At 45.9% G+C, this 71,391-nt stretch overlaps 1 protein-coding gene and 1 long non-coding RNA gene across 4 annotated transcripts in view; both read left to right on the top strand.

Moving 5' to 3' along the window:
• Positions 1-6,710, top strand: part of LOC146339047 (uncharacterized) — a 12,076-nt gene extending 5,366 nt beyond the window's left edge. Inside the window, exons 3-6 of the long non-coding RNA XR_014784608.1 lie at positions 2,752-2,820; positions 3,874-3,929; positions 5,163-5,772; positions 6,488-6,710. This is a non-coding gene — a long non-coding RNA (uncharacterized LOC146339047). The remainder of the gene's footprint in view (positions 1-2,751; positions 2,821-3,873; positions 3,930-5,162; positions 5,773-6,487) is intronic.
• A 23,678-nt stretch (positions 6,711-30,388) lies between these two features.
• On the top strand, positions 30,389-68,494 carry LOC146339046 (receptor-interacting serine/threonine-protein kinase 2-like). 3 transcript variants are annotated; one of them, XM_084812016.1, is made up of 13 exons: positions 30,389-30,470; positions 40,880-41,050; positions 44,209-44,362; positions 45,903-46,031; positions 47,050-47,205; positions 47,459-47,607; positions 48,809-48,858; positions 52,067-52,228; positions 53,893-53,978; positions 56,339-56,407; positions 59,229-59,391; positions 65,208-65,411; positions 66,918-68,494. In XM_084812016.1, exons 4-13 carry the CDS (start codon positions 45,999-46,001, stop codon positions 67,214-67,216), a joined length of 1,371 nt encoding a protein of 456 aa, XP_084668142.1. In that variant the 5' UTR covers positions 30,389-30,470; positions 40,880-41,050; positions 44,209-44,362; positions 45,903-45,998; the 3' UTR covers positions 67,217-68,494. The 3 variants fall into 3 exon arrangements, with proteins under 3 accessions (XP_084668142.1, XP_084668141.1, XP_084668144.1); XM_084812015.1 differs by lacking the exon at positions 45,903-46,031; XM_084812018.1 differs by lacking the exons at positions 30,389-30,470; positions 45,903-46,031 and having other exon boundaries at positions 40,750-41,050.
• Positions 68,495-71,391: the final 2,897 nt, after the last annotated feature.

The raw sequence follows: 71,391 nt of genomic DNA, 5'->3' as shown, positions 1-71,391 counted from the left end.
ATGGGCAAAAGTTTAAAAAGTTCCTGGGCTGATGTGAGAGCAACTACAGTTGGAGGCTCCAGGAAGATATGTAGATATGTAGAGCCATATGTATATGGCTCTAAGGACAAATATGATCCTTGTAGCATTACCAGACATTCCTTTTTACAGTTCCTTTTCCTTTTGGGAAGGACAAAAGACATTATTTGCATGCTTTGAATCAGGTGAAGGAATTCTGTAAACTTAATTATGCCATTCTAGTGATCCAAGGATTGTAGCTATAGGTTTTGTACCCGGAAGAGGTTTGGAAGGCCTGAACACTGACACACCCACACCGATTATTTCCTGATTTTAATCTTTCCCTGCTGTGTAGGCATTTACAAGGGCACAGTTAAGAAAACATTGACTCACACAAGCCAATCAAAAATTATCTTCTTTTTAAATCAAGTTAATAATTATTCAGTAGAGGAGGAATAGCTTCCTCTGGACTTTTATCACACAACTCCAGATTGCAGTTCAGTGCACACTTACCTAGGAGTGTGCACAGCGGGACTAGCTTCTGGGTAAATGTGTAGGATTGCACTGTAGTATCTTTAAGAATGTGACTCTTTATAGCCCCTAGACATTATCTGATGGGCCAGAGGATACTGGGCCTTCCCCCCCACCAGGTTGGAGACAGCATTCTGACCTCGGAAGGGGGAGTCAGAGATCCGACCCTCCTCCCGTGCCCCCTTGCAGCTGGCGTGGAAAAAAACTGTGCCAGCTAGCCTCCAAGGTCAGAAAAGCAACCTCAGAGAGGGGGAAAGGGGGCATTTCAGTGGGTGGGAAGGGAGGGGAGGGGAGGGGAGAGACCAGAGAGACCAGGACATGAGCCATCCTGAGGCCTTTCCAGCCTCCTTCCCTCCCACTCTGAAGTGCTGTTGCATGATGGGCAAAAAATGCAGGGCAGGAGGACGGGGAGGCCAAGATTGCCTCTGCCGCTCCTCCCGCCCTGTGCTGGATGATCGGAAGCCTCCACCTTTGGGGGCTTCTGTTCATTGAGGGCACAATTGATAGGATTGCACCCTTATTTTCCTATTGTAGCTTCTCTTTCAGATGTTTTAACTGGTCATTCGATAACTCTCCCCTGATGAAAGCTGAAATGAAAAAGCACAAGTTGTGCAAATGTTTAACTATTTATTTCTAAAGCGTTGGTTTACGTAACAGAGTCAGACAACTGATTGATCTAGCTCAGTGTTGTCTACGCTGATGGGAAGATGGCTCTCCCGGCTCCAGACAGGGTATTTCCCAGCTCTACCTGGAGATGCCGGGACGGAACCTAGGATATTTCTACATGCCAAGCAGGTGCTCTGCCACTGAGCCATGGCTCTTTCCTATGTTTATTCTTGTTGGATAATAGGAACAACTCCGCATGCTTCCAGACACTAGGGGATAATAGAGAATGTCCTACGGCCTGATCAGTTCCTATTTCCTGCTCCTTCCTTTTCTTTCTTCCCCCACCTCTGCAGCGAGCACCATGCAGTCTCTCCAGAGAGAACCAAGTAACCATATCTCATGTCTTTGCTTACTTACACTCACACAGCCAGCTTTAGGGGGTGCCTGTAGTTAAACAGTGTTAGATAGCCTTCTCTGACGAGCATCATGGCTGGCTGGGGCATGCTGGGAGTTGTAGGTCTTTTTTTTCTATCTAAACATGCGTAGGATTGCACCCAAGTTGATTTGAACTTCTTCTAAACTGTCTGTAGCCCGCATTTATTGCCTCCACTACTAAATGCTGCGTTGCCACACTTCGTATAAAGCAACTCTGCTGTAAGTCACACCAGACTTTGCAATAATTCTTCCCTACCTCACTGGACATGTGACTTACAGTTTCTTTTTCTTTTAAAACTCATGTAAAACTACAGCCAAAAATAGCATGCTTCACAAAGAAAACGGAATCTTTCTTTTTAGAGATGTAACATTTCCTGTTCACTTGCTGACATTAAAAATTTCCCCTCTGAGCTCATGCATGTGGAAAAGTTGCAACAAAATAGTTAATCTGCAGTTTTGCTTCGGAGAGTTCCATGAGTAGGAACCTAGATCCTTGTTTCCAACTTTCTCATGGAATTACCCTTTGAAAAAATGATATGGGTAGGTCGTGTATGCATTGTGTATGCACTTTTGGTTGCTTAACAAATCTTGTTGTGTGAATGGGGAACATTATGCTGGAATCGACTTGACCCAACCCTGCTTAATTTATTTATGCCAAAATGCTCATGAACCTCAATTTATGTATTATTTATTTGTTTAAAACATTTATATCCTGCCTTTCTAAGAGCTCAAGGTGCATAACAGCAAATCATTAACAGTTTTAATGATAACTTGTAACCCAACATCGAACCACAAAACACTAAAATAGCAGCAAAAAATAACAGAAAACAGCACCAATATTTTAGCATATTTTAATATTAAAAATCATTATTTTTTTGTTTAGAATGGAAACTGACCTGCAGTGCAATCCTATGCAGGTCTAACTCAGAACTAAGTCCCATTGTTTTCAATAGCACTTATTCCAGCATAAGAGTGTATAGCAGCCTCCTCCCCTAACCTGGCCCCACCCAGATGTGTTGAACTACAACTTCTATCATCCCTGTTCACTAGCCAAGTGGCATGCTGGTTGGGATGATGGGAGTTGTAGTCTAACATATCCTGAGGGAGCCCATTTAGGGAAGGCAGGAGTTTAGGATTGCAGCTGCAATCTGACATTCATGGCAGCTTCTTTTCTTTCTGTAGAGGGCACCATTCCTAAACAGCGCACTCAAATTGCGGTGTTCATTTCTAGCAGGGAGCTGTTGCAGGAATGTGAGAAGCAATTATTTTCTTTCTCTTCCTTTTCAGATGTTGTGCCTTTTGTTTTCTATAAAAGTGAAGCAAGAATATTTCCCCAAACTGTATGTAGCAATCTGAATTCCAAGAGGATTAGTTTGTTCATTCATTTGGAATTCACTGCATCTTTTGTTTTGAATTAATTACAGGAATGGGTGAATGAAAGGTCATTAAACAGTGAAATCATTTGGGACTTTTGCTATAAACAAATTGCCTGTAGGCGTAAAAAACACACACAAATGCTTTCCCTCTTCAAAGTATCACGCATTTATGGGAAAAGGAGTTATTTAATATCTATGCAGAGATTTTGTTTTGATGTTTAATTATTTTAAAAAATGAATTGTTACTGAGGTGATTGGAATATTGATATTATGTTTGAAATATATTATTGAAATGCTCACTGATTTTGATGTATTGCTGCTGTTGTTTGCTTTGTACCTTGTGAGCTATCTTGAAACACTAGATGATATGAATGCCATATGGTTTATCCTGGGCTTGTATTTCTTTTAGAAATAGCCTTGATGTGTGTGTGAGTGAGTGATCCACTTCATGGCCGTAAGGGGTTGACCCCTCCTCTGTGCCCTTTTCCTGCTGATAAGCACCTCCTCAAGCTGATACTTTCCTCCAGTGGCACTTTCACGAGGAAATATTAGCTGGAGAGAGGGGAAGAAACAGTTCAGTTTTTTAAAAAAAAACTCCTTCCGACACACCATGAGGTAGTATCCAATGGTAATCCTACTTAGATTAGGCCATTCACTTCAGTGGGTCTGCTCTGGGTAGGAGCACCATTGGAAACTACCCCATGGTCCTGATCCAAATCACCTCCCTCTTCGCAGCTGCTCTGTTTAAAAGAAAAATGAGCCTGAGATAGACAATCACATGTTCAATGTGTCTTCTAGTCCTGGACTTAATCTGTGGGTGTTGCAAGGTTGTTGCCCCCAGGACAGGAAATGTCAGACTGTTTTGAGTGCAGCATCATTAATATGCTGATGAGACCCAGCTCTATGTTTCATTTTTTTTCTGATCTAGGCCCAGTGGTGGGTTCCTTGAGTGCGTCTCTGGTTGCTGTTGAAGGTTGGATGAAGGTAAATACATTGACGTTGATTCCAGAAAATGGAAGTGCTGAAGGTTACGGGGGGGGGGGGTGACCGTGTAATTTGGGGGACAGTGGGGTTAATCCAGGCAAAGGGTAGGCAACCTAGAGCCCTGTAGATGTTTTGGAGTACAGCTCCCATAAGCTCCAGCCACCATGGCCAATGTCATGGATTACGGGCATTATCATCCAAAACATACGCAGGGCATCAGGGTTAGTTTCCAATGTTAGTTTTACGTAGGACAGACCCATTGAAATGAATGGGATTCAAGTTAGTCATGGCTAATTTTAGGTCTCATTCATTTCAGTGGGTATACTCTATGTAGGACTAACGGATACTCACCCAGGTTGCTTACCCCTTATCTAGGCCATGGAAACAATTGCATCGAGCAAAGGGCTGGATGCGCCTGATCTTGGACACTAAGCAGGGTCAGCCCTGGTTAGAACTTGGATGAGAGACTGCCTGGGAATCAGGCTTCCTGAATGGAGCAGAGGGTTGGACCCAATGGTCTTGTAGGCCCCTTCCAACCCTAGGATTCTATGAGATAAGATCCCTTCCTGCTTGAAAGAGCAGGTGCAGAGGTTGGGAGTGCTCCTGGACCCTGCCCTGTTTCTGGAGTTTCACGCAGTGGCTCCATCTAGGTGTGTTTTCTCCCAGCTTCAGCTGGTGACCCTCTGTCTTCAAGATCTTTCTCCTCATCTGCGCAGTGGTAACCTCCCAGTTAGACTTCTGTTGCAATGTGCTTTATATGACATTTCCCGTAAAGATGAGTTGGAACCTTTACAAGCTAGTTCAGAATGCTTTGGTCAGCATTTTGATAAGGTTGTACTACAGGGACCATGTAACCCATTTTACTTTTTTTTTTTTTTTCATTTCTGTACTGCCCAATAGCCGAAGCTCTCTTTATGACCCAGTTGTTATGGGTCATAAAGAGTTATGACCCAGTTGTTGTGGGCTGCTTTTGTGATGTTCATTCTAGACTGTGAGAGGGGGAAGATTTTGTGTATATGTGGATGAACACTTTTGATATTGTATTGTTTTTGGATTGTGTTCTTATGGTATTTATTTTTATTTGTAGTATTGTGCTGATTATGGTGTATATTGATTGGGGGAAAGGGTTTCCCTGTTATATTAATCACGAATTTCTGTATCGTGTGTGTAAGTCACTTCAAGATTGCTTGAAACATGAGAAGCTATACGTAAATATTATTATTAATTTTACAGCTCCTGGATTGGCTTCCGCTTCTATTTAGGGATGTACGAAACACCTTATTCTTCTCCGGTGCATCCGCGGTGGGGGGGAGGCTCTCCGTCCCTCCCCCCCGGAATCCTCCCCGGCCGGCTCCGCTCTGCGGCGGCTCTGCGGAGCCGCTGGCTGGGGCCAGCCACAGCCCGAGTTCCAGCTGCTGCTGGGCTGCTGCAGCCGCAAATGGCAGCCACCGTAGCGGCCGCCATTTGTGTCCTTGCAGTAAGCCGTGATAGGCTACGTAAGTATTTATGTAGCCTATCACGGCAAAAGGCAGCCACGCAAATGGCAGCTGCTACCCCATTTGTGTGGCTGCCTTTTGCCGTGATAGGCTACGTAAATACTTACGTAGCCTATTACGGCAAAGAGCAGGGGCGCAAATGGCGTAGCGGCTGCCATTTGCACCCCTGCCTTTTGCCGTGATAGGGTATGTAAATACTTACATAGCCTATCACGGCTTTCTGCAAGGATGCAAATGGCTGCTACAACAGCTGCCATTTGCGGCCGCAGCAGCCTGGCAGTGGCCGGGAGACCAGCCGGAAGAGCCGGAGCCCCTGCTGCCGGAGCCGCCGCTGCATCCACCGCCAGGTAAGCTCCATCCCGGGGGGATTCCGCGGGGTGGTGGAGGGGAGGCCGTTCCGCCACGGATTCTGGCGGGCCGGATTCTAAAGAATCCGGCCTCACTGGAGTCCGTGGCGGAATTCTCTGACGTCCCTAGTTCCATTAGATGCGTGGTGCTGGTCCCATTGATTTAAGGAGATACTTTCGGGGATGCTGTTGATACTCGTTTCTAAAAACACAGTATTAGGGCACAATCCTATGCCTGTTTAGACAGAAGAAAGTCCTACAACTCCCAGCGTTCCCCAGCCAGCTATACCCAGCATAGCTGGCTGGGGAACGCTGGGAGTTATAGGACTTTCTTCTGTCTAAACATGCATAGGATTGCACCCTTAATAAATCTTCAGTAAAGCTGTCAGAATAGCCATAGGGTGTCCTGATACATGCCATAACTTAAGAGCCACATGCTTGGGGAGGGAATTAAATAATAGGTGCTTGGCCAGTGTTGTGTTACATTTGTTACAGTTTCTCACATGTGAGTGCCAATCTTGGTGTTCGTGAAATGAGAAGTAGCCTACAATTGCATTTGCTTAACGGATGATAATGACCAAGGTGTGGGTGCTGCTTAGAAACATCCTCTGTGGAAAATTAGTCGTCATAGCATAGGAAGCTGCCTTCTATGGTGGCAGAGCATTGGTCCATTTAAGCCAATATTGTCTACACCAGTCTTCCACAACAATTTCAGGAGAGAGAGGAAGGCAAAGAAGACCTCAAGGACTGCTCCAGCTGGACCAATCCCCCCTCCACACACACACACACACACACAGGGCCATCTACCATCAACTGCCTTGTGGGAAGAACAATAAAATACTGTTTATTGTGATTTTGGTTTTTTTTATGTTACTTGTAAGCCGCCTTGGTAGGATTTGTATCCAGAAAGATGGCATATAAATAAAGGTAATGAATACAACAAAGATGATCAGGGGACTATGAGGAGCCCTGTGAGGAGAGGCTGAGGGAACTGGGCCTGTTTAGCCCTGAGAAGAGAAGACTGAGGGGAGAGAGGATAGCGCTCTTCAAGTACTTGAAAGGCTGTCACAGAGAGGAAGGCCAGGATCTCTTCTCGATCACCCCAGAATGCAGGGCATGGAATAATGGGCTCAAGTGACAGGAAGCCAGATTCCAGCTGAACATCAGGAAAAATTCCTGACTCTTAGAGCGATATGACAATGGAACCCATGACCTAGGGAGGTGGTGGGCTCTCCCACACTGGAGGCATTCAAGACGAGGCTGGACAGCCATCTGTCAGGGATGCTTTGACTTGGATTCCTGCATTGAGCAGGGGGTTGGACTTGGTGGTCTTATAGGCCCCTTCCAACCCTACTATTCTATGATTCTATGAAATAAATAAACCTGGTGCCCTCCAGGTACGTTGGACTGCAACTCCCATCATACCCAGCCAACATGACCATTGCGGAAGGCTGGTCTACCCTGACTGGCAGCATCTCTCCAGGGTCTTGGTGTAGAGTCTTTCCCAGCCTATTCGGAGATGCCAGGGATTGAACCTGGAACCTTTTCCATGCAAAGGATGTACCCTGCCACTAAGCTATGGCCAATGACAATGCTGGCTGGGGATGATGGGAGTTGTAGTCCAACACACCTGGAGGACACCCGGTTGAGGAAAGCGACATCTCATCCCTGTGCCTTTATTTTATCTTTACACTGTCTCAGATTATATTTTTAAAAATCACCAGTTTTAAGCAGTGGAGGCTGGTGGCTCCTATTTTGGTGAGACTATGATTCCATTCTGGGTTTCAGTCAGAACCAGCCAGATCTCTAAAGGAGCTATTCAAGGTGATAAACCCATTTCATGGATAGGGTTCAGCACCTTGAATAGCTGCGTTAGCGCTCTGGCTGGTTCTGACTAAAACCCAGAATGGAATCACAGCCCCTCTGAAATCGGAGCCACCACACACCACTGGTTTTAAGCATTCTCCTTTTTCTCTCTTCCCCTGCCAATAAATATTATGAGTTTCCTGTCATTCATTTTGTTTCTGCCCTACACACCCTTTCCTGTTTCAGTCTCTCTGTGTGTGCACGCACGCACATTTTTGAAATGCTTTCAGTATATCCTAAAATTGGGCCATCTGAATGTAACAGTGTAAATGATCCCTTCCTTTGTCAAAACCCATTCTGCTAAGAGCTGAAAGGGATGTTTACTAGGGCATCTCTACACCAGCCTAAAATTCTGCATTTGAAACAGGGCTTTCTTCTTCCGTTTTAAATGCAGGATCACAACGACTCGCTTTTTCATGTGCTTCCTTTCCCCCCTCCTTCTCCCTGTAGCTGAATCTTCCACTATCTTTCTTGGATCTCAGTCCTTTTCTTGCCACTTTTCCTCTTTTCACCAAGGAAACTCAAGCAGAACACGACAGGGGTAATCTGATAGCTCATTCTCTGCGATCTATTTAAAAACGGAACAAAGGGCATTTAGTGCAGGAGATGCCTTGGAGGGTTACAGCATCATGTAAAGAGCCCCCAAACTTCCGTGAAGGAGAAAAGCTCTGTGTGAAGAAAGGCCTTGTCTGTGGCAATTTGGCATTGCCTGAAAAACACACTGGATTCACTTTTGATCATTTTAAAAACTTAAGTAGATCCCAGCAGAATAAGACTTAAGGCCCATCTAGCCCAGCATTCTGCTTCCCACGGTGGCGAAACAGATGCCTCCAGGAAGCCCACAAGTAGGACATGGAGGCAGAAGCCCTCACTGCTCACGAGGGATGCGTGAATCAGCAAAACCCAAACTCTCCGAAGTTCTCTGAATTTCATCTCGAAGTTCATTCTGACTTGAGTCCATATCAGATTGCAGGCTGGGGTTTTTTGGCATGAAAATCCATGGGTATTTTCGTGTGTATTTTTCTAAATGTACACATCAGCTGTGTGCATCTTTGAAACATATGCATTCTTCTATGGATTGAAACATATTTGTGTGCATTTTTTCATGTGCATTTTTCAAATGGATGTACGCTGTCAAACACTTTAGTTCTGTGAATCACGTTGCAAGCTCAGAAATCTGTGGACTTCGACCGCAGGTTGTATCTGAGTCTATATTTAGTCCAGAAAGTGCAAACTGCATAATTTCTTATAAAAAACAAACAGAAACAAATTCCTTATACATCCCTGCTGTTAACCCCACCCCCATCACTGAGCTGTAAATATAATGGGAAACTGCAGCCTTCCCCAACCTCGTGCCTTCTCAGTTCCAAGCCTAGCTGGGAGAATTCTCTCCATCACTGCTCAATAATCGTACAATAGCCCTGTAAGGTTAGGTCAGTATTACTGTGGATGGATGTGGGGGGAGGGGCTGAGGCCAAGACTGAGTGGCTTGCCTAAGACCATGTAGTGAAATCATGGCAGAGGTGGTGACATTTGACTTCCCGGTTCATAACTCCATCTCTTAGCCATTCCACGCTGTTTCTCAAGGAAGCTGAAAAATAAATAACAGCTGCCCATACAATGACTGAAGGAAAAACAAGTTCATGAAAACCATGGCTTCGGTGCATGCACAACTGATTTAATGCCTGGGTCTTAGAACACAACTCCTTTTGTTCAACAGTGCTATTCTGTTAGCCTTGTGCAACAATAGGCACTCTGTAGGTCTTCCATCTGAGTGCTTTTAAGACCCGATTACTAGTTAAACATCAACAGAACTGATGGCTTCCAAAAAGAGGAGTGGCAATTTTATTAAAACAAAAGAGGCCTTTTCCCAAAGACTGGGGTTTGTTTTCATTTTAGCTTTTCCTTTGAAGGATGGTTGTGAAACAAAGTGGAACTAAATATCATTGAAATCCACAAGATTTAATTCCATGGGTTGTGTTTAGGACCACAGCATTAATGACACTAGGACAACAATGTGATGCTGCTTGTTCTGTGCAAAATTGGCAGGGGACTGCTTCTTTCTGTTGATATGGAAAGGTTACGTAAGCCGGGGTTCATAGGCCTGCCGGGCTCCCCAGTCCCGCCTGTGAAGCCTCCTGGAGTTCCTCCACAGGGCACCCCCTGGAGGAATCCCTGTTATCTCTGATCCGAGATTGCAGGGGACTGGGGACTTCGCCAGAGCCATCTGAGTCTCCCCTGCTCTCTTCACAGTGCCACGGACTGGGATGATCAGGGCCATGGGGCGGGGGGCAGCGCTTCCCATTGGCTGGGCCTTCCTCCACGTGCCTCTCACTGCTCCTGATTGGGACGGCAAGAGGCATGCTGAGGAGGGGCCCGACTTGGTCGTCACTTGGTGGAGGAACTGTTCCTCTCAGTGTCGGCCAAGTCCATTTATGCACCATTTGCCATCCCCATCAGGATGACCAGCAGCACGCAAAGCCGGGGACTTGGCTGGTGCTAGGAGAAGCACCTGCTCCTTTCAGCACCGGCTGAGTCCCTTTCTCCGTGTCTCTCCTCAGCACAAAAAATGTGAAAATGGGTGGGGTGATGGCAGTTGTGGAGGGCCTGATCTGGTCAGTGCCAAGGGTAGGCATGGTTGGACACTTGCCAGAGGCTCATTCCCTAGCGGGGGGCCCCTGAGAAGAGCCCCCTGGACCTGTTCCTCCTCTTCATTGCAACCTGCTTGTTCATCTGCTTCACTCTGGCCCAGACAATGGTGGTAGTGAGGAGGAGGAGCTCACTGGCTCTCTGTGCCAAGCAAGCCAGCCATGATGAGAAAGAGATTGAGGAGCAGTAGCAGCTGGTGACAGCGGCGGTTAGAAGGTAGATTTGCTGAATGAGTGGACCCATTCAGGGTGTCTTTCCCAGGGGCCCTCAAAAACCTAGAGCTGGCATTGGGCCTGGTGGGGGACAGTTTGGCCGCCCACCGAAGATTAGTTCTGCCCCCAATGTAAGTTTTTGAGTTACTCAAAATTATTAGGCTGAATGGAAAAGTAGCCAGCTCTCCAAAGTACAGGCAGCAAGATGTTTAATGCAAATATTTGAGTTTGGGGTTGGAGACAGACAAGTTTTTAAGTGAGCTGAAGGAAATATAGTGGTGACGTCTTCTCCAGGAGCAAATATCTCATGCAGTGTTGACATGAAGAGTTATATGCACAATAGGTCAAACATAACACATTTTCTGAATAGGTTTCTTACCATCTTTTGAGGTTTGCCTCAAAAAAACAAAACAACAACAAAAAAACCCCACCCCCAATCCTATTTTATCCTCAGTAGCAGGGCCAGCCCTACCATGAGGGAGAGTGAGGCAGTCGCCTCAGGCAACAAATGTGTGTCATAAAAGAGCAGCAAATTGTTAGTTATTGACCTTGTTATCATATTTCTACTTCCATGGAGGGGGAGAGCTGCTTATGGCATTTTCTGCCACGTGTACCAAAATAATTCAGCTAAATTTGGGTACTGTGCACCTTGATTGGGGGGGGGGGTGCACCATTGGCTTCACCTCTGACAGCAAAAAGTCTTGTGCCAGCCCTGATCAGCAGGTTTCAAACCAGAACCAAAACTTGCAGATTCCTCTTTCCAGAACCATTCTCTCTCTCTCTCTCTTTCTCTCTCTCTCTCTCTCTCTCTCTCTCTGTGTGTGTGTGTAGCAAATACCTATGCCAGTGTCTCCTCTAACTGCCAGCCATTCTCCAGGTTCTCAGGTAGAAGTCTTATCACCTGCTACCTGATCCTTTGAACTGGAGATGACAGGGACTGAACCATCCCTGGGAGTCTGCTAGGCAGGGTGGAAAAGAGAAAAGGGCAACCAAAATGATCAAGGGGCTGGAGCAACTTCCCTATGAGGAAAGGTTACAATGCCTGGGATTGTTTAGCTTAAAAAAAAAAAGGCTGAGTAAGGGAGGACATAGAATAGTAGGGTTGGAAGGGGCCTACAAGGCCATCGAGTCCAACCCAAGGACATGATAGACGTTTACAAAATTATGCATGGTATGGAGGAAGGTGGATAGAAGGTCTTTCTCCCTCTCTCTTACTAATAGAATCCAGGGTCATCTCAAGAAGCTTATTATTTGAATGTTTATGGATGCGATGTTGCTGTTATCAGCAATGGCATGAAATTTGGCATCCACTAGCATAGAAGATTATTCTGTTTTATGACTTAACATTTTTAATTAAGCCTGTATCGGGTGGTATGCAATAAAACTGTCCCAGACAGGGCCGGCTCCAGGTTCTTGAGAACCTCTGGGCAACACAGCTTCTATGGGCCCCCTCCCTGAGTGCATCTGCCTTCTCACCAGCATTGTCACCAACTGCTATTATTCCTCCTCTTTCTCATCATTGCTCCTGCTTGCTTGATTGCCAGGCAAAGTGCCAGTGAGCAGGTAGGCCGTGGCATCTCCTGCTCCTCCTCAGTGCCACCATTGTCTGGGCTAGAGCGAGAGGCAGGTGAACAAACAGGTTGCAGTGGTGAAAAGGAGGAGCAACTCCAGGAGGGTCTTATCAGTGGGCCCCTGCTGAGATATGGGCCCTCAGCAAGTGCCCGACCATGCCTACCTTTGACGCCAGCCCTGGTTCCGGAGTTGTGAGTAGTTAGAGAAGCCAACAAGCCCATGCATTGTCTTGTTATTCCTTATTAGAGTAGCACAGCACTTCTATTCGTAGAAACTAGGTAAAGGGTTGGAATCATAACTCTTTTTATGATTCATCAAAACTTCTCAATCATCACTGGGCATGTCATGTGATAAGTTAAGCATGATGTCTGATGTGCTGAGGGTGTGGACTTTAATGAGCGTGTTCTTCAAAGAAGTCAGACAGTATCTATTTCCATATCTGAATGTCTTTGGATATAAAAATTCTGATAAACCCAGCATTGAAAAAGCATTGCTTTGTAATGCTCATAATAAAATCATAGAATAAAAGAACAGTAGGGTTGGAAGGGGCCTACAAGGACATCGAGTCCAACCCCCTGCTCAATGCAGGAATCCAAGTCAGAGCATCCCTGACAGATGGCTTAGTCCCTGACAGATTAGCTATCCCGCCCAATTTTGTGTCATCCACAAATTTGATCAGCATTCCCTTCACCTCCTCCTCCAAGTCATTAATAAAAATGTTGAAGAGCACTGGGCCCAGGACTGAGCCCTGCGGTACCCCGCTCGTTACCTCTCCCCAGTTTGAGAAGGTCCCATTGATAAGCACTCTTTGAGTCCGATTCTGTAGACAACTGCGGATCCACCAGATCGTTGTTTCATCTAGCCCACTTTGAGCTAGTTTGCTCATCAGGAGATCATGGGGCACTTGGTTGAAAGCTTTGTTGAAGTCGAGGTATATGGTGTCTACAGCATTCCCATGGTCTACAAGGGAGGTTACTTGATCAAAAAATGAGATCAGATTCATCTGGCAGGATTTGTTCTTGACAAATCCATGTTGGCTTTGAGTAATCACAGCATTGTTTTCAAGGTGATTCCAGATGGATTGCTTTATCATCTGCTCCAGAATTTTCCCATTCTTGATGTCAGACTGACTGGTCTGTAGTTCCCAGGTTCCTCCTCCATACCCTTTTTGAAGATAGGGACAACATTAGCCCTCCTCCAGTCATCTGGCACTTCCCCCATCCTCCATGATTTCTCGAAGAGAATAGACAGTCGTTCTGAGAGTTCTTCTGCCAGTTCCTTTATTACTCTAGGATGCAGTTCATCTGGCCTGGAGATTTGAACTCATTCGAAGTCATTAGGTGTTCCTATGCCTATTGATCTCAAGCTGCAATCCTGCACCTTCAGCCTGTACTTGGCCTTTGCCAAGTCTTTTGGGAGAAGACTGAGCCAAAGTAGGAATTGAGCACCTCTGACTTTTCTTTGTCATCTGTTATCATTTTGCCATCCTTATTTAATAGCTGAACCACCATTTCTTTCCTCTGCCTTTCACTATGCACGTAGCTGAAGAAAGCCTTTTTGTTGCTTTTTGCATCCCTCGCTAACCTCAGCTCGTTCTCAGCTTTAGCCTTCCTGATGCCATCCCTGCAATTCTATGCTCCCTGCCTGTACTCTTCCTTTGTTGCTTGGCCTTCTTTCCACTTCCTATGTGTGTCCTTTTTTGTTTTCAGGTCATCTCTAAGCTTTTTGTGAAGCCACATTGGCTTCTTCTGTTGTCTTCCACCTTCTTGTTGGAATTGTTTGTAATTGTGCCTTGAGAATTTCCTTTTTTAAAAGCTCCCACCCATCTTGGACTCCTTTTCTCATTAGAATCGCTTGCCATGGGACCTTACTAGGCCTGGGCCCATGGGTGCCCAGCCCCAAATTTATTTCCCATGGCCTCTGTATCTATTTCCCAGAGCCCTAATTGTCTATTGGTGCCAATGGAAGTTTCTCAACTTAACCTCCATGCAGGGGGCAGTATGCAAGGGGGATTGCAGCTGGGCATGGAAGGGTTAACCCTCCTCCCCACACATGCAATGCCCCCCCCACCCCTGTGTGACAATTAGCTTAGAAAAAACCCTTCTGTTGATGCCTTTGGAAAGATGGGGCCCCAGATCTTTTAAGTCCCCTGATGTATATCGTAGCATGTACATCGTGCAGAGCTTTACAGTGTTGAAAGCAACACTATGTTGCATATATTGTTGTAATCTATACCACAACCCTGTAAGGTAGATCAGCATTATTAACCCTATACTGCAGATAGGGGCTGAGGCCAAGAGAGAGTGGCTTGCCTAAAACCCACTCACTCACCCCCCTGAGGAGATAAAAGTCAGTGGTGAAATTTGAACTGGGAATGTCCTGATTCATAGCTCAGCAATAGCATTTATTTATTTAGTTAGTTATTTACAATATTTATATACCTCTCCAGATCAAAGATTTCAGAGCAGTGAACAACAAAATAAAAGAATAAAACCCCATATTTGAAACACTTAAAAACCAGATTCTGAACTTAATAAACCACTGCTGGTCATTCAGGGAAGGCCTCTCAAAATAGCGATGTGTTCAGGAGGCACTGAAAGCAGCACAACGTTGGTGCCTGCCCGACCTCCAAAGGCAGGAAGTTCCACAGGAAGGGGGCCACCACGCTGAAGGCTCTTTCCCTGGTTGACTCCAACCCAGCCAATAGCTTTTAGCCATTAAGCTACACCACTGTCATGTAAATTGATCGATTGGTTGGCTGGTTTTGTTGAAATTACATTACCCAACTGTTCTTGCCCTCAAGGTGGTTTACAATTCAAAATAGTGACGTATAATCCAATAGACAATGCAGAAGCGAAAAGGCATGGGGGAGGAAGAGGAAAAAATACACAAATTCAGATGATATGGGTTTATGTCTTCTTCTGAGTCAGACTGTTGGTTCATCTGGATCAGTTTTGCCTACTTGGCTGCCAGGGACTCTAGGATCTTTCTCAGCATTGAGGTGGTTTGCCTCAAGTTGCTGGGAGTCGAACCTGAGACCTTCTACATGCAAAGCACATGCTTTACCTCTGAGCTAAGGGCCCTCCCCAAACGAACCACTTCTTACATGATTTATATTATAGTTACATAATGACCACGCGGGAGGGCCACTGCAAGGTGACTGTGGGGAGAAGCCAAACAGCTGCTGGGCTTCTCCATCCGAGGCAGCCAATTGAATGGCTGCTGATTGAGGCCATTCTGGGAGGGGACGAGCTAAACAGCATTTGGTCCCAACCAGGCGGATGGAGGGGGCCTCACCTCCTCCTCTGACTTAGCCAGTTAGAAGCACAGTGCATTGGGGGGGGGGGGGCTCATTGCCATAGAACTAAATGTGGCTGTGTGAGCGTAAGGCTACGTTTGCATAGAGGTTTTGGAAGGGTTCAGGAGGTCGCTTGATGATGCTACTTACTCAGAGCTAAACCAGACAGAGAGAAATGCTGTGTGATCTGTCTTTTGCTCCTGTGTTGTACCATATTAGACTCCAGGTTTGTTTATTTAGTTAAAGCACTTTTACCCCAGTTGTTGGATGAAAAAGGCTCCTAGGGCATCAGTAATAAGACAGTCCCTGTCCTGAGGTTTACAGTCTAAAAGGTACAACACACAAGGAAAAATTGTTCGTGCATATTGTCTGTGTGCGTTTACGTAAATGGATTTTAAACTTTGTATATTGTATTTTAATGTTTTGACTTCTGTAAACCGCCCAGAGAACTATACCATGATGGAGTGGTATAGAAATGTAATAAATTATTATTATTATTAATTATTATGTAATTATTATATATAATAATAATAAAGTGATGGGGAGGGAAGAAGAAACACACACTCAGGCCTGAGTTTACAGTTACAAAGTTCGTATAATGATCAGTTGGAATGGAAACAGTTCAAGGAGAGGAGTCAAAACTTGGGGGTCTCTCAGCAGAGCCGGTGGAGTTGCTTCAGTTCTCTCCCTCTGTTGTTGTTGTTGTTACATTTATATCCTGCCTTTTTTCCCTTGTGAAGAACCCAGGGCAGCTTACGTGATTCTCCTTGTCTCCATTTTATCTTCACAACACCCCTGTGAGGTAGGTTAGGCTGGGCATTGGTGACTGGCCCAAAGTCACCCAGTGAGCTTCATGGCCAAGTAGGGACTAGAACCCAGGTCCCCCAAGTCCCAGTCCAGCATTCTAGCCACTACACCACACTGGCTCTTATCAGCAGCTGGATGGAATGGCTGCTGCCAGTGACAGGTGAGAGAGAGAGGAGCCAGATGCAATTTGTCAGCAGAGCTGATCGAGTGGCTCTGCTTCCCATCTTTCCCTCTCTTGCAGGGTATGATGTGTGCATGTGGAGTGAGTGAGAGAGAGAGAGAGAGAGAATGACCTGGTTCACATGATGCAGCAGCCTACCCACAGGGGCTGTTGCGTTGTTCTGGGTATCCATGAGCACCATTTTTGCAAGGCGCCCAGCTTATGATGGCTTGTTATGCAAACCCAGGTGGCAGGGATTATTTGAGGGTTAGACAACCCTCAAATAACTCACACCTTGTTTTAGGGTTATTCAAGGGTTGTCTAACCCTCAAACAACCCCTGCTGTCTGGGTTCATACAACATGGCAAACCACAGCAAGCTGGCTGCCTGTGGGCACCAGGCACAATGCGACAGCCCCCTCGGGTAAATTAAGGCTGTCATGATGTGCAAACAGGCTCAATATCTGCATGATCTCTAGCACTCCTGAATGGCATGAGCTCATTGCTTCCAAATGGAATATGACACAGTGCTTTTCTCTCCCAGCTCACCATTGCCTTAATCATGTGGTGCATCGTTTCATGCTCATCTTCTTTGTTCTGAGGCCAATAACAAGGATCAACAAGGGAATGTAGGATAGGTCTCTCTGTCAGAGCCAGACAAATGAGGGTGGCCAGCCTGAATAACCAGAATGACATGAAAGAGTTTGCCAGATCACTTTTCCAGCATTCCCATAGGTACTTTCTGAACAGCTGTATGCAATGTCTGTGGTATGTAGGCAACCTACATGCTTCTTATTAACACTGTTTTGCCATCTGATACTCTGACTCATTTGTTCTTATTGTTCATATCGCTCACACAATATTATGCTGCCGAAGCATTGTTAATAGGCATCACTCTTGAGTATTACTCTTCTTACATTTTGTTTCCCTTGTCCTGGAACCACTAATCTTTGTGACAATTTCAAGAAGGTGGCCATGTTAGTCTCCTGCAGCAAAACAAAGACTCTTGTTGAACCTTCAAGACTAACAAATTTATCCTGGCATAAGTTTCCATGGATGCTAAGATGCCAGAAGACTCTTCAGTGTTTATTCTTTGGGCATCTCTATACCAGCCTAAAATCCTGCATTTAAAACGTGGCTTTCTGCTTCTGTTTTAAATGCAGGAACATGACGACTCCCTTTTTCACCCGCTTCCTTCCTTCCTGCCTCCCCCTCCCCCTCCCTGTGTCTGAGGTCTTCATCACACAGAGCTTTTGTTGGAAGTTTGCAGGCTCTTTACATGATGCCATGATCATCCAAGGCATCTCCTGCACTAAATGCCCTTTGTTCTGTTTTTAAATAGGTCGTAAATAATGAGCTATCAAATTACCCCGCTGTGTTCCACTTCAGTTTCCTCCGTGAAAACAGTTAAAGCGGGAAGAAGAGGAGCGAGATCAATGAAAGATAATGGAGGACTCAGATACGGGGAGATGGGGGGCGGGGGAAGGAAGCGCATGTAAAGGGAGTCAGTGGTGATCTTGCATTTAAAACGGAAGCAGAAAGCCCTGTTTTAAATGCAGGATTTTAGGCTGGTGTAGAAATGCCCTGAATCTTCCATTATCTTTCATTGATCTTGCTCCTCTTCTTGCCACTTTTCCTCTTGTCAAGGAGGGAACTCAAGCGGAACACAATGGGGTAATTTGATAGCTCACTGTCTGTGATCTATTTAAAAATAGAACAAAGGGCATTTAGTGCAGGAGACGCCCTGGAGGGTCACGGCATCAAGTAAAAATCCTGCAAACTTCTGTGAAGGCGTAATCTCAATCGCAGGATAAACGCTCCGTGTGAAGGAAGCCTTTGTGAGTTTCTCATACATGCACACTTTGGATAATCATACTAATGCATACAATCTTTCAAGAAGAGATTTGAACAATTCGTGGAACACACACCTATTGATATTTGGAAAAGTAGGCATTTTAGACCCCACACATGCGCGCACACACCCTGGGAACATGTTTTTGAAATGTAAACTCTTTGCATTTCTGCTTCTTCAAGCTTTCAGAAATCCTTGAACCCACAAAAGAGCTGCAGCCTTAATAAAACATAACACCTGGTTGTTGTGAACCAATGACTGCAGATCTCTCTTCAACATTAATGGTGCACAAAAGTGTCCCAGCCAAATCCCATTTTGAGATGTTATATTTTGCCATGTCCCTGCTTTTTCAGTCATGCAGTGTACAGCCTTGCTACTCATGTAGGACACCTTGTGCATGGCAGCCTTGTATTTAACAAGTCACCCGATCACCATAGGCGACAAGGAATTCCATGCAGGTGAATGAGTGGATTGGCAGAGGAGAGATGGATCACTCCTCCACCAAGCCACTTGGTTTCCTTGCTAGCCATGGAGGAAAGAAAGCTCCTTCCTCCACATCCAACATGACCATGCAGTGGGCTGGCGGAGAGGGTCAGATCTTTCCAGCCCCCTGATGCCAGCCCACTTGAGAGAAGGCCATGTTTTTTACTAGCCTGCTAAGAGGCAACTTAACCTACTAAGAGATTTCCCCTCCTCTATGGTCAGCATGGGAACACAGACTCCTAAAACTCTTGACAGGTTAGCATTTTTTTTTGTAGGGTAGTAACTTTTGTGGGATTATTATTCATTCTTCACATTGTAACTTCTGCCAATCCCATTAATGCTGGAAAGCTACAAGGAGGGAAAAGAAGAAAGGTAAGCATTTGGGGAAAGAGCAGAATACAACCATTTTTCAAAAGTCATTTATACACCTTGATTCATAAGCCAGTAACAGGCTATTGCTGAATAAATGAACCCCAGGTGTACATCAAGCAGTGAAGAACATTTTAATGAAGAGTGGGTTGGAGGACTCAGGTAGTGATTCTTGCTGTGAGGGGTAAGGATATTACAAGTACACCAAAGTCCCTATTGTTATCTGTGAAAGGTTGGAGGGTATGTAATATTTTGTTGGCAGGAGATGAGTTTTTAATTAGAGCAAGTTAGAATCCCACAGCAAGAACTATAGGAGGTAAAAGAACTGTTCTTTTACTTCCTATAGAATCCAGTACAGTATATAAATCAGACTCAGTTTTACACATTCCATGGAATTAAATGTGAAAACTCTTGGTGCAGGTAGGTTTTTGCATGTTTGAATTTTACTCCCACCCAGAAAAACCCCTGAAGCTAGAAAATTTGTGCATCAGGGAGAATGTTAAGCTGAACCCTTCTCCCTTGACAGGCTAGTTTTCTCAAGAGGATTGTTTACCCCATTTATACCTTGCCACTTGAAAGCACCCCGGTAGTAACCTATGGCTGCGAGAGCTGGACCATAAGGAAGTCTGAGCAAAGGAAGATAGATGCTTTGGAACTGTGTTGGAGGAAAATTCTGAGAGTGCCTTGGAAAATCAAACCAGTCCATATTCCAGGAAATAAAACCAGACTGCTCACTTGAAGGAAGGATATTAAAGGCAAAACTGAAGTACTTTGGCCACATAATGAGAAGACAGGATACCCCGGAGGAGATGCTGATGCTAGAGAAAGTGGAAGACCAAAGGAAGAGGGGCCGACCAAGGGCAAGATGGATGGAAGATGTTCTGGAGGTGACGGACTCGGCCTCGGGGGAGCTGGGGGTGGCGATGGCCGACAGGAAGCTCTGTCGTGGGCTGGTCCACGAAGTCACAAAGAGGCGGAAGCGACTGAGCGAATAAACAACAACTTGAAAGCGCAAGACAGATTCCACCAAAAGAAAGTATTAAGAATAATCATGAATAAATACAATAAAATCAAGAAGAGATGCAGCACAAGGTCTATGAAGCAGCCATAAGCTTTCAAGACGAATGAAGTTTTGCACTGTCTCCAATCCCCCCCCGAAGGATCAACATAGTTCATGTCACTGGGGATGTCATTTCACTGAAGAATTGTGGTGAAAGTCCTGCTGTCTTCTCATGAAGTGTTGGCACAAGGAGCAGTGATTGTCCTGCAGCACATTCATAGAATCATAGAATAGTAGGGTTGGAAGGGGCCTACAAGGCCATCGAGTCCAACCCCCTGCTCAATGCAGGAATCCAAGTCAGAGCATCCCTGACAGATGGCTGTCCAGCCTCGTCTTGAATGCCTCCAGTGTGGGAGAGCCCACCAGCTACCTAGGTCATGGGTTCCATTGTCGTATTGCTCTGACAGGAAGTTTTTCCTGATGTTCAGCCGGAATCTAGCTTCCCGTAACTTGAGCCCATTATTCCGTGTCCTGCACTCTGGGATGATCAAGAAGAGATCCTGGCCTTCTTCTCTGTGACAACCTTTCAAGTACTTGAAGACTGCAATCATATCTCCCCTCAGTCTTCTCAAGGCTAAGCATGCCCAGTTCTTTCAGTCTCTCCTCATAGGGCTTTGTTTCCAGTCCTCTGATCATCTTTGTTGCCCTCCTCTGAACCCTCTCCAGTTTGTCTGCATCCTTCTTAAAGTGTGGTGCCCAGAACTGGACACAGTACTCCAGATGAGGCCTAACCAGTGCTGAGTAGAGGGGAACTAGTACTTCCCGGGATTTGGAAGCTATGCTTCTATTAATGCAGCCCAAAATAACATTGGCCTTTTTTGCAGCCACATGACATTGTTGGCTCATATTCAGCTTGTGATAGACAATAATTCCAAGATCTTTCTCGCTTGCAGTGTTGTTGAGCCACGTATCCCCCATTTTATTTTATTTATTTATTACATTTATATCCCACCTTTTTTTCCTCCAAGGAACTCAAGGTGGTGTACATAATCCTCCTCCTCCTCCATTTTATCCTCACAACAACAACCCTGTGAGGTAGGTTGGGCTGAGAGTATGTGACTGGACCAAAGTCACCCAGTGAGCTTCCATGGCCGAGTGGGGACTAGAACCCGGATCTCCCAACTCCCGGTCCAGCACTCTAGCCACTACACCATGCTGGCTCTACACATCTTGTAACTGTGCATTTGGTTTCTTTTTCCTAGGTGCAGAACTTGGCATTTATCCCTATTAAATATCATTCTCTTGTTTTCTGCCCAGCACTCCAGTCTATCGAGATCACTTTGAATTTTGTTTCTGTCTTCCAAAGTATTAGCTACCCCGCCCAATTTGGTGTCATCTGCAAATTTGATCAGCATTCCCTGCACCTCCTCCTCCAAGTCATTCATAAAAATGTTGAAGAGCACTGGGCCCAGGACTGAGCCCTGCTCATTACCTCTCCCCAGTATGAGAAGGCCCCATTGATAAGCACTCTTTGAATCCGATTCTGTAGCCAACTGTGGATCCACCGGATCGTTGTTTCATCTAGCCCACTTTGAGCTAGTTTGCTCATCAGGAGATCATGGGGCACTTTGTCGAAAGCTTTACTGAAGTCGAGGTATATGATGTCTACAGCATTCCTATGGTCTACAAGGGAGGTTACTTGATCAAAAAATGAGATCAGATTTGTCTGGCAGGACTTGTTTTTGACAAATCCATGTTGGCTTCGAGTAATCACGGCATTGTTTTCAAGGTGCTTCCAGATGGATTGCTTTATCATCTGCTCCAGAATTTTCCCAGGGATTGATGTCAGACTGACTGGTCTGTAGTTCCCAGGTTCCTCCTTTTTACTCTTTTTGAAGATAGGGACAACATTAGCCCTTCTCCAGTCATCTGGCACTTCCCCCGTCCTCCGTGATTTCTCAAAGAGAATAGACAGCAGTTCTGAGAGTTCTTCTGCCAGTTCCTTTATGACTCTAGGATGCAGTTCATCTGGCCCTGGAGATTTGAACTCATTCAAAGTAATTAGGTGTTCCTTGACCACATGCCCATCGATCTCAAGCTGCAATCCTGCCCCTTCAGCCTGTACTTCACCTTTGCCAGGGGGGTCATAGACCCTCTTTTGGGAGAAGACTGAGCCAAAGCAGGAATTGAGCACCTCTGACTTTTCTTTGTCATCTGTTATCGTTTTGCCATCCTTATTTAATAGCTGAACCACCATTTCTTTCCTCTGCCTTTTACTATGCACGTAGCTGAAGAAAGCCTTTTTGTTATTGTTAGCATCCCTCGCTAACCTCAGCTCGTTCTCAGCTTAGGCTTCCTGACATCACCCCTGCAACTCTGTGCTACCTGCCTGTACTCTTCCTTTGTTACTTGGCTTTCTTTCCACTTCCTATGTGTGTCCTTTTTTGTTTTCAGGTCATCCCTAAGCTTTTTGTGAAGGCACATTGGCTTCTTCTGTTGTCTTCCACCTTTTCTTCTTGTTGGAATTGTTTGTGATTGTGCGTTGAGAATTTCCTTTTTTAAAATTCAGAGCCCCTACTATTGATGTTCATGATGTAGTACATATGTGCAATGTACAACATGACTTACAATAATAATTTGTCAATTATTTTGTCAGGACCAATGGAAATGTTCAAAAGTGGTGAGCAAGCTTGTGAGCCCATCAAAACTCTTCATCAGGATGTATGTTAATCAGGAAATAAGGGAGTGGAGAAAAACTTTAGGAAGCTTCCTTATACCAAGTGAGACCATTGGTCCATCTAGCTTGGTATTGTCTACCCCAGTTATAGATTGGGACCCACTATTTTTATTGATTGATTGATTGATTGATTGATTGAATTTCTGTACTGCCCCATAGCCAAAGCTGCCTGGGTGGTTTACGAAGATTAAAAAAAACTGAAATACAATATACAAACTTTAAAAACCATTAACATAAAACACACAAACAGTATACACGGAGACAACATATATCTAAAACAACTTTGAATGGTTAACCATAAACAAGGACAGATCCAGGATCGATTTTAAAAAAAAGCCCTCATATGCTGCCAAATGCATGAGAAAAAAGATGGGTCTTAACATGGCATTGAAAAGATAACAACATTGACTCTGGGCAAGCCTTGTCAGAGAGATCATTCCACGTTTGGGGGCCCACCACTGCGAAGGATCTCCCCCTTGTTGCCACCTTCCAAGCCTCCCTTGGAGGAGGCACCCAGAGGAGAACCTTAGATGTTGAGTGTAGAGTATGGGTAGGTTCATGTCGGGAGAGGTGCTCCATCAGGTTTTGTGGTCCCAAGCCATGTAGGTCAGAATATGACCTCAGGTGGGTTACAAAATCAACACTCTGGGAAAAAATTAAGAAGTGGGTGCTCAGATGTATGTCTGGGCTAAAGGTGGGTCCTATATCTGAAAAGTTCCCAAACCCCTGGTTTGCACAGAGCTCCAGGGTTTCAGACAAGGGATTTCCCCAACCTGCATTGAAATGAGGGGGATCGAACCTGGGACGCAGCATCAAAGCATGTGCCCTGCCACTGAGCCCTTTCAGGAAATAGGAAGCTGCCTTATACCAGGGCCGAACTGTTTGTTCATCTAGCTCAGGATTTTCTACACCAGCCTTCCCCAACCTGGTGTCCCCCAGGTATGTTGGACTACAGCTCCCATCATCCCCCAGCCATCATAGCCAATGGCTGTGCCCAGGTGATGTGTGCGCCTGCTCAGTCTGCTGTCCAGGTGGTAACTGTTGATGGGGAATGTCAAGGTTCCTGCTGCCCTCCCTTTGTAGGGTTCTTGGTCTGCTGGGCTTGGGCTGGACAGCCCTTCAAGAGGACACCTTCAAACAGAAGACAGTCCTTCAAGTAAAGGACTGTCTGTAAAGTAGGACACATGGCCGCCCTGCCTGTGTCTGCCTGCACCTAGCAGGCACTGCAGGTGGCTGCCTGTCAGGGTTGTCTCTGAGCATATAGAGTGCCAGAGCAGTTCAGATTCTGAGGAAGGCCTGCAAAATGTGGGGAAGGAATAGGGATGTACGAAAGTCACTTACCTTTTAACGAAATGTGATTCGAGGTGGGGGGGAGGTGCTCCGTCCCTCCCCCCGAAATTCTGGCGGGGGGGGAGGCGCTCCATCCCTCCCCCCGAAATTCTGGCCGGGGGGGAGGCACTCTGTCCCTCCCCCCTCGAAATTCTGGCTGGGGGGGGAGGCACTCCGTCCCTCCCCCCCCGAATCCTGGCCGGCTGGGTCTGCAAATGGCGGCGGCCATAGCCGCCGCTGTTTGTGTCCCTGCAGTCAGCCGTGATAGGCTACGTAAATGTTTACGTAGCCTATCACGGCTGAGTAAAACAAAAAACTAAAAACCACGCGTACGCAAATGGCAGCACCCATGGGCGCCGCCACTTGCATTCCGTATTTTGGCACATCTAGTCTACGTAAACATTTACGTAGACTACGGCGAAAAGACGCTACACTATTTGCGTTCCCCTTATTCTCGCCGTAGTGTACGTAAATGTTTACGTAGACTAGACTTGCCAAAATAAGGAATGCAAATGGCGGTGCCCATGGGCGCCGCCATTTACGTACGCGCGGGGTTTTTTTTTTACTCAGCCGTGATAGGCTACGTAACATTTACCTAGCCTATCACGATATTTTTTAAAAATCTAGCCGTGATAGGCTACGTAAATCTTTACTAGGGGTGCACGAAAGCCCCTTACCTGGTCTCGCAGCTTGCTTCGCGGTGGGGGGAAGGCGCTTCGCTGCTCCCCCCGAAGTTCAGGCGGGGGGGGAGGCTTCCCTCCTCGCCCGGCCGAAATTCAGGCCAGTGGGGAGGCTTCCCGCCTCGCCCAGCCGAAATTCAGGCCGGGGAGGAGGCACCTCGCCTCACCCGGCCGCGAAATAAAAAGTTTTTTTAAAAAAACACGCCCCCGTGATAGGCTACGTGACGATTTACGTAGCCTATCACGGCTAGATCTGCAAAGTCAGCCGTGATAGGCTACGTGACGATTTACGTAGCCTATCACGGCTGACTTTGCAAATCTAGCCGTGATAGGCTACGTTAATCGTCACGTAGCCTATCACGGGGGCGTTTTTTGGGTTTTTTTTTTTACTTTTCTTGGAATGGCGGCGGTGGCAGCCAGTCGAAAGACCGGCTGCCACCTCCGCCCCTGATGAAGACCTGCCGAACCGCTGCCGGGACCCGCCACCGGGAGGGACATTCGGGAAAGGTAAGTCCCATCCCGGCGGGGGGTGGGGGGGGCGGAGAATTTCTCCCCAAAACTACTTCGGGGGCCGAATACGTTGGCACTCGGCCCCCCGAAGTTTCGGGGAGAAATTCTCCCCCATCCCTAATTACGTAGCCTATCACTTTTTTTGGTTTTTTGTTTTTTTTACTGGAAATGGTGGCGGCGCCAGGAAGATTTGCCCAAGGTAAGTCCCGTCCCGGGGGGGGGCGGGGGGCAGACCGTTTCACCACCGGTTTCGGGGGGCCAAATGTGCTGGCATTTGGCCTCCCCGAGATTCGTGGCGAAATTCTCTGACATCCCTAGGAAGGAACTTTCCCAGGCTTCAGAGGCACAGCTGGACGGAGATGCCCTCCCTTCACACTTCCCTGTGAGCGATAGCGAACAGGGGGAGGTGAGGGAAGAACAACCTGAACTCACAGGCGCAAGCGGGAAATCGCAGGGGCTGAACTTCGGTGCACTGCCTGATTGGCTCAGCGTCAACAGCTGTGCCTAGAGGTGTCACGGGAGAGGGGGAGAGTTTCCCCTCCCACCCCTTAAGTTAAGAGAGCTTGCTGCCTTTTCCCAAACGGAGACCAACTTTTGTAGCTCACTTTGAACTCCTTGAAGGCTTTTCCTTTTTAGTCTGTGATAATCTAGCAATTTATATCTGTATGCCTCACTACTGTAGGTGGAATTAAAGCCTCAGAAATGCAGCCTCTGGTCTGAGTGTTGATTTGGCTCACTTTTTGATCTCACTTTTTGATCAAGTAACCTCCCTTGTAGACCGTGGGAATGCTGTAGACATCATATACCTCGACTTCAGCAAAGCTTTCGACAAAGTGCCCCATGATCTCCTGATGAGCAAACTAGCTCAAAGTGGGCTAGATGAAACAACGATCCGGTGGATCCACAGTTGGCTACAGAATCGGACTCAAAGAGTGCTTATCAAGTAGGGATGGACGAAAGTCCCTTACCTGGTCCTGCAGCTTGCTTCGCGGTGGGGGAGAGGCGCTCCGTCCCTCCCCCCGAAATTCTTGGCGGGGGGGGGGAGGCGCCCTGTGCCTCCCTGCTGAAATTCTGGCTGGGGGGGAGGCGCCCCATCCCTCCCCGCCGAAATTCTGGCCGGGGGGGAGCGCCCCGTCTCCGCGTCCGCGAATCTCGTCTCCTGCCGGGACGCAAATGGCGGCAGCTGTAGCCGCCGCCGTTTGCGTCCCTGCAGTCAGCCGTGATAGGCTGCGTAAATCCTTACATAGCCTATCACGGCTGATTTTGGGGGGGGGGGGAAAGCACATACACAAATGGCGCCCATGGGCGCCACCATTTGCGTTCCTTATTTGGGCATATATAGTCTACGTAAACATTTACGTAGACTACGGCGAAAATAAGGGCAACGCTATTTGCGTTGCCCTTATTTTCGCCGTAGTCTACGTAAATGTTTACGTAGACTATACGTGCCCAAATAAGGAATGCAAATGGCGGCGCCCATGGGCACTGCCATTTGCATACGTGCTTTTTTTCCCCCCCCCAAAGTCAGCCGTGATAGGCTATGTAAGGATTTACATAGCCTATCATGGTGTTTTTTGAAAATCTAGCCGTGATAGGCTACATAAATCTTTACGTAGCCTATCACGTTGGTTGTTGTTTTGTTTTTTCACCTTGGAAATGGTGGTGGCGGCAGCTGGTCAGAAGACCGGCCGCCGAACCACCGCCGGGATCCGCCAGCGCCAGGGACATTCGACAAAGGTAAGTCCCATCCCGGGGTGGGGGCGGACCGTTTCTCCACCAATTTCGGGGGGCAGAATGCGTTGGCATTCGGCCTCCGAGAGATTCGTGGAGAAATTCTCCGACATCCCTATTAATGGGACTTTCTCAAACTGGGGAGAGATAACGAGTGGGGTACCGCAGGGCTCAGTCCTGGGCCCAGTGCTCTTCAACATTTTTATTAATGACTTGGAGGAGGAGGTTCAGAGAATGCTGATCAAATTTGCAGATGACACCAAATTGGGTGAGATAGCTAATACTTTGGAAGACAGAAACAAAATTCAAAGTGATCTGGATAGACTGCAGAAAACAACAGAATGATATTTAATAGGGATAAATGCCAAGTTCTGCACCTAGGAAAAAGAAACCAAAGGCACAGTTACAAGATGGGGGATACGTAGCTCAACAACACTACAGTCAAGAAGGATCTTGGCATTGTTGTCGATCAAAAGCTGAATATGAGCCAACAGTGTGATGTGGCTGCAAAAAAGGCAAATGCTCTTTTGGGCTGCATTAATAGAAGCATAGCTTCCAAATCCCGGGAAGCACTAGTTCCCCTCTACTCAGTACTGGTTAGGCCTCATCTGGAGTACTGTGTGCAGTTCTGGGCACCACACTTTAAGAAGGATGCAGACAAACTGGAGAGGGTTCAGAGGAGGGCAACAAAGTTGATCAGGGGACTGGAAACAAAGCCCTTTGAAGAGAGACTGAAAGAACTGGGCATGTTTAGCCTTGAGAAGAGAAGACTGAGGGGAGATATGATAGTGCTCTTCAAGTATTTGAAAGGCTGTCCCTGAGAGGAAGGCCAGGATCTCTTCTTGATCATCCCAGAGTGCAGGACACGGAATAATGGGCTCAAGTTACAGGAAGCCAGATTCTGGCTGAACATCCAGAAAAACTTCCTGACTGTTAGAGCAATACGACAGTGGAACCCATGACCTAGGGAGGTGGTGGGCTCTCCCACACTGGAGGCATTCAAGGCGAGGCTGGACAGCCATCTGTCAGGGATGCTCTGACCTGGATTCCTGCATTGAGCAGGGGGTTGGACTCGATGGCCTTGTAGGCCCCTTCCAACCCTACTATTCTATGATTCTAAGTTTTCAGCAGGGCAAAAGGGGAATCCTGACACTGCCTATGTCAGGGTGGACACTGAGCCCATAGAATCCCAGAGTAGTTCTGATTCTGAGGAAGAGGAGTCGCTCCTGGGAGAGGAGCACGCTGACGTAGATTCCTCCCACCGGCATTCCTAGCTTAGATAGCAGTCCCGGAGTGAGAGAGCGTGGGAAGCAGATTTGATGGACGCGTGTCGACGATGCAGAGAGCAGCGCCAAATGGAGGGCGTAGTGCCCGGTTGGCGTGCAAACAACGGTTGCGCCCAGAGGATCCAAGGGAAAGGGGGAGGGACTCTCCCTAGCCCTTAAGTTCAGGGGCTGCCAGTGATTCCCTTTCAAACGGGGACCAACTGTTCCCACTTAAGGCATAGGTACTCTGCTGCTCATATCTAGTTGCTAATAGTAGAGTTGTTAAGTTGTAAAAGAGGAATAAAGCTTTGAAAAGAATCCCTTTGTCTGTGTCTGGACTTGGCTACTGGATTAGACTGAGAGAGGCCTCCAAGGAGCCTTTGACAGCCTAGGTCTCCAGAGTTCAGAAGGCGATGGATTAGTCTGGTTATTAGTCAGTTGAGGCGCATTTGTTGTCTCCAGGGTAGGCATGGATGGCCCACAGCCCATCAGGGGCCCACTCACAAAAGACCCCAGGACATGCTCCTCCCCTTTCCCTTTGCAACCTGCTTGTTCACCTGCCTCTTGCTCTGGCCCAGACAACAGTGGTGGGGGCAAGGCAGAGCAGGAGATGCCATTGTCTTCCTACTCACTGGCTCTCTGCTTGTCAAGCAAGGAAGTGGAAGCAGTGACGAGAAAGAGGAGGACGAGCAAGAGCAGCGGGTGACCATGGTGGTGAGAAGGTAGACTTGTCCAAGGACCCTCAAAAGCCTGGAGACGGCACTGGTTGTTTCCCCCCACCCAGCTTTCGGACAGCAGGAGTCTGCTGGGTCCCACCCACATGATTTCACTTCACTCCATTAGAGCAGGGGAAATCAAGAACAATTAGGAACACCCTTGAAAGGAAACACAATTGCCCCGCATAACAAGATGCAGAAAGAAGTAATTTTCACGCAGGGCAGCTTGAGGTACCTCTGGATTTTCTCGTATATTTTTTTAACCCAAATAATTTTCTTTTGGGACATTCAAAGATTGCTGCAAGGCACGCTGGTACATGGGGAGGGGGGATAAAAATTATCAGCAGGGTAATACTCTTAGTAGGACCAACTAAAAAGTCACAAAATCGTGAGCAGATGTTCATGTTCTGCAGGACTGTTATTCAAGCAAAAAGAAAAAAGAGTGGGTGGGGGGAGAAAAAGATGTCCCTACCAGTGGAGGCTGGTGGCTCCAGTGTCAGTGGGATGGTGAATCTGTTCCGGGTATCAGTCAGAACCAGTCAAAATTCCAAAGGAGCTACCCATCACACGTTGGATAGGTCCTTTAGATTCTGACTGGTTCTGACTGAAACCCGGAGCGGATTCACCACCCCACTTGATGCTGGAGTCACCAGCCTCCACTGGTCCCTACTAGCATGATGAAAAAGCTTAAGCCGTTTTCTCTCTCCTTCCTCCCACACATTTTCCTTAACATTGATTCTGAAAAGTTTTAGGGGAACTCAGAAAAGTTTACTATTTGGTGTCATAGAATAGTAGGGTTGGAAGGGGCCTACAAGGCCTTCGAATCCAACCCCCATGTCCTTTTTAGTTGGTCCTTATAAAGATATTGATCTACAGCTGCATTCCCCAACCTGGAGCCCTCCAGGTGTTATGGACTTCAACTCCCATCAGCCCCAGCCAGCATCCTCTATAGTTAGACATTCTGGGAGTTGTAGTCCAAACATCTAGATGGCATCAGGTTGCTCTACAGAAGGCTGTTCTACAGCTACTTTGGGGATGTTGTGATGTACAGTGCTGGGAACATTATATGCTGCAGTTTGTACATGCATGTCCTTTATCATTGGAATGATTGAAAACATGGGTGGTTGCCAACGTGGAGAGATGATGCTACTTTTCTAATCTTATATTTTGTATTATTTTCTTCCTGATTATATTTTACGGGGGGGAGGGGGTATCAGAAAGACAGGCTCGGTGGGAAATGAAACTGCCCATCTGCAGGACATGAAAGAGTTACAGCTGTAACCCAGACAGCAAGGGAAATTTTTGGCCTCTGTCATCAGCCAATGAAGGAGGAGTTAGACAATGCAGCTGACTCATAATCAGCTGAGCTCAAGACTCAGCTGCAGATCTGTTTGTTCGAGATCGCCTCCAGAGCACTCCAACACCTATCTGTCCTTCGTATTTTATACTCACAGTTTTTCAAGGTAAGTTTTAGTACTTCCATGCAAGTATTTTCTTCCCCATCCCACTAATGAAAGTAGGAAGTGGTTTGGAATTACAGTGCAAACCTACCAAGCTGTTCTATTCGAATTGCTTGTCAAGATGAATAGCTTTTCTTTCCAAGTTCCCTCCATAAGGGGAACTTTTGCTTTTAGTAGTACCAAAAAGTGTTTTGTCTTGCTTCAGTGGTAGTTTGCTGTAGCAGGGGCCATCCTGTAGCACGAAGTAACAAAGGAATCTGCAAAGCATGGGCTTAATGCTTTAGCGTGCTTTCGTGACCTCAGGAGATACTTTTTAGTCATAAATCATGACTTCTTGAATGCACAAGTATGTGGGTTGATCAGAAGATGGTGAAACACTTTGAGATCTAAGGCTGAAATTTTATACACGCTTATTTGGGAGTAAGCCCCATTGAATTCATTGGGTCTTACTCCTATAGGAGTGCACTGTAAAATGCATTATTCGTGAATTCTCCCACCCTCCAAAAGAGCTGTGACATTCAGAAAACCCCTGATTAAATGGATCCTCATAAGTTAATTTTTTAAAGGCTCTTTTCTTGCCCTTGGATTAGATCTAATTTTAAAGTGTTGCAAAGGAAAGAAAGCTATTGAATTTGGATTACCAAAGCTTCTTTTAGCCTGCAATTTTATATCCTTTTACCCCACTGAACTAAATGGGACTTACTTCTGAGCAGATGTATATAGGATTGCACTGTCAGGGAGTTCTGTTTTTAAATTTCATTATTAATCCAATTTGTTGTTTGTGGTTTAATGTCACAACCTGGGTGAGTGCAAGTAACGAGTCGCATCTTACAGATTTCTTTTTAAGGGCCAGTAGCATAAGTCAATTTTATACTAGACAAACGTCTTAGACCCCTTCATGGATCACTGCCTTGTTGTGGCAAAGGGGCTTGCGTAACTCAGTGAAGCCATAAGCTATGCCGTGCAGGGCCACTCAAGACGGACAGGTCATGGCAGAGAGTTCTGACAAAATGTGGTCCATTGGAGAAAGAAATGGCAACCCACTCCAGTATTCTTGCCAAGAAAACCCCATGGAACGTATCACAAGGCTAAAAGAGATGACGCCGGAAGATGAGCCCCTCAGGTCGGAAGGTGTCCAATATACTACTGGGGAAGAGCAGAGGGGATTTCCAATTAGCCAGAAAGAGTGAAGCAGCTGGGCCAAAGCTGAAAGGACACTCAGCTGTGGATGTGTCTGGTGGTGAAAAGAAAGTCCGATGCTGTAAAGAACAGTATTGTTTAGGAACCTGGAATGTCAGATCAATGAATCAAGGTAAGCTGGAGGTGGTCAAACATGAGATGGCAAGATTGAACATCAACATCTTGGGAATCAGCGAACTAAAATGGACAGGCATGGGCGAATTTAATTCAGGTGAGCATCATATCTACTACTGTGGGCAAGAATCCCTTAGAAGAAATGGAGTAGCACTCATAGTCAACAAAAGGGTGGGAAAAGCAGTACTGGGGTACAATCTCAAAAACGACGAGGGTTTACAAGTAGCTGAGGAAAGAAGGGAAGCGAAAAGCAAGGGAGAAAGGGGAAGATATACCCAACTGAATGCAGATTTCCAGAGAAAAGCAAGGAGAGACAAGAAGGCCTTCTTAAATGAACAATGCAAAGAAATCGAGGAAAACAATAGAATGGGAAAGACTAGAGATCTCTTCAAGAAAATCAGAGATATCAAGGGAACATTTTGTGCAAAGACAGGCATGATAAAGGACAAAGAAGGCAGGGACCTAACAGAAGCAGATGAGATTAAGAAGAGGTGGCAAGAATACACAGACGAACTATATAGGAAAGATCTTAATGTCCCTGATAGCCATGATAGTGCGGTCACTGAACTTGAGCCGGACATCCTGGAGAGTGAAGTCAAGTGGGCCTTAGGAAGCATTACTAACAATAAAGCTAGCGGAGATGACAGTCTTCCAGCTGAGCTATTTAAGATCCTAAAAGATGATGCTGTTAAAGTGCTGCACGCAATATGCCAACAAATTTGGAACACTATACAGTGGCCACAAGACTGGAAAAGGTCAGTTCACATTCCAATTCCAAAGCAGGGCAACGCCAAAGAGTGTTCAAACTACCGCACAATTGCGCTCATTTCACAAGGCTTATACATGTGCAATTGCATTTATTGTGCAATTGCACAATAAAAACCTTCTCTGGAAGCGCCCCAAGATGTTCATTTGACTTTTTCCTGTTGCAGACCTGCCTTGCTAACTGTTACGGATTTTAATGTGGTTTTTACCTGCCCTTACACATTGTTATTACAGTTACTTACACAACGCCATCACTGTACAAGGGGGAGGTCCCTGCCCCAAGGGGCTTACAATCTAAAACTTGACAGCAGAGAAACAACAGAGGAAGGGGAGGCAGTGGTAATAGGGGGGCCACATGAGGCTGTCTCAGTTGCATGTGTTTAGGTTTAGTCAGTGACAGCTCCGGGTGTTCGAGTGCCTTGGACATGACACCCTCAATGGGCCCCTCCCTCGGGGAGTCCCCCTTCTCACCACCATTGTCACCAGCTGCTGTTGCTCCTCATCCTCTTTCTCATCATTGCTACCACCTACTTGCTTGAGAGGCAGAGAACCAGGGAGCAAGAAGGCAGTGGCATCTCCTGCTCCTCCTCACGGCCACCGTTGTCTTGGCCAGAGCGAGAGGCGGGTGAACAAGCAGGCTGCAACGGTGAAGAGGAGGAGCAAGTCTTGTCAGTGGGCCCCTGCTGTGGTGTGGTCCCTCGGCAGGTTCCCGACCATGCCTACCTTTAATTTTGGCCCTGGGCTTACTTATAGGCTGAGTTGCGGTAAGGCAGAGAGGCTCCGTGGGCACATTTGAAATATTAAACGAGTGTTGTGGGCACTCTCACAAAATGGCAGCCATGAGAATGGGGCTTGCTCATTCACAAAATGGCAGAGATGGAGCCCCAAAACACCAAACCACTCTTGAACCAACATTTTTCTCCTCCAACGTTAAGTTCACAGAAGGTAAACTGCTGATGACGAGAGATATGAGGCATTTTTGGAAATAAAGCTTGTGCTGGAGGCTGACAATTCATTGTGCAGCATGCCAGCCTCTCATTATTATCATTTTTAAATCTCAAGAAATAAAATAAAAATCAGGAGAAGTGGGCAGCCTGGTGGGTGCCATGAGAAGTGTCTGTGGGCACACTGGTGCCCATGGGCATCAGGTTGAAGACCACAGTTAGTAGAACATGGGAACTACAGGGTTGTGCCAGAGGCTTCACAGAAAAGGTGGGTTTTGAGGAGGGAACTGAAGGAAGTAGGAAAGGTGGCACCACACCAGTGTTCTGGGAGGGAGTTGCAGGCATACATGACCGTAAGAGAGAAAAGACTGAGTCTTTTAATGAAGCAGGCTATGTGCCTGTCCAGGAGGGCGCATTAAATGAAATGTGCAGTGGCAATCCTTTTGTTTCGCAGATTTCATTGCTTCCTCCACTCCTCTCCCAACTTTACTCTTAAAAAACACACACCCTCAACTGTGGCTAGAAATCTTTCATAACCCATTCATATTTTAAACTGCCTTATTTTCTAGAGGATTTGGGGAATAAGGGAGAATTTTTATTTTATTTATTTTATTTGTTATATTTATATCACATCTTTTTTCCCCCAAGGAAACCAAAGCAGCCCACATGGTCCTCACAACAACCCTGTGAGGTAGGTTAGGCTAAGAGTCAGTGACTGGCCCAAAGTCACCCAGTGAGCCTCATGGCTGAGTGTGGCCTAGAACCTGGATCTCCAAAGTCCCAGTCCAACACTCTAACCACTGAACCACACTGCTCCAGCCTCTGTTTGACCAGTTTTCAGTACAAGGCATTAGGGGTGCACCCCTATGCCTTTTTAGACAGAAAAAAGTCGTACAGCTCCCAGCATTCTCAGCTAGTTATAGGCCTTTTCTTTCTCTAAACATGCATAGGGTTGCATCCTAGGTCACATATCTCCTCCTTTTCCTGAACGTGTCTAATATGTGTCAGTTGTTGTTTCTTCATTTCTGCAGTCGCCAGATTTACCCCCAAAATTCTCTCTCTCTCTCTCTCTCTCTCTCTCTCTCTCTCTCTCTTTATTTATTTATTACATTTCTATACCACCCAATAGCCAAAGCTCTCTGGGCGGTTTACCAAGATTAATCTGGCAACACTTGCTGTAACTAGCATGAACAATTTTTTCAGCCATAAACAGCATCCAATTTTTTAAAAAAAATTTGACAGTTTGAATTAAGCACAACAAGTTACTTTAAAATCTTTCCTAACCTTTGAACTGTCACTTCATAAATTACTTCAGTAACCATATCCCAGTTTCCACATAGGACAGGGAGCTGTTCCAGTATAAATGGAAAACAATTGGTAACAACCATAGTACACATCCAACAGCTAACAATGTTTCCCCTCTGATCCAAATTCAATGAAAATTGAATTTGTGTGGCCTCATATACAATCCATATATATTTCCTTTGTTTAATTTTGCTAATCTTCCCCACCCCCTTTTAAACTGAGCAAAACCTGCTATTAAATTCTCACATGTTAGATCTGGGGTGGGAAACCAGTGACCTTCCAGATGGACTCAAACCCCCATCATCCCCAGCCAGCTTGGCCAATGGCTGGTGATATGGGAGTTGTAGTCCAACAACATCTGGAGGGCCATAGGTTCCCCAACATTGTGTTAGGTGAGGGACTGAGTTCTCTCTTGATAATTCTACTACAAAGGAAACACAGCCAGATTCTTAATGGTACAGTTTCAAATGTAACAAGCCAAAGGACAATTGTCCAGTTGTAGGAGATTCTGGTTGGATTCTATGGCTGTTTTTGTGATTGCAGACTTAATTATGAATCTGATCCCAAAAATTATTTATTTATGTATTCAATTCATTTCTATACCACCCAATAGCCAAAGCTCTCTGGGCAGTTCACAAAAATTAAAACCACAAAATGCAGCATAAAAGCTAGTCTGTGTCTAGTCCATGAAAGCTGATGCCACAATAAATCATCATTCTTTAAGATGCTACCAGACTTGTTGTTTTCATTGCAACACACTGACAGCGCTGTCCTTTTAGAATTACTATTGTTTATAAAATGGTAAAACCTGACAGGTTTGGGCACTGGTTTCCAGAGTTGTGTAAATACGCACAATAACAGAGCTCAGACCACAATGCTTGTAAATGGAAATAAAAACAGCATGCCATCATTCCAGCTGTGTAAATTGGACATGTAGACATGGCCATTTTATTGATTTGACGTAGGTAGGTCACTCAGGATCCTTTCTGAAGAGCTCAGAATAGAATGTAGCATTCCCATCTGCCCGTTTGATATCTTAATGTTCTTTCCCCTGCAGAAAACAGATAAAGAGATAATGCTGTTCTTCAGAGCCATTCCTCGTGCATATTACTTCCATATAGAAAAAAAATGGATTTTGTGTATGTGGGATACATGTGATGTGATAAGCGTACACATGCCTGTACAAGCTACAAGAAACCATCTCCAGTTGTTGCTTACCTGCTGCACATATATGACATAAAGTAGGCATACGTGGGTCAATAACACCCCCATACACCCATATACAGGCTTCCCTACATATCTTTGTAGGAAATTTTGTTTTGTGTAAATCAGCTTTCAAAGCTGCTCATCAGATTTGCCCGGGGCACAGAGTGGTAGGCGGCAGTATTGCAACCGAAACTCTCCCCACGACCTGAGTTCGATCCCAGCGGAAGCTGGGTCTCGGGTAGCCGGCTCAGGTTGACTCAGCTCTCCATCCTTCCGAGGTCGGTAAAATGAGCACCCAGCTAGGGGAAAGGTAGTTAGGACTGGGGAAGGCAATGGCAAACCACCCCGCTACAGTCTGCCAGGAAAACACCAGCGAAAGTGGCGTCCCTCTAGGGGTCAGCAATGACCCGGTGCTTGCACAGGAGGAACCTTTCCTTTTCCTTTCCTGCTTCAACCAAGTGTGCAGACCCAGAACAGGGTGCCTGGAACCTTCTGCAATGCACATAGGTTCTTCAGCACAGATGTCACTGAGGAAAGGATTTTGAATCAATGGGAATCCTTTCCACATTGACACGCTGGCCAAGGAAACCCTGTGCATTGCAAAGGATTCTGGGTTGTTGGAAAGTGCAGACATCACTCAGCCAGAGCACTAGGTAAACCTCGATGTTGCCCTGCGGTGACATAGTTGCTTGCCTCATGCGGTGCAACCCAACACTGTTGTATTGTATTGCTTTTTATCTTATTGCCATGGTATCTTTCACTGTGGTGACCCAGTTTGGGTCGTTAGTGTGAAAGACAGCATAGAAGTGTCAATGATAAGTAATGGACATCCTCTTGGGGCTGCACATTGCAGAGAAAGTGACTTTCACAGCAACTTGTCTGTGACTGCTTATCTCTTCTCATTAATGAACCTTTGCAAACCTTCCAAGGACCCCAGGCTCCTTTGACCACATCTTTTAAACTGTTTTCTCTTCTTCGACGTTTTCTCCATTCTTCAAAATATACAATTGAACTTCAGCCTGGTTTTTCTAACTCCCTCCACCACCTCCCTGTGGAGGCCTTCCATATGGAATACGTTAGACTTAAATCTCCAGCTGCATGTAATATTCATAGGAGAGTTTTTCCGGAAAAATATCATGGCCGCATCTTTGGACCAAGCAGACATTATATCACGTCTGAATCTAGGAGCTACATGTTGCTGTTTTGTTTTTCATTCTTACTCTAGAATAGGTGTTGGGCCCTGATCTGGATCAGGATCCTAATGTAGGAGGGTAGGGGGGCTTTTAAGATCTGGATCATGCCCCCTGCATGTACTCTAGAGCAGGGGTCCCCAACCCCTAGGCTGTAGGGGTGTGTGAAACCCCCTTTGGGTCCGTGGGGGGGAGGCAATACGTCCCTCCCCCCCATAATCCTCGCCGGCCCCAGCCGGCTCCGCTCCGTGGCGTGTCCGCAAAGCTGCCGGCCGGCTTCGGCTGCTGGCGGACTTCCGGCCGCTGGGACATAAATCTTTACGTAACCTATTACTGCAAAGAACAGGGACGCAAATGGTTTCTGCGTAGCGGACACCATTTGCGTCCCAGGGACTGGAAGTCCGCCAGCGGCCAGCAAAACCATCTCCCCCCCCCCCAGTCCGTGGAAAAATGGTCTTCCACGAAACTGGTCCCTGGTGCCAAAAAGGGTGGGGACCGCTGCTCTAGAGTACAAATGGGGGGAAAGCCATAGCTGCGCGATGTAGATTTAAAGTAATGCCCATTTTATTTTTTTATTTATTTAAAATATTTCTTGGCCGCCTTTCAGGGCAGAAGCCCTCCCAAGACGGCTTTCAACAAAACACATAAAACAGTTAAAATATTAAAAGTGATAAAAACAATTAAAACAGCAATTAAAACCAACAATAAAACCAACAATGATGTTGACAGCAGAAACGGCATCGGTAGCAGTAGCATTTTGGTCCTTTGTTGCTTCCACTGCAGGTTCCTTTCTCCTAGTGGTACACATGGTGACGCTTAAGTCCCTTGCTATTTTTAGAACATCCTCCTGCAATTATGGATGCTGTCTCTTACTCATCCCCAGTGGTGCTGTGTGGGAGTTTGTTATTCTGTAGCATGTGTCACTGTAACCTGATACCACACTCCCAGTCTGTGAAGGATGATGTGTCTTCTCTAATTGGATGCCCAGTTCCACTGGAATTCTGGGCCCAGAGATACACCGCAGAAGATGACGTGTCCATGACATGCCTTTCAGTGAGTATCTTGGTGAATAATGGCACACCTCTCCTGAGCAAGGCATGGCAGCTTCTGTAAAACCTCTTCAGCTACAGCAGCAGAAATAGAAGCTCATGTTGATTCAGCTAAGGGCCAAACTATAATCATTTGAATTTTCTTCTAAATGTTTTTACTCTAGTGTAAGAATGCATGGCTCTGATTCAGATTGGGACCACCATGCTCTGGGAGGAGAAGGTTAAACCTTCCCCCACCAGCCCCCTCATACACCTTTTTTCCTAAATCCACCCCACCCACCCCCCGTTTTAAAAAAGAAAAAAGTCTCCATTGGCATCAATGGAGGCATTTTTCTTATTTTTTTTAACTCTTTCTCTCCCCCACCCCCCCTTGGGTGGGGAATTTTAGGGGAAAACATTGGTGAGGGAAGACTTAACCCTATCCTCCCAGAGCATGTTGGTCCCAATCCAAAGAGGGGCTGTGCACAGGCACCACATTAGCGACCCTAGGAATAGAGATACTGAGCTACATAGACCGGTGGTCTTACTGAGCCAGTTTGCATGACACAAGAGTGCTTAATAAGCCATTATATCTGGCCCAATTTACGTAATCACCCTTGTCGGGCATGGCTTGTCATGACATCTGAACCTGGCAAGGGTGGGTGGCTGGGGTGCTTAACAAACCACGCAGCAACCCTACAACAGGTCATGGGTTCTGGGTAGTTTGTTAACCACCCCAGCCACCCACCCTCCCTGGGCTCGGATGTCATGGCAAGCTGCACCCACTGAGGGTAATTACTAAATCAGGCCGGCATGCAACCAGCACACGCAGGGTGGTTAACAAGCCACCATGACTTATTAAGCACACTTGTGTCATGTGAACGGCAACTTCTTAGGCAACTTCTTCTTAGGCAACTATAATAGCCTGGTAGGCTCCTACCAGTCCTTGCCTCTCACTCCTTCCCTGGTGCCCAGGGCCTGGTTCCAGAAGGGAAGGGGTCCTATCACTCTGTGCCCTCTTCCTGCTCTTTCCCAGCTCCTTGGCCCAAGCACCCCCCCGGCCACACACACACACGCACTTTAGATAGCTATTTCCAGGCTTTGCAGGCACCCTGCTCTTTCTCTCTCATCTTGCAAGATATCCAGGGCTGGGCATCTCAGAAACCAGCCCTCAGCAATTAGCCCTGCCATTCCTCTTTGGCACATTGTACGTTACCTGGGCCACCACTGTGGTTGTGTTGAGTTCCTTCGGTAGCATCCCATCTTCTTTGGTCCTCTGGCTGTTGCCCACTTTGGGCCACTAATCAGGCCTTCGAGATCCAGCATGAGATCCCAGACAGTTTTACTTTCATCATGACAAAACAATATGGCTGCTTTGGTGCTGCTAACCATCATAAATGCCAAGCAGGATTACCCTAGAAATCAGGCTGTGGAGCTAGTTTGCAAATGCTAATTGCAGGGGAACTTGGTTAGTGCCAATCCAGGTACAGAGTTTTTCTACCAAAAACATTTGTTCTGCAGTCATTATTCCCTACTTACAGTTGTTTATGGGTTCTTTAGATGATGTCGTGACCCTCCAGTTTTGCTTCTGTTTATAAACAGCACTTTTTGTGAGTTTTTTTTTTTAGAGCAGGGAAAATGGGATATTCTTTCTGATGGTGAAAGAAAGCGTGATTTCCTCTTGTGTATTTGTGCTATTCTGCTATACCACAATGCCACCTAGAGGTTATGTAGTGGAAAAGCAGGAAAGGAAATACTTGTGTAGTGCTTGGATCTCAATTCTGCAGCAGAACCAAAAGTAGATGCAGTGGATTAACAGCCTCGTTTAGAAAAGCCCATAATGGCATAGTTAAAGCAAATTTCCGAAGCTGGAGTGTTGAACTTTTTTCAGCCCGAGGGATGGATTCCCTTTTGGAGAAGCTCTCAGGGGTTATATTCCAGCAGTGAGCAGGGCTGAGGGCAAAAGGCTGGGGCCAAAAATACCAGCCTATTTAAGTTTCAAGCTCCTCCTGCCACTAACTAAGCTTTAGGAGAGGCATTTCAACCTTTTAGAATGAGGGAAAATACTGCATGAAAGCCGGGAAACCATCAAATGATTCATGGTTGAGGGGAAGCGGGTGGGGCGTGGGGCATGGAGAATGGAGGAAGAATTCATGCAGGTGGTGGAGAGAGGAGTGCAAGCCCTAACCATGAGTAGGAGGCTGGGTTCACACAACACGCTAACCCACACACATTGGTTGGGTGTGGGTTGCTGTTGAACTGTGGATTGTTTGTTGAACTGTGGGTTAGCGTGTTGTCTGAACCCAGGACATTTTCTGCAGGGTGGCTTGTTAACCACCCTGGACAACCCAACAACTAACCATGGGTTCTCAAGGCAGCTTGTTCGAGAAAAATAAGCCACAATGCATGGTTAACAAGCCACCCTGCAGAAAACGTCCTGGGTTCAGACAACACGCTAACCCATGTTCAACAATCAACCCGCAGCCAGTGAGTGTGGGTTAGCATGTTGCGTGAACCCAGCTGCACTGGGCAGAAGAGGAACAATTAAGAGTGATTTGCACTCTTGTGAGTGATTCAGGGCTGATTGTATTGCCAGATGATCTGCTCGCGGTGGTGATTTTAAAAATGTATGCACACAAAATGCTTCACTTCTTTTTCAGTTCTCCTTGCCTTCACAAAATGTCCAGCTTGATGCCCATCCTTTCCCAGAAGGAACTGGAAAGCATTTCCCTGATGAGGACAGGATTTGGCTTCGCTCTCAAAGCCTTCCATGTGCCTCGGAATGTCGATGTCTCCTTGAAGCTGTTGACTGGACAGAACGCAACAGAGAGGTGGGTTTCCTGTTTGTTTGTTTGTTTCTTGGTGAGGGCAAGTGAATACCAGTGGCTCCTGCCAAGTTTTGTTGAACTTGAAATTCATGGGAGTTGCTCAGGAGCAGAATATTAAGCAGTGCAGGCAACATACACAAAATTAGGGATGTACGAAAGGTACTTACCTTTTGCGAATTATGTTTATGGTTGGGGGGGAGGCGTTCCGTCCCTCCCCCCGGAATCCTCACCGGGGGGGGGGAGGCGCTCCGTTCCTCCCCCCCCCCCGGAATTCTGGCTGGCCAGCTGTGCTCCGCAGCGATTCTGCGGAGCCACCGGCCGGCTCCACTAGCAGCCGGACATCCGGCCGCTGGCTAGAAGGGGTGCAAATGGCGGCGGCTGTAGCTGCCGCCGTTTGCGTCCCTGCAGTCAGCCGTGATAGGCTACGGAAATGTTTACGTAGCCTATCACGGCTGACTTTAAAAAAAAAACATGCGCGTATGCAAATGGCAGTGGCCACGGCCGCCGCCATTTGCGTTCCTTATTTTGGCACATCTTAGTCTACATAAACATTTACGTAGACGGCGAAAATAAGGGGAATGCAGATAGCGTAGTGTCTATGCTATTTGCGTTCCCCATATTTTCGCCGTCTTAGTCTACGTAAATGTTTACATAGACTAAGACGTGCCAAAATAAGGAACGCAAATGGCGGCGGCCGTGGCCGCCGCCAATTGCGTACGCGCATGTTTTTTTTTTAAGTCAGCCGTGATAGGCTACGTAAACATTTACGTAGCCTATCACTTTTTTTTTTTTAACTGGAAATGGCGGCGGTGGCAGCTGGTCGGAAGACCGGCTGCCGCCGCTGCTGAACTGCCGCCGGAGCTGCCGCTGCCAGGAAGATCCACCCAAGGTAAGTCTCGTCCCGGGGGGGGCGGGCCGTTCCACCACCGATTTCGGGGGGCCAAATGCGCTGGCATTCGGCCTCCCCAAGATCTGTGGCGGAACTTTCGTACATCCCTACACAAAATATAATGGTGATGCAGTGGTGAAAATGAGTAGGCACTGTCAGGTGTGGAGCGTTGGTGCAAGGTTACATAGAAACAACAGAGTCTTGTGGTACCTTGAAGACGAACACATTTATTCTGGCATATGTTTTCATGTATCTGATGACTTGGACAGCGTCCGTGAAAGCTTATGCAAAAGGGTGAATTCCTATGCATGTTTAGACAGAAAAAAAAGTCCTACATCTCCCAGCATTCCCCAGGCAGCATGGCTGGCTGGGGAATGCTGGGAGTTGTAGGACTTTTTTCCTGTCTAAGCGTGCAGAGGCTTGCGCCCAAAATGTGTTATTCTTTAAGGTGCCACAAAACTCTCTGTTGTTTTTGCTGCAACAGGCTAACACAAGGGCTATCCCTCTGGAAAGGTTTGCATGGGTAACCCAGGAAGCTGCCTTCTACCAAATCAGAAAACTGGTCCATTCAGTTCAGTATTGAATGCAAGTCTGGCAGCAGCTCTCCAAGATTTCTGGCAGGGATATTTCCCAGACCTACCTGGAAATGGCAGGGATTGAATCTGGGACCTTTTGCATGCAAAGCGAGAGCTCTTCCACAGTTTCAGAAAATGTCTGCTTTTGTGGCTACCACTGATGTGCCTGGTTGCTGTCAAGAAATATTAAGGCTTAATTTCTTGAAAGAGGAGAAGTGTCAGGATTCAGGCTTGCATGAGAACCACGACATCTGCCCTGGAATCTCTCCTCCTAAATTCTATGAGTAAAAAGTTTCAGCAGTTGCTCAGTGGTTGGGTAAATGACCCCTCTATACATGCCCGGTGGCACTTTTAAAAATGTGCATATTCCAGCACTTGGTACTGTTGCTGAAGGCAAATGATTGCTGCCCATTGTGAAGGGAGGACACAGGCATATGGCTTGTTCATCTCTTGGCTTATTACGCATGACCATCTGAATTCTGAGCGTGCCTTGGACTGCAAGAAGATCAAGCCAGTCCATACTCCAGGAAATAAAGCCGGACTGCTCACTTGAGGGGATGATATTAAAGGCAAAACTGAAGTACTTTGGCCACATAATGAGAAGACAGGACACGCTGGAGAAGATGCTGATGCTAGGGAAAGTGGAAGGCAAAAGGAAGAGGGGCCGACCAAGGGCAAGGTGGATGGATGGTATTCTGGAGGTGACGGACTCGACCTTGGGGGAGCTGGAGGTGGTGACGGCCAACAGGAAGCTCTGGCGTGGGCTGGTCCATGAAGTCACGGAGAGTCAGAAGCGACTGAATGAGTAAACAACAACATGACCATCTGAATGCAGCCTGTGTGTAGGCAGGTGGCTTACTAAGGCTAAGTAACATATTTGCAAAGCTGAATTGACATTTTCAATTGCAACTTTCCACACTTTAAGAAACCGCCAGCACTTGCTTGCTTGCTTACTTTATTTATTATTGACATTTATATTCCACTTCATCTGCTAAAAAGCCATTAAGGCAGTATACAACCATTTAAAACAATAAAACTGTAAAACAATAAAAACAAGAACATTAAAAATGGTAAATCATGGAAACAGTAAACTACACATTTTGAAAGGCCAAATTGAAAAGATGAGTCTTACACCCTTTCTAAGGCCAAGAGAGTGGGGGCCAATCGTGGTTCTTGAGAGAGCACATTCTGTAGTTTGGGGCACCACAGGAGAAAACCCTTTCACATGTGCCTGACAAATGGGTCTCTGCAAGGAATGGTGCCCTCAAAGGGCCCTCTCCAGCAGATCTTAATACCTGGACAGGTTCATCACGAGACAGGCAGTCCCTGAGAGAACCAGTTCCTAAGCTGTTTAGGGCTTTAAATGTTAAGACCAACACCTTGAATTGAGCCTGGACAGCAATTGGCAACCGGTGCAGGTCTTTCAGGACAGGTATAATATGGTCCAGGTACTGTGCACCAGTTAGCAGACTAGCTACCTCATTTTGCACCATTTGAAGCTTCCGGACACTCTTCAGGGGTAGCCTGAAATATAAATACTTCAATCACAATATGTCAAGGAAAAAGCAGAGGTGAAGAAAATGTGGTAACGGAAGGTCAGCTGCCAGGAAATTTTGCAGTAATGAATGGTCTTGTGCTCCCATCTGAAATGACCATCGCAAAGTAGCTATCTTTTTAAATTCTGAATACATTTGCAGAGATTTGAAGGCACTGCTCCAGGAGGTGGCCAGAACCCGATACATCCAGTGTGACAGGCTCCTGCCTTCTCTTGGCATTTGCCAGTTCCAAGGTCTCCTTGGTGTCGTCACTGAATGGATGCACAATGGATCTCTCAGTTCGCTCATCCACGAGGTACGTAAAAGACAGAGGAGTCCTCTGGGCAGGACCTCCTTGGTATAGGTTTGAAAGTATTCATTGTGAATTAACTCAATATTCATTGTGAATTAACATGCATATTAACAATTAATTAATATGCACATTGTGTGTACAGTGTATATTTCATTTCTGCCTACCTTCCTCTGTTTTTTTCCCTCTCCGCTGATTCAAATGTTGGAAGGGCAATATTTTATGGGGTGTTCCAGTCAATAACATCTTCAATTTGTAGCCCTCCTGTATTTTCCCTGCTTTTCATCTTTTTCGTACCAGAAAAAATCTGTTAAGGACGAAAAGACAGAATAGCTACACAAAGCCTTATGATTGTTCGCAATAGGAGGCCCTTGTCTGGAAGTATCAGATATAGTAAGATATATTGTTGTGAACTGCCCAGAGAGCTTTGGCTATTGGGCGGTATAGAAATGTAATAAATATAATAATAATGATAACGATAATAAGCAGCAGCAGCAGCACAGGGGTTTAAGTGCAATGTTAATTTAATTTTACTTAATAGAAGAAGAGATTCCAAATAATGAACCTATTAACTTCTGCAAAGGTAGTATGGGTCTGACACAGGAAAAAATACAACCCCCTATTAAAAGGCAGTGGTTATTAAAATGCATTGGACAAGTTAATCGATGCAATAAATAGGCAGAATGGAATTCAGCTATTGCTGGAAAATGGGCTTCTTGGCCATGCTGGCTTGGAATTATGGGAGTTGCAGTCCATCACATCTGGAGGGTGCCAGTTTGGGGCAGGCTCATCTAGTCCAGCATCTGGTTGTCTGCAGTGGACAATCAGGTACCTCTGGGAAGCTCACAAGTGGAGCGTGAAGACTAAAGTCCTCTCTGCCTCTCTCTATTTTGTTTCCAGCATCTGCTATTTGGAGGCAAACTTCTTCTGCACATGGAGGCCCCAGTTAGCTATCATTATTGATGGATGTTGATAGCCTTGGCCTCCATGAATTTGTCTTAGTGTTTTTGTTTTGTTTTCAAGCCACATAAGATAATAATGGCCATTGCCACATCCTGTGGTAGGAAATTGCACCAGCGAGTTATGCATTGTGTGAATGAATACATGTTTTTGCTTGTCCTGAATCAATTGCCAATGAGAACGAGGAGTGTGTTGCCTTGGGTGTGTGGGGTAAGGAGTGAAGAGCAACTAAGAAGCAAAGGAATGGGAACAATGGGGCTGGAACCTCATTGTTCTTTTTTCCAAGGGGTATTTTAGGCTGCGGTTCTATACACGTTTAATGTGGGACTAAATCCCACTGAACTCCAGGTGGCTTATTCCTGAGTAGACATATATAGCAGGGGTGCAGAACTTCAGGCCTGGGGCCAAAATCAGGCCCTCTAGGGTTTTCCAGATGATCCCACCCCCTTTCCCTCAACCTCTGATCAGTTGGTGGCTTCCAGGTTTCTATGCAGGTTTTTCCCCTAAGGCTTACTGTCAGTAAGAGCTTTAAACTAACAGTGTTCTTGTATTTGGGGTATTTCAGCCTTGCTCCTTTTGCCTTTAGCCCCACCTTCTACTGGAATGCGGCTCCCAAGAGTATCACCAAAACTGAATCCAGCCCTTTGTCTGAAAGCGGTTCAGACCCCTGATTGCACTGCCAATGGTTTTTGTGGAGCGGATACGGTTTTATATGGTGCGTTAGGTGTGATTATAATTCCCATGAGCTTCGTTTAGGATAAGGCAAGCTAGAAAACTAGAACAGTGACAGAACTGAGTTTAACGCTGAAGTAATGGCTGCGTTTACACATATAACAACAAACCAGGTTGCCTGGCATATTGTGGTTTACTGTGAACGAACATGCAGCCCGTTCGTACCGCCCACTATCTCAAGCAAGTAAACACACTGCTTGTGTCACAGAAACTGGTTTGCTTTCTGTATTGGCCCCAGGAGCGTAACCAAGTCACCTGTAGTGTTAGAGGGGCTTAGAGGTCCATAATGCTTGCTTAAGTTCATTATTAGTGCAATTCCCTTGCTAAGCCTCTGAGCCTGTGAAGATGAGTCAAAGGGCTAATAGCGTGGCCTCAGCACATTCCATGCTAATGAGTAGAGCATCTAATCAAGATGTGCCTGGGAAGTGAAGTTTGTTTACCTTAAAGCTACAGGTGGCTGTGCTGAGAACCAAGTGCTGTTAGTCTATGCTGGGAATGAACGCTAGGGGGCACTTGCTGCTTTTATGCTGCCTCATTGCTAACATGTATGGTATAAAACCCATGGTACCCCATGGCTCTGGGTTCAGAGAAGCTGTCTGATCCAGCCATTGGGTACGCCTGTGTGCTGTAAGTTACTCAATAAAGTACTCATTGTAAGTAAACCCGGGTCTGATTTATCACTATCTTGGCCCCTCTAAATTAAGAGGTCGAAGCCCACGGCCGGGGCAATACACTTTCACACCTGGGATTCTGTTTTGTTGTTCCCAAATAATCCAAGATTCATAACCCAACAAAAATCCTGGTCTATTGATTCTGGCTTGCAAAGGGCACAATAAAGCATCATCCAGGTTTCCACAGCACACAAAGCAAACCATTTCTGGTCTGTTGTTGATCTGCTCACACTAGCAGGAGGAGTAAGCTGGGATTTGCCAGCAGTCCTGGCTTATCGTTATGTGTGAACACAGCCAATATATTTGTGGTCTTTTTTATTTTTCTTACAGTATGAACTCTACCCAGAACTGCCTTTTCCTCTATGTATGAGAATCCTGTCAGATGTGGCAGAGGGCCTAAGCCATCTACACAGTTTGGAGCCAGCTGTCCTTCACCATTGCCTGAAACCCTCCAATGTCCTACTAACTCTACAGTACAGAGCTAAGGTGGGCATCTTTATCAACATTTACCATCTTATTTCCTTTTAATTTATAGTAAAACAGATTTTTAACGCATGTAACTCAGCTGAAATAGGTGATAAACAGATTTGGGGTGCAATCCTATGCATGTTTAGACAGAGAAAAAGCAGGATTTCTTTCTGTCTAAACATGCCTAGAATTGCACTCTTGATTGCACAAGTGGTTTGTTGAGTTGGCTAAAGGCATATCCTGTTTCTCAAACCATACTTCCTTCTGGCAGATATCAGATTACGGCCTAAAGACCTGGAGAAAGCAGCAACTAAGGTCTGTCCTGCTAAACTGTAACAACAGAAGCTGCTGGGATTTGCTCTGCCTCGCCCCCGAAATACTTCAGGGAGGTAGCTTCTCACAAGAAGGTGATGTTTACAGGTGAGTTTTCTCTTTCAAAATGGAATCTCCTCACTTGAGATTTCTGGATGGTCTAACAGTATAAGGCAACGTGCCCCAACCTGGTGCTGAACACATGCTGAAAATCCCCCTTTGCTCCGTTTCTGGAAAGGCTCAAACCAGTGGAGGCTGGTGGCTCCAATTTCGGTGGGGCTGTGAATCCATTCCGGGTTTCAGTCAGAACCAGACAGAACTTTGAAGGAGCTATCCAAGGTGATGAACCTATTTTGGGGATAGGGCTCAGGACCATGGATAGCTCCTTTAGAATCCTGGTTGATTCTGACTGAAACCCAGAATGGATTCACAGCCCCACCGAGATTGGAGCCACCAGCCCCCACTGAGTCAAACCACTTTTTTCTTGAGTATAGAGGAGCTTATAGAACTGAAGAACTCAGGAACTAAAGATACTCTGGACTAACTCAATACTTGCGGAAGCTACTTAAGAACAGCACTGCTGGATCAGACAAAAGATCTAATGAGTATAGCATCCTGTTTCTCCAAAGTGGCCTCACGTATGCCTGTGGGAAATCCCACAAGCACAATAGCACCCTCCCGGTTTTGTTCCCCAGAGAATGGCATACAGAGGCAAACTGCCTCTGATCCTGGAGGTACTATAGAGCCATCATGACTATTATTTATTTATTTCATTTTTATACCGCCCAATAGCTGAAACTTTCTGGCTGGTTCACAAAATTAAAACCACAAAAATATAAGTACTCACTGATAGCCTTATCTCCCAAGAATTTGTCTAAACCCCCTTCAAAAGTCCATCCATGTTGGTGCCCTTCTGGTAGTGAATTCCATAGTTTGACTATGTGCTGTGTGAAGAAGTCCTGCGTTCACGTTGTCCTGAATCTCCCACCAATCAGCTTCATGGGATGACCACAGGTTCTAGTATTGTGAGAGAGAGAAAAATGTCTCCCTATTCACATTCTCCACACCCTGCATAATCCTGTTCTCCTCTGTCACTTTGTACACCCTTTGCTTATTCTCCTTTTTTCTATGCCCAAAATACTGGAACTTTTTAAAAGCTCGTTTTTCCAAACCATCTGGAAAAGAAATGTGGTCAATGAGAAAAATAGATGGGGTTTTGTGTAACAATTCCTTGGGATTGTGAAATTGCTAGTTTAGACAGCAGATATTCCAAAGTAACATGTGCTTTTCTCTTAATATTTATGCCTAGCTTTGGAATGATGTGTTGGGAAAGCATCAGCAGACAGCAACCATTGAAAGGTAGGCATTTGGGTGCCTCTTATAATCTTTCCCCTTAGCTTCACCAATAAAGTGCTGTTTTTAACATCCTCTTCTCTGACTTCATCCTTTCTTCAATACAGTCATGCTTTATAATCTTTTTCTCCTGGCTATCGCATGAGGGAACATCTGTAGAATTTCTATAACTCTGTTGTTTTAATCTGATATTGCATTTTAAATCTCTGCATTGCTGCTAGGTTTTATTGTGGTTTGTACTTTTTATCATAGTTTCAGCTTTTACATTTTATATTGTATTTTCTGATGCATTTAGTGGTTTTAATTTTTGTGAACTGCCCAGAGAGCTTCAGCTATTGGGCAGAATACAAATGTAATAAATACATACATACAATAGAAGTGTCTCAAATCATTTAAAAATATATAGTACTATAGCATCTTCATCCTTATTTTTATTACAAGTGGGGCCTGCAACAAAATGTCGCAGTACAGAGTGCTTCGGTTCAGGGTGCCAGCGAGCCATGTCCTCTTTCAAAATACTCTATTCCATTACCTCCCCGCTTTTACTTTCCCACCCAACATTCAGTCAGCATTCTGTGCATATTGAGCATACTCGGTCCTCATTGGTGGGTGCCTCTTTGTGTATTTTTTACTACTACTACTACTACTACTACTACAAACTCAAGGTTTCCCTGAACCTGCTGAGGCAACCCCCCAATGAGGCCTGAGCATGTTCAGTGGGTGCAGAATGCTGACTAGCTGTTGGGGGTGGGGGGTAAAGGAAAAGAGGGGGGGGACTGAAATGGAGAATTTTGAAAGAGGGTGTGGCTGGCCAGCTAGCACCCTGAACACTCCATACCGCAATGTTTTGCAACCTCCCTCTTCTGTGGAGCTGGTGCCATGTTGGCTACATAAGGATCAGCGCTGGGACAACTGAGATGGTGGTTGTTAAAATTCTTATTGTTGTTCTTGTTATTGGATTAAAGGCCACTAGATTACCAGGGATGCATTCGTGTAAGCTCTTCCTACCCTGGAGCCAGCTGGGGGACTGGTTCATGCGTTTATCTGCCAATCATCCAGGGTTTTAAATAATGTCCATGGCTCGCTAGAAGATTGACTGCTGAGTAAACTTAGACTCAAGCTCCACATTAAAGATGTAGCAAGCAGTTTTAAGCACATCCTTTCAAAAACATGAATAATGTAATGCATGGGTCTCTAACATGCTTCCCATGGCATCATTGTGCATGCAGACATAGATCATAGAATCATAGGGTTGGAAGGGTCCTACAAGACCATTGAGTCCAACCCCCTGCTGAATGCAGGAAGTCTGATTCCCAGGCGGTCTCCCATCCAAGTACTAACCAGGGCTGACCCTGCTTAGCTTACAAGATCAGACGAGATCAGGCACATCCAGCTCTTTGCTCATCTTGGTGCCCACCAGACTCCCTGCTCCTCCTGATTTTACATTTACTTTTCAAGATATGTTTTATTATTATTTAAACTGGCATGCTACCAAGTGAAGCATTGTCCTCCAGTGCTGTCTTGTGGCTTAGACCTCAGACCCCACCTTTGTCTTGTACTTAGGTTCTTGGGCAAGTGACTTTTGTTTTACCCTCACCAGTTTAACTCCTGGGAAGTGAGTGTTTTGTGACTGGCCATGCCCACCGTGGCAGCCATTTTATAAAAGGGAAAGTTCCCCCCCATAGCAGCCATTTTGTGAGAGCACCCACAACACTCTCTCAAAATTCCAAATGTGCCCACTGACCCAAAAAAGGTTTGAAACCCCTGAACTGTAACATGTAGTTTGCCCCTCACACTGAGGGTATGTGGTTTGTTTGTTTGTTTGTTTGTTTACAATATTTATATACCGCTCCTCATCAGAAGATTTCAGAGCGGTGAACAACATGATAAGAATAAAACAATGGTTAAAAGAGTTTAAAAAGTTAAAACATTTTTTAAAAAAGACAAATCCCAATGAAGTGGAGTTCCACAAACCACAGCTGGTCATGCAAGGAAGGCCTCTTGAAAGAACAATGTCTTCAGGAGGTGCCAGAAAGAACACAATGTTGGCACCTGCCTGACCTCTAAAGGCAGGGAATTCCACAGGAAGGGGGCCACCACACTGAAGGCTCTTCTCCTGGTGGACTCCATGGGCCATGGGTCCATGTGGAACCACCAGGAACATGCCCTCTGATGACCTCAGTGACCGGGCAGGTTGGTAAGGAAGGAGGCGCTCTCTCAGGTAACCTGGTCCCAAGTTGTTAGTGGTAGGCGTATTGCTGAACCCTTTGAGGCTGCAACCCTGTACACACCTCCCTGGGTCTAAGTCCCATTGAAATCTGTAGGAGTGTGTGTTGCAGGGCATATTGGTTACATCATGCATTTTCCCTGTTGTGTGTGGCTGAGATGCATACTAAACCAAAGCACAGCAGTCCATTTATTTAAGATGTTAAAAACATCTTAAATATCTTAGATAATAATAGGGTTGTACTCATGTAACTACAGATGTCCTGCTGTTTAGCTCCAGTACTGAGGCTAAGTAGAATCCTATGGCCCTCTTCCTGTCAGTGCCCAGTATCCCCCTCTAGTGCAGAGCTAGCAGGGTGTTGAAGGCTGCAATCCTATGCACACTTACGTGGAAACACGTCCCATTGAATGCAACAGGACTTGCTTGAGAGTAAGCATGCATAGGATTGCTCTGCACAATGTCCTTTTAGGTTGTAGGATCTTGCCTCTGGCTTCTCCTTTTCTTTCTGCTGCTCACCTTGGAGCTGGACAAGGGAGCTCCTTGCATTATGTCTCGTAAATCTATCTGCAAGTAATTTTCTGAGATGTCTGTGACTCCCAAACTGCTGTGCCTGTCCCTTCTTTTTGTGGCTGGCACCAGTTGTCAGCTGGATTAGGCAGGTCCCTGACTCCTGAGTGACTTTCCCTCACCAGTAATAGTGACACAGCTATAGCACAGTGGCAGATTTTATTCTCTCCAAGCTCCATCAAAGACCCGTCTGCTATCTGCATTTATAGATAAGACCTGCCAGCTACCAAGAAGGATGGAAAATAAAAGTCTCTGCAGTCACTTCCAGTTTTGTGCTGCCCTCTGGTGTCCTTTCTCTGGACGTCAGTGGAAATAGGATTTGCACATGGACGCTGGTTGATGTGCCAGTACAAATTTGCAAGTTGTTGATACAAGACTTCCTGCACTTCTGTAAAACAATATTTTGTTTTCCTACTGCAGGAAAGAAGACTTTGCTGGAAGCCGTGACAGGAGTCTGCAGCGGTCTGCGGCCGGGGATTGAGCCAGGGTTCATCCCCAGCAGCCTGCCACATCGCAACAAGCTGTTACAGCTCATCCTTCTGTGCTGGCACCAAGAGCCCAGTTACAGGCCACGTGCTCCAGGTAAACGTTAGCATTTGCACACCTCTGGCAAAACCTTTGGGTGGCATTTCATTCCATATTTCACATTTAATACTGAAAATGGCTGACAGCTTATTGGCAGGGGCTCCCATAGGGCGTGCATCACTCCAGTACTTCTTCAGCTGCACTGGCTGCAAATCTGCTTCCAGCTCCCAATTCGAAGTGCTGATTATTCCCTTTTTAAAGCCCCATATAGGATGAGCCCAATGTACCTGAAGGGGGATCTCTATTGTACATTCTGTCAGGAGCGCCCTAGCTGCCTCTTAAAGTCCCCTCCAGTAGCCCAGACAAGACGCAAACAAAAGGGATTCTCTCCAAGGCTTTATTCCTTTACAACTTAATGACTCTTTCAGATGCTAATTGCCAGCAACTAAGCAAGGAACTGCAAAGGGTATCCTAACAGGGTAACCTAAGCTCCATCTACGCAGTTGGTCCCCGTTTTGAGGAGAAGGGCGGGAAAGCTCTGAAACTTATGGGCTAGGAGGGGAGGCTCCCTCCCTTACCCGTGGGGCATCGGGGCGCAGCCGTTGCTGTAGTGCCTAGCGGGCTGAGCCTCCTCTCGGCGCCCCCCACCTTGCGTCTCTCTCTGTGCCGGTGCCTTGCGTCTAGCAGCAACCTGCTCTTTCGATGCCAGGGTCACTATCTCTCTCAGGAATGCGAGCAGGGGGGCCTCTCCCTGCAGCTGCGCCTCTGAGAGATGAGCGGACTCCTCTCCCACGGATTGAAGCTCTTGCTCAGAATCAGAGCTGCTTTGGGGCTCTATGGGCTCAGTTCCAACCCTGACACATTCCTCCGCATAAACTCAGATCTGGGTATGGTGGTCTGTCCTGCGTGCCGTCATTTGAGCCTAGTCCTCACTGAAGTAACAAACCTGTATTTGGGCTGTAGCACTTCAGCTGGTATACTCCATGCTTCACTCTTGCCTCCTGGGTGCAGCCAATCTTAGGACTTGCAAGGTATTTGTCATTGCTAAAAGATCAGTTCCATCATGCTCCTCCTCTCCCTCAACTGTTTCTGTTCAAGCTGCTTGATAAAAACTGGTGCCTGAGTTTGCTTCCCCCCTTCCCCCCCTCATCCTTTTCTCCTTTTGTATTGTGTCTTTTAGGTTGTAAGCCTGTCAGCAGGGACTGTCTTCTTAGTTACTGATCCCATGCAAGCTGCTCAGCTGAAAAGTGGGGTTAAAATGCTTTGAATAACGTAATAACATAACATAAGTGACACGACTGGATAGGCAAACGCTGTTCAATAAAATGTACCTACGACTTCCATTGTTTTATCTTGGTGGGGTGCAAGAGGATTTACATATATATATTTACCTATTTGGGAGCTGTGTCCTCTGCAGTTGCTCCTGGAAAAGGCCCCTCTGCCCACATGGTTCATTCCTGACTTCATGTTTATATACCACAAAAGTGTGATACCCTGTGTTTTGGTAGGTCCTTTGCTTGCATGATATGTAAATAGCATGCACTATGTCGGTGGAAATCTATGCATGCCTGGAAGCTACCTCTAGAAGAAGCAGCACCTATGTGGCGGAGGTTACATGTAAAGGGGGCTTTGGACTCTGAATGGGTCCCAAAACAAAGATTTGCTCTTAGGTGTGTATATACTGATGCCTACATATAGTTCATGCATTTTTCCTTCTACAGACTGCACAGCACTTCTACAGCATATTCTTGGAGGATTTGGGAAGGAGATGATTTCTGATGCAATATACAATTTGATTCATGCAAAGGTGAGTTATACCCATTAGTGTTTAGACCTGTGTCCAGATTGCTTTGCTGTGGTTCATCTGTTTCAAAACCACAATAAAAGACTTAGAGAGCAATCCTATGGATGTCTAGATCCAACTTCAGTTTCCAGAAGCCATGCTCCTCACCCCCTCCCCCTCATAGCCAGCGCAGTTCTTTCCATACTGCCGCTGTCTCCGTGCTCGTAATGAAGGACAGAGAGGGCAAAAAGGGGGCGGTCTCAGGGGCAGGGAGGGGAAGAGACTGCGGAAGCTGCTATACACAGCTTCCTATTAGGTATCCGGGCCCCTTCCCTCCCTCTCCCTGAAGCTGCACCTAGACAGGTGAAATTGCCCGTCTAGGCAAAAATGCAGGGCGGCCAGAGCACAGAGGAGAGGATCTCCTCCATGCTTCATCCGCCTTGCATAGGATAGGTGTCAGCCTCCGAGTTTGGAGGCAGATGTCTATCTTGATAGGTTTGCACCCTTAGATACCAAATGCCATGGCTAAGGGTAGCATGGTCAGGAGGACCTAGCTTTGCAGTATGCTTTTTTGTGATTCATGCATCTTTTTCCTGTTAAGCCTCAAAATTTTAATACAGCTTTACATTCTTATGTATGTTTGCACTTGGATGTAAGGTATGACTATTCCCATTTTGCAGATGGAGACTGGATTAAGAAATAGTCACTAACCAAAAACCGTACAGTGCATCAGGACTTGATACTAGTCTCTCTTACAACATATTGTACTGCAGCTACTGTGGCATATGTAGAATAAATTCTGCTGAGAATAGTTCTGTCATAAAAGGAACAGGTTTTAAATGTATCAACATAGTGAAATTCATTTATTTAACGAAGGTGAACCTCACACTATCACTATATCTGTATATCTATAAATATTCTAAATTTATTCATGTAATTTGAGAGAGAGAGAGAGAGAGAGAGATTGTATAGGATGTATATGTTTATAACTGGCTCCTGGTTCATTTCTGGGCTCAAGTCAGTGCTAATTTTGACCTATAAAGCCCTTCACAGCTGAGGACCTCAGTATCTGAAAAATGCCTTTTCCCATATGTACATACCTGGGCCCTGAAATCATCCACAGAGGCCTTCCTTCAATTGTCCCTGCAATAAGATCACAAGCTGAATATGAGCCAACAATGTCATGTGGCTGCAAAAAAGGCAAATGCTATTTTGGGCTGCATTAATAGAAGTATAGCTTGCAAATCCTGTGAAATACTAGTTTCCCTCTACTCAGCGCTAGTTAGGCCTCATCTTGAGTACTGTGTCCGGTTCTGGGCATCACACTTTAAGAAGGATGCAGACAAACTGGAAAGGGTTCAGAGGAGGGCAACAAAGATGATCAGTGGACTGGAAACAAAACCTTATGAGGAGAGACTGAAAGAACTGGGCCTCTTTAGCCTTGAGAGAAGACTGAGGGGAGATAGGATAGCGCTCTTCAAGGACTTGAAAGGTTGTCACAGAGAGGAAGGCCAAGATCTCTTCTCCATCATCCCAGAGTACAGGACACAGAATAATGGGCTCAAGTTACAGGAAGCCAGATTCCGTCTGAACATCAGGAAAAACTTCCTGACTGTTAGAGCAATACGACAATGGAACCAATTACGTAGGGAGGTGGTGGGCTCTCCCACACTGGAGGCGTTCAAGATGAGGCTGGACAGCCATCTGTCAGGGATGCTTTGACTTAGATTCCTGAATTGAGCAGGGGGTTGGACTCAATGTCTTATAGTCCCCCTTCCACCCTACTATTCTATGATTCTATGAGCTACAAAGGGTAGCTACAAGAGAGGGGTCTTTTCCACAGTGGAACCCCAGCTTTGGAATTCATATACCTCAATGCCTTACAGACAAACACCAGTGCTATTGAAAAGGATGACCCAGACTCTCCCAGCACACTGTGCTGGATATGGCTAACAGGTTGTCCAGTAAGTAGCAGTGCCAACATCTACGATGGTTTAAGATGGAGAGGCCACTGGAGATATTTAAGCAAGGAGAAAAAGATTAGCATGTTCCTAAAGCATCCTTCCCCAACCTGGATCCTTCTAAACATATTGGATTACAACTGTCATCATGCCTGGCCATGCTAGCAGAGGATGGTGAGAGTTGTTGTCCAACACATCTGGAAGTTGGGGAAGGATGTTCCAAAGTATAAACAAGATTTGGATAAACTTTGCAGCAAATGTACATATATTGACAAAGAAGCAGCTAATGAAACTACAGAGCAATGGTTTTCCAAAAAGGCAGAGATCATGAGTTATTTAGTATTAATAATTTTTAGGATGCCCGTTTCCAGGTGTAGCCACCCCTCCACTAACACAATTTCACATTGTAATTCTCTCTTTCAGGATTGTGCAATCGATGCTGCCAAAGGCCCTGTTTCTCATGTTCTTGAAACAGAGATGCATAATTTGGAGGTGAGCATAGGAACGTAGGAAGCTGCTTTATGCCGTGGCAGACTATTGGTCTATCTAGCTCAGTACTGTCTACACCGGGGGTGTTGAACCTCAGGCCCAGGGCCACTTGTAGCCCTCTGGAGTTCCGCAGCCCCTTTCCCCTGACCACCAACTGTTTCATAGTTTCCTGGCTTTCACACATTTTTCCCCATTCTAAAAGGTTGAAATGCCTCTTCTAAGGCTTAGTTTCTTGCAGTAAGATCCTTAAGCTAAAACGTTTGTTTGTTTGTTTACAATATTTATATACTACTGCACTACTGCACATCAGAAGATTTCGGAGTGGTGAACAACATGCTAAAAGAATAGAACAACAGGTTAAAAGAGTTAAAACATTTTTTAAAAAGACAAACTCCAACAAAGTGGAATTTAACAAACCATGGCTAGTCATGCAAGGAAGTCTTCTTGAAATAACGTCTTCAGGAGGCGCCGGAAGGAACACAATGTTGGTGCCTGCCTGACCCCTAAAGGCAAGGAGTTTCACAGGAAGGGGGCCACCACACTAAAGGCTCTTTTCCTGGTGGACTCCAACTGGGCCATGGGTCCATGTGGAACCACCAGAAATATGCCCTCTGATGACCTCAGTGACCAGGCAGGTTGGTAAAGAAGGAGTATCCTCAGGTATCCTGGTCCCAAGTTGTTTAGGGCTTTGTACACTAGTAACAAAACCTTAAACCTGGACAGTAGCGAATAGGCAGCCAGTGCAGTTCCCTCAGCAGAGGAGTTACACACTGAAAAGGGGCAGCTCCCGACAACAGCCAAGCTGCTGCGTTCTGCACTAGCTCCAGCTTCCGGACCAGCCTTAAGGGCAGCCCCACATAGATCGCATTGCAGCAATCCAGTCTTGAGGTTACTAATGCCTGTACCACCATGGTCAAGCTATCTCTTAGCTGGTATTGGGGGAATTTTGGCCCTGCCTTTTTTTGCTTTTGGCCCTGCCAACCACTGCAATGTGGCTTCCGAGAACAACTCTGAAACTGAATTTGGTCTTTGGGCTGAAAGAGGTTCAACTCTGCAGTGCCTGCCAGTGGCTCCCCAGGATTTCAGGCAAGAGTCCCTCTCAGCCCTACCTGGAAATGCCCAGGATCGAACCTGCGACCTTCTGCATGCAAAGCAGGGGCTCTGCCACTGAGCCGTAGTCCTTCTCTGATTGAGTGTGTTTAAGATATTCTCCCATAGCCCTGAGGGCTGGTCTTAGTTAAGACACATATTACCCCCTACACAAACACACAAGTAACTTACTGGTGTTCATAGAATGATCCTGCTTATGCATTTTTGTACACTTCTATCACGTCTCCCTTTATTCGCCTTTTTTCTAGGCTAAATAATCCCAGCTGTTTCCTAACGTGACTGGGGGAGTTCCCCACCAAACTGGCTGGTGGTTGTGCTGATGTCCTGGTCAACTTCTGGAAATAGGAAGTGACTGGGGCAATCGGTACGTCCACTCCTAAATGTCCTCAGCCAAAATGTAGAATCATAGCAGACCGCCTTCCCTGAAAAACAGCCAGGCAACCTTTAAAATCAGCAGAGGAGGCCTTGCTGGTCGTTCCGAAACTAACAATGTCACCATGCAATACTGCCACGTAATACCACGTAAAGGTGGCACTCACCCTTTGGAACACCCTCCCTCGTGCAGTTCAGGAGGCAGAAAATGTGGCATCTTCAAACACCTCCTGAAAACACACTTGTTCACCCAGGCTTTCCCTGGGCTGTACTTACATGAATCATGCTGCTCCATCTTACTGCTTTGCATTGCTTTTATTGAAATTGTTTTAATATTGTGTTTTTAATATTGTATTTTAAATGTGATTTTAATATTTATATGTGAACCACTTGTTTATTAATTTATGGATTTATCCCATTTCTCTACCCCCCAATAGCTGAAGTTCTCTGGGCAGTTCACAACAATTAAAACCACAAAATACATCATAGAATACAATATAAAATATAAATGTTTAAAACTACAGTATAAAAGTTGTTGTTGTTCAGTTGTTAAGTCGTGTCCGACTCTTCGTGACCCCATGGACCGTAGCACGCCAGGCCTTCCTGTCCTCCGCTCTCTCCCGGAGCGTGCTCAAGTTCATATTAATTGCATCGGTGATGCTATCTAGCCATCTCATCCTCTGCCGTCCCCTTCTCCTTTTGCCTTCAGTCTTTCCCAGCATCAGGGTCTTTTCCAGAGAGTTTTCTCAACCCAGAATAAAGCCTAGCAGCAATGCAGAGATTTAAAATACAATAACAGTTTTAAAACAACAGAGCTAAAAGACTAAAATGCCTGGGAAGATTTTTTTTTAAAGGCCTTTGCCTGGCGCCGGAAAGAGCACAATGTAGCGACTCTTAGAGATTGTATTTTATTTAGCAGTATATAAATATCATAAATAATATGTAAACAAACAAACAAATAAATATTGGCTCCTTGGTATTCTAAACGGCAAAGATGAAATGGCAAGGTTGACAACTAGAACACAGATGGCAGAAGACTCCAGGCAAATATGACCAAATACAGATGAGACTCCATTTTGGGTCTACTCTGTTGGTGTGATGGTGGCAACAACAACAACAACAACTCTTATTTCTCCACCATCGTTGTGTCTGCACAATGTTGGCTAACGGAGCTATTTCAGATGGCCAGGAGCCCGCCTGGTAGGCCCAGTGAGTCAGCAGTTGAGACTTCCAAAAGTCCATTGTGATAATTTTGCATTACATTTTGCAGATAAAATGAACAGACAGTACATTTGTTAATACTATTTGAAATAATGTTATTGTTTCTCACTGTTTGCTGCAGGTAATCTGTCCTCAGAACAATAATGGGCCCAACAAGATAATTACTCTAAGAGCACAGAGTTTGTCAAGTGTTCATCTTGAGAGTGGTACAAAAAGGCCAGGAAACGATGATAACCAGACAGTCCTTGTCAGTAATACCCCTCATGATGCAGCATTTGAAAAAGGTAGCATTTTTATTAGCTCTTAACCCCATTAAAATGGAGATGGGATGGGGGTGGAATTCCCATTGTGATTATGGAAAGGAGGTATCGGGTTAAAGTCCCCCTCCCTCTATGCCACAGTCCCAATCTGTTTGGGAAAGGAGCTATTTGAAATCAGCTACACAAGGGCAAACCATACAACAAACGTCCCCTCTAGTTTGGCCCCCAGTAACAACGCATAAGCAGCTCTTACAGGAAGTGATATCACGCAAGCCTATTTTAAACAGTTTTTGCACACTTGAATATGGCAACACTAGCCATTCTCTGCCCAGAGAAGAGACCCAATTCTGTTTCACTTTGGCAATCTGCAGTTATTCATGCAACTCTTTTAGGGTGGAATGACACAGGAGAGGACAAACGCTGGACTCCCATTCATTTGTTTTTGCTTCATAGCGTTAATGTAGTGAAGGACACTTTCGGGATCTAACTGGCAACCTCGAATCTCCCCTGCTCCCTGATTCTCTCCTGCAGTTGGTCCCAGCTGAGCTAATGGATGGGGTGGTCTGAAGGGTCAAGATGCATCCTTTCTCATTGATCATAAAAGTGCTCCTTGTCTTCAGTTCCCACTGCTGTGGTTTTGAGACCGTTTCCATGCTTCCCAACATGCCTTTTTGAAGAACAATCCCCTTCTCACTGGCATGAAGTATCTGCATTGTTCTACTTCCATTTTCTGGAAGATTGGAAGGAAATTATTATTTTTAACACTTAAAAAGTGCCTAAAACTTAACATTAAGAGAGATTAAAAGATAAGACAGCTGCTGCCTGCAGCCTCACAATCTAAGAGGCATGGTATGAAAAGAAGAAAGTATGTGGAGGGAAGAGGAAAGCAATCACCACACAGGATTGAACAGACCAATTTTGCAATCCAGGTAACAGTTCTAGAGACCATTCAACCCCTATGCCCACCATGATTAGGCCCTGGCTACTCTCAATTGAGCAACAAAAGAGCTGCATTCAAAATATAATTGGCAAAGTACAATAGGGAGCATGTCTTCTGCATCCCAACTTTGCTGGTAGACCTGCAGTTAGATGCAGGTCCAAAAACAACTTGAGGGCGTGGGCTAGAATACAAGTAATAAAGCAGTATATCTTACATAGCTATAACCAAACGGATGACTGCAATCTGCAACATCCTTCCTCTGGCTGACCAGATATGGAGCGCTCCTCTTGAGTTGGCTCTGTTGATCTGAGGAAGGAGAAATGTCACATGAGTAAATCCAGTCAAAGTCTAGGTGTGCAGCCAAAAGCTAGGTGTAGCTGGAATCTGGCTGGCATTGTCCCACAACAATATTTTTCTAACAGGATCCTAACATGTCAGCAGGATGCAAAACAAGTCTGAACAAACAAGTCTAAAGTTTAAAGGTCATCTCAGAGTCGCTTCCCCTCTGACTTCTCCCCTACTTTGTTTTTAAGACATGTAGGGAAGCGTCTGGGAATTAGGCAAAACAAAATGCATCCAGGAAACCTCTCCAAAACTTGTTCAAAGACCATCTTTGGAGATTCCATGCAGACGTATAGGCCTGCTTCCCTTCATACATCTAAAGGATGTGGGCAGAAAATGTGCAAAGCAGATCTTACTATAAAATGTACGGTTTTCTCCCCCAATAACTGTTAATATGATATAGAGAGTTTGGGGAATTATGGTGTGTATGTGTGTTTTATAGTGCTTGAAAAATAAATATATCAGCACTGAGAACCATCTATGTTCTGTAGGAGCACAGAAACTGGTGTTGAGTGTAGAATATTAGCTTTAAAAAATATATATATAAAAAGATAGGATTCCAGTCTTTATTGCTGCCAAAAGTATGTCTGAAAGTGCATTGGAAGCACCAGCTGAAATCTTTGAAACCACAGGGGAGGCTGACAAAGATCTTTGGTGTCCTGTGTAATTCTTTGCCCTTTTGCATGACTCTCTAAATCATATATACTAATAGAGAACGCAATACCCTGATTAGGATATCTGACAGACAGCCATATCCTTTTCCAAGATACTCTATTCCATTTCCCCTCCAGTTTCTCCCCCTCAAGAGTCAGCCAGCATTCCATAAAGTGTTAGGGGTTTCTTTGTTTTCTTTTAAGGTTTTTTTGTACTCACTGTTAGATTACTGCAACACTCTCTATGTGGGACTGCCCTTGCACCTGGTTCAGAAGCTGCAGCTAGGGCAGAATGCAGCAGCCAGGATGCTCAGTGGAGCACCTACATTATTTATTTTATTTATCGTATGGCACATTCACATTGCATTACAATAAAAACATAGAGCATAATAAATATGAAATATAAAATATAGACAGGAAGATCACAAACATATGTCTAGGTTACAGATACAGTTTTTTGCTTCAGTTGTCACAGCCAGGAAAGCAGCAAAGTCTCCATTGTAGGCTTAGTTTTGACACTCTGTCACTATGTGTTGGATAGTTTGTTTTTCAGCCCCACAATCACAATTTGATGATATTATTTTGCCCCATTTATAAAGGGCATCTGCACATCTACCATGACCCGTACGAATTCGGTTCAAGGTTGTCCATATGGCACGGGGCTGGTCAAATCCAGGTGGTTTTTCCAAGATGCAGGGCAAGCTTTGGCATTGTGGAGGACAGTTTCCTAGACAATGTTGTTTCCACTGTTGTTGTGGATATTAAAATCAACTTCTAGAAGAGCTTTAGCGGTAGAAATGGCTGGATGTCTCGATCTTAGCTTGTTTCGCTCCAAATAGGTTACGTCATTTAATATTGGTAGCTGGAGATTGTCAATAACCTTCCGATATTCTTGAAGAAGGGCACTCTTTTGTCTTACATCTGAAGGTGGTATGTGGCTCAAAACAGGCAGCCAGTATGTGGGAGTAAGTTGTAATGTCCCAGTAACGATGCGCATTGACTCATGCAGTTCTGTATCGATCTTTCTTGTGTGCGGACTATTAAACCACACTGGGGCACAGTACTCTGCTGCTGAGTAAACCAGAGTGAGTGCGGTTGTTCTTAGCGTATCCGCTGTTGAGCCCCAGCTAGTTTGTGTAGAACGTTATTTCTACTTCTCAGTTTGGCAGCAGTCTTCATCAGGTGTTCTTTATAAGAAAGTGTCCTATCCAGTGTGACCCCAAGATATTTGGGATACATGTTATGATTGAGCCGGTTTCCCTTAAATTGAACACCTACATATACACCTATTGTTGTTGTTCAGTCATTAAGTCGTGTCCGACTCTTCGTGACCCCATGGACCATAGCACGCCAGGCCTTCCTGTCCTGCGCTCTCTCCCAGAGTGTGCTGAAGTTCATATTCATTGCATCGGTGATGCTATCTAGCCATCTCATCCTCTGCCGCCCCCTTCTCTTTTTGCCTTCAGTCTTTCCCAGCATCAGGGTCTTGTCCAGGGAGTTTTCTCTTCGCATTAGGTGGCCAAAATATTTGAGCTTCAGCTTCAGTATCTGTCCTTCCAATGAGCACTCAGGGTTGATTTCCTTTAGGATTGACTGATTTGACCTCCTTGCAGTCCAGGGGACTCGTAAGAGTCTTCTCCAGCACCACAGTTCAAAGGCATCAATTCTTCAGCGCTCAGCCTTCCTTATAGTCCAGCTCTCACAGCCATATGTTACTACTGGGAAAACCATAGCTTTGATTAGACGGACCTTTGTCAGCAAGGTGATGTCTGCTTCTTACTATGCTGTCTAGGTTTGCCATAGCTTTCCTCCCAAGGAGCAAGCGTCTTTTAATTTCATGGCTACAGTCACTGTCTGCGATGATCTTGGAGCCCAAGAAAATAAAATCTGTCACTGCTTCCATTTCTTCCCCTTCTATATGCAAGGAAGTAATGGGGCCAGATGCCATGATCTTTGTTTTTTTAATGTTGAGTTTCAAACCACTTTTTGCACTCTCCACTTTCACCCTCAACAAGAGGCTCTTTAGATCCTCTTCGCTTTCTGCCATTAGGGTGGAATCGTCTGCGTATCTGAGGTTGTTGATAATTCTCCTGGCAATCTTAATTCCGACCCGTGATTCATCCAACCTGGCGTTTCTCATGATGTACTCTGCATATAAGTTAAATAAGCAGGGTGACAATATACAGCCTTGTCGTACTCCTTTCCCAATTTTGAACCAATTGGTTGTTCCATGTCCAGTTCTTGTTGTTGCTTCTTGACCCTCATACAGGTTTCTCAGGAGACAGGTAAGGTGGTCTGGTACCCCCCATCTCTTTCAGAATTTGCCACAGTTTGTTGTGATCCACACAATCCAAGGCTTTAGCGTAGTCAATGAAGCAGAAATAGACGTTTTTCTGGAATTCTCTTGCTTTCTCCATGATCCAGCGGATGTTGGCAATTTGATCTCTAGTTCCTCTGCCTCTTCGAAACCCAGCTTGTACTTCCGGTAGTTCTCAGTTCACATACTGCTGAAGCCTAGCTTGTAGGATTTTGAGCATAACCTTGCTGGCATGTGAAATGAGTGCAATTGTCCGTCTTGGGTGGCCCTGTATGGCATAGCTTATGGCTTCACTGAGTTACGCAAGCCCCTTCGCCACAACAAGGCAGTGATCCATGAAGGGGATACACCCATTGCACCTGTATTAAAGGAACTGCACTGGCTGCCTACCAGCTATTGAGCCATGTTCGAGGTTTTGTTGCTGACATTCAAAGCCCTAAACAACTCGAAACCAAGATACTTAGCAAACCATCTTCCCCTGTATACCTGAGATCTTCTGAGGAGGCCTTGTTTGGTCATCCCACAATCAACAGCGTGTCATCAAGGGCACATAAGCAGGCCTTCTCAGTAGTGGCACCTATCCTCCAGAACATCCTCCCACATATGGTCCAAGAGGCGTAAAATACAGCAAACATTAGATGCCTCTTGAAGTTGTACCTGTTTACTCAGGCTTTCCCTGACCTGTAATTGCACTCTGTTTTATTATTTCTATAATGTTTTTAATGTATTTATTATCTTATATTGTTTTTATATTGTATTTTATGTATTTTGTACATAAACAGTTTAGAGATCTTATTGTATCAAATGCTATATATGTAGTTTAAATAAAACAAGTAAAATAAAATAGTTCTACAAGCCTTGGGGTGCTCCCAAGCCTGCAGATACTTCCCTCTTGTGTGTGGATGAGGCCATTTCGGCTGCACAAGGATCCACCCTTGGAGAATGAGTTTGCTATTACCATATCCTATATCCGAACTTCTCTCAACCTTACTAGATGCCCAAACTTAACCCTATATCATGTATTCCATGGTCTATTCAGCTTGAATAGAGCTCAATGAACAATCTAATATTTTGCAGTAGATTCAGTTGTACATAGGGATGTTGGAGAAGTCTGCAATGGAACCAAATGAGTTTGGATTTTCATAAATCTGACCTGCAGATTCCACAGCAGACCGGCTTTCCCCCTGTCGGGCGGATTCTGTGGACTTGCAAATTGGGTTCTAACTTTCACAAATTCTGCACAAATTTTGCTGTATAAAAATATGCGATATTTTTAAAAAAAACTGGCCAAAAATGTGCATTTCCCCCATAGGTTAAAAGCATGGAAATACACATTTAGGGGAAATTGCTCATTTTCGCATGTGTGGCTTTGCACAAATACAAATTTGCGCAAATTTGGAAACAAAAAATCTGATTCCGTAGATGGGCGGATGACGGAATGAAAGACACCTGACAATCCGCGAAACACAGAGAGAACGGATTTTACACAGTCCACACATCCCTAGTTGTACGTGAAACTCACATATGGCCCGCTAATCCTTCCCTGATTCAGTTTGCTGTACTTTTCTTTTTGTATTCATTTTTGCAGGCCAGCCAGCCTGGGGCAGCAAAGGACCAAGCCCACCTCCACATTCCTTATCCAGCCTTCTTAGGCCTGATTTAAATACAGATAGGAAAAGCACCTTGCCATTTTGCAAAAAGGCAGAGGCTTGGGAACAGCCACTGCCACAATTCGTGCAAAGACCTGAACTCAGCCCGCCCTACAGCAGCCTTCAGTATTGGCCTGAAAGAGGTGAGAGTTAAAACAAACGTATTTATTCATTTATGTTTTGTAGCGGGGTGGTGGTGAAAGGATAGATAATTCCATTTTCAACCAACCCTTTGAGAAAACAACTTGCAATGCATTACTGATTTTACTGTGGTGTGTAACTGTAGAAAGAAGCTGTGACATTTCTGGGAACTTGCCCCTGGGCCCAAGTAATATGAGCCAGAAACTTCCTTGAACGAGAGTGACCCTAGTCACATTAATCTGCAGTTTTATGATGTCTGGCTGTAGCTGGCAAACAAAGCGAGGTTGCAATCCTGTGCGTGCCTACTTGGGAGTAAGCCCCATTGAACTGGCTGGGACTTTCTTCTGAGTAAAAAAGCATAGGATTGGTCTGCAAGAGGTTCTTAGAGCCGGTTTGGACATTGCTGTTTCTTACATCCAGTATCATATGCTTGTATGGCAAAGTCACAAAATGACCCAGCCCTGTTTATAATTAGCTGCCAATTTTGCTCATTGCTAGGAACTCCAGCATAACCCCCCTGTGTCTTACTAATTAGATCTTGGGGCAGATAAACCCAGGCCTGACTCCAGGTTTTTGCAGGGGGGGGCAAAGTGTTCTCTGGTGGAGCCCCTCCCGTATTGGAGGGCTTACATAGCTGTAATGACAGCATCCGAGCAGTGCTGGGCAGCTGGGTGTAGTTATCCTTTAGTTTCCCACAATGCCTCAGAGCAGGGGTAGGCAACTTGTGGCCCTCCAGATGTTTTGAAAAAGCAGAGGGAGGTGATCGTCCAAAGCAGGTCACAAAAAGAAGAGAAACAGGTTCTCAGGATGCAAAAATAATTTATTAACAATAAGTTAATATGGGAGACTATCTTTTTGCTGTGAGAGACTCTGCAGACATCTTTCTCTGCCCCCTGATGAGGGCCTCGAAAGAAGGGACAGGCCAAAACACATTGAGCTTCTTGTTAATAAATTATTTTTGCACCCTGAGAACCTGTTTCTCTTCTTTGTGATCTGCTTTGGATTATCACCTCCCTCTGCTTTTTCAAAACCAGTGGCCCTCCAAAATACCTGGAGGGCCACTGGTTGCCCACCCGTGCTCCAGAGTGACGGTAGTCTAGTGTAATCTTAACCAAGTATATATACTATAAAGTAAGCACAATGGTGCATATTCTTTAGTAAGCTGTTGTAATTCAGTTGTTCTTTATATAGTACCATCAGTGTACACGGTGCTGTACCTGGTCAAAGAGGATGAGTCTTTGCCCTAAGCAGCTTACAGTCTAAAGCAGCCTTCCCCAACTTGGCACCCTCCAGATGTGTTGGACTACAATTGCTAGCATCCCCAGCCAGCATGGGGCACAGAGTGTCCCTGGGTTGCTGAGCTGCTTAAGAAAGGACGGGGTTGTTGTAATGCGTGAACCAGGCCATAGATTATGAAGTGGCCACGGCCTGGTGCAGGTGGTCACTGGGGGTTGAAAAAGCCAATGAAGGCCAGCTTATTTCTTATTATTTTTCCCTTTGTGTGCCAGGACCTTGCTGCAAAGAGAAGAGTTGCTCCATCCTTGCCTGTGGCCGAGAAACCATCTTGAGCTTTATGACGGAAGGGCGCTTGAACCGCCTCTTGGACGTCCTGCGCTCCCAGCGCCTCTTGTCCAGGACAGACTATGAGAAGATCACCTCATTCCCCACGCTGACTGGCCGGGCCCGTGCTTTGCTCGACACCTGCCTGTGCCTTGGGGAGAAGGCTGCCCAGACTGTGGTGGCTCTCTTGTCTGCCAGCAAATGCAGCCCTTTGCTACGAAGCCACCAGACAAATGCAGTGAATTAAGTCAGTTGCCTTGCAGCATTGGTTTTTCTCTCTAAAGAGAACGTCCCTGTGAACTGGTAATCTGCAGTGGCATCGGTTCATTGTGCCTTCATTACCCGCTGTCGTGGAGGAAAGTCTTCTGCTCAGAGACTTCTATCCTTTTAAAGAAGAAACATGAGTTGGATTAAGAGATCAAGTGCCCGCAGTAATAACATCAACGTCCTTTCAATATTGATGGTCACCCGGTTGGACATTCGAGATGCTGGAATTATGCTGTGGCTGGTCGAGTTTCAGCTCTCAACCTCCTTGTTGAAGAGGGGAGTCGGTGGAGCCTTGAAGAGGGGAGTCGGTGGAGCCTTGAAGAGGGGAGTCGGTGGAGCCCTTGTTTTCATACCATGCAGCAGGGGACTGTGGAGCCTTGGCAAATAAAAAGGGAAAGCCATTTAAGGCCAGCGCTGCCCCAGGGAAGCAGGGCGAAAAGGCTACTGGGAAGAGCAGAATTTAAGACAAATGTGACCAAGACATCACAGCAAGCACGTTATTTCAAATGAAACTACATTCATGGCTGAGTTTCTGGAGGGCTTTGTGGAAAATAACTAAGGCAAAGCCATGTAGTCTTGGCTTCTTCATGCCTCCGTGGCAGATTCCTCAAAGGCCTAAAACTGTTGTCTCTGTTTCTTCCATATTGAAGGAGGAGCTGCTAGGACAGTAGAGATAATTTATCTTGTTGGCACAGCAACTCACCCCACACCTATGAATCATCGTGCTTCCAAAATAATTGGGTCATCAATCCTAAGAAAGTTGCAGGACTCTCAGGGAGGAACTGGGCGGGTGGGGGTGGTTCAGTAAAAGTTTAGTTGATAATGAGCAGACGTGCACGCTAGGTTTGGCTGATGTCACTTATTTAGCCACACTATGATTATAAATGTAACTGGTGAGTGTTGATCGGTGCTGCCTCTGGGTGGACAGAGCTGCCTTCATTGTACACGAATAAACTCGAGTTGGATCTTACCCGCGTGTCCAGAGCTTAATTGGAGGGCCGCTGGGCATGGACCTCCAAGTCCAGTTTTGGGCTTTCTAGGGATGGCGGAGAATTTCTCCCCGAATCTCCGGGAGGCCGAATGCCAACGCATTCGGCCCCCCGAAATTGGTGGTGAAATTCTCCGCCGGCCCCCCGCCTCCCCCCCCCGGGATGGGACTTACCTCGTGCGAATGTCCCTCTCGGCGGCGGGTCCCGGCGGCGTTTTGGCGGGGGCGGCAGCGGCCGGTCTTCTGACCGGCTGCCGCCGCCGCCATTGCAAAATAAAAAAGGAAAGTAAAAAACAAAAAACACCCGTGATAGGCTACATAACGATTTACGTAGCCTATCATGGCTAGATTTCCAAAGTCAGCCGTGATAAGCTACGTAAATCGTCACGTAGCCTATCACGGGTGACTTTGAAAAAAAAAAAAGCACGTACGCAAATGGCGGCGCCCATGGGGCGCCGCCATTTGCGTTCCTTAGTTTGGCACGTCTTGTCTACGTAAAGATTTATGTGGACTATGGCGAAAATAAGGGCAACGCAAATAGCGTTCCCTTATTTTCGCCGTAGTCTACGTAAATCTTTACGTAGACTAGACGTGCCAAACTAAGGAACGCAAATGGCGGCGCCCCATGGGCGCTGCCATTTGCGTACGTGCTTTTTCTTTTTTTCAAAGTCACCTGTGATAGGCTACGTGACGATTTACATAGCCTATCACGGCTGACTTTGGAAATCTAGCCGTGATAGGCTACGTTAATCGTTACGTAGCCTATCACGGGTTTGTTTTTTTGTTTTTTTCACTTTTTCTTTCGCAGCCGGGGAGACGGGGCGCTTCTCCCCAGCCTGAATTTTGGCCGGGCGAGGCGGGGCGCCTCCCCCCCGGCCTGAATTTCAGCCGGGCGAGGTGGGGCACCTCCCCCCCCTCGCCTGAACTTCAGGGGGAGAAGCGAAGCGCCTCCCCCCCCCCTGCGAAGCAAGCTCCGGGACAAGGTAAGTTCCTTTCGTCCATCCCTAGCTTGTACCACAGCTTTCAAGGAAACAGTGAGGCATTGGCTCAGCAAATTATTTTTTGTGGTGTACTCCTAAAATCTAGGCAGTATGTGCTCAGAGGTTCTGAAAAATGCCTTTGCGTGTACATAAGTCAAGAATGTTGGCACTCGAAGCCTCTACTGCGTCCGCTGAAAGTAATGGTGGTTAGTAACTTGGCCATGTGCAGTGACCCAAAGAAGGATGGGAACGAACTTATAAGTCAAGCTGCTGCCGAAATTATGCTGGTTTGTCCTGAGAGATCTCTTGGGAACCCCATGTAAGCTGCTCCGAGGAAAAGGGAGGGGTAGAAATAATGTATAGATGTCTGCCAATAATCATATATGGTGCATGTTTAAAAAAAAAACGTGCAATTTTTTTAAAAATGGGTTGGATCATCCAGACCATTAGTTGCAATAAGGTCCAGTTGAAACCAATGGGACACATTAGTCATGACTGAAGTAAAGTCCCATTAATTTCAATGGGAACTAAGTGCAATTAAACACTGCAATCCTATGCATGTCTACTCAGAGGTAAGCCCCACTGAATTCTGTGGGGCTTATTCTCAGGTAAGGTTGCATGGGATTGCAGTGTTAGTTGGGGTCCAAACGGTAATAATTAAATAACATGCAATTGAGACCAGTCTTCAAACCTGTAGAAAAAACAAAACTTAGGCTGCAATCCTGTGCACATTTGCCTGGGAATAAGTTCCATTGAACTCAGTGGGGCTTCTGAGCAGACATGTGTAGGATTGCACTGCATTCTGTGGCCACTGAGCATGCTCAGTTCTCATTGGACTGTTTTGGATTTGTTTGGTTTTTGCTCCCTTACTACTTTTTCCCTAAAGATTTTTTTGTACTTCTGCAAACCTTAGAGCCCCCCCCCCCCAACACACACACGCTGGTGACACCTCCTTATTTCTCAGTTGCCCCATTTCAGCCATATTGCTAACAGATATCAGTCCTCTATTATGGTGTGGTTATCTGTTGGCAGAAGGAAAAATACCCTCTGCATACATTTCGGGGAAGGCATACAGGATCTAGAAATAGTATCTGGAAATGCTCTGTATAGATCTCTGTTTTGCTCGGATAATGCAGCGTCAAACTTGTACATTTAAAGAATCAAATCAAAGAAATTCCCATTTAGTGTCGAAACCTTGTAAGCCGCCCTGGCAGAAATTTTGTGATGGTGGACAGTGAAAGAAGAGCTCCCCAACTTACAAGCAAAGACCTTACGCATTATATTGGTGTACGTAGCCCAACTTAGGGCAGTGGGATAATATTCTACCCTTGAAAGACCAGGTCCGCAGCCTGGGGGTCATTTTGGACTCCCAGCTGTCCATGGAGGCTCAGGTGTCAGCTGTGAGCCGGACAGCGCTGTATCAACTCCATCTGATACGGCGGCTGCGCCCCTTCCTTCCCAACCATCTGCTCCCATCGGCAGTACATGCCCTGATCTCCTCTCGTTTAGACTACTGTAATGCGCTCTACGTGGGGTTACCCTTGAAGACGGTTCGGAAACTGCAGCTGGTACAGAACGCGGCGGCTCGCCTGATTAAAGGCAGCCGCCGGCGAGATCACATCACTCCAGTGCTGAAGAAGTTGCACTGGTTACCAGTTGTTTTCCGGGCCAAATTCAAGGTGTCGGTTTTGACCTTTAAAACCCTATATGGTTCTGGCCCAGCCTATCTTAAGGAGCGCCTCCAGCAGCACCAGACAGGCCGCTTAACAAGATCAGCCTCGGATGGCCTTCTCTCTGTCCCATCAGCCAGGACAGCTAGACTGGTGGGGACGAGGGAGAGGGCCTTTTCTGTGGTGGCCCCCACTCTGTGGAACTCCCTCCCTAGGGAACTCCGTCATGCCCCCTCTTTAATGAGCTTCCGTCGTGCATTAAAAACGTTGTTGTTCAGGCAGGCATTTGGGGTGGGTTAGGGTATTTTAGAAAATGTTTTTATTGTAGAATTTTATTGTTTTAAACTGTTTTTATTGTATGTTGTACATCGCCCAGAGTGGCTGGGTGACCAGCCAGATGGGCAATTAATAAATTTAATAATAAAATAAAATAAATAAGCTTTTTAATTGTAGCTACAGTAAATATAGTCCCAGCAATAGCATGGTGAAAGGAATGAGGAAAGGGCCTCCCTTTCTC

This window comes from Heloderma suspectum, chromosome 8, assembly GCF_057233095.1.
Source record: "Heloderma suspectum isolate Gila_16-S chromosome 8, 16-S_ref, whole genome shotgun sequence".
Lineage (NCBI taxonomy): Eukaryota > Metazoa > Chordata > Lepidosauria > Squamata > Helodermatidae > Heloderma > Heloderma suspectum.
The sequence above is the reverse complement of the archived record's forward strand: the minus strand, read 5'-3'. Positions and strand labels throughout refer to the sequence as shown.

Bases quoted from the DNA above. Each gene is read 5' to 3' on its own strand.
- LOC146339046 (XM_084812018.1), top strand. From the start codon at position 40,845: ATGTATGCACACAAAATGCTTCACTTCTTTTTCAGTTCTCCTTGCCTT. The intron at 44,363-47,049 runs GTACGTAAAAGA...TTTTTCTTACAG, and splicing joins TCAGTTCGCTCATCCACGAG to TATGAACTCTACCCAGAACT. The intron at 47,206-47,458 runs GTGGGCATCTTT...TCCTTCTGGCAG, and splicing joins CTCTACAGTACAGAGCTAAG to ATATCAGATTACGGCCTAAA.